General features: G+C 36.6%; 5 protein-coding genes across 6 annotated transcripts; 2 read left to right on the top strand and 3 right to left on the bottom strand.

The window, feature by feature from the left end:
• Nucleotides 1–25,770: 25,770 nt before the first annotated feature.
• Nucleotides 25,771–27,179, bottom strand: LOC143573782 (14-3-3-like protein). Its single transcript, XM_077058579.1, has 4 exons — nt 26,647–27,179; nt 26,431–26,553; nt 26,147–26,263; nt 25,771–26,012 (listed from the first exon to the last, which is right to left on the bottom strand). The coding sequence occupies exons 1-4, from the start codon at nt 27,130–27,132 to the stop codon at nt 25,959–25,961; spliced, it is 780 nt and encodes a 259-aa protein (XP_076914694.1). The 5' UTR covers nt 27,133–27,179; the 3' UTR covers nt 25,771–25,958.
• A 2,798-nt stretch (nt 27,180–29,977) lies between these two features.
• LOC143573781 (T-complex protein 1 subunit zeta 1-like) lies at nt 29,978–34,361 on the bottom strand. The gene is made up of 16 exons (XM_077058578.1): nt 34,191–34,361; nt 33,938–34,079; nt 33,794–33,857; nt 33,589–33,724; nt 32,387–32,538; nt 32,256–32,303; nt 32,082–32,174; nt 31,885–31,991; nt 31,663–31,777; nt 31,251–31,337; nt 30,843–31,047; nt 30,673–30,767; nt 30,530–30,598; nt 30,343–30,450; nt 30,143–30,261; nt 29,978–30,059 (listed from the first exon to the last, which is right to left on the bottom strand). Exons 2-16 carry the CDS (start codon nt 34,069–34,071, stop codon nt 29,984–29,986), a joined length of 1,608 nt encoding a protein of 535 aa, XP_076914693.1. The 5' UTR covers nt 34,072–34,079; nt 34,191–34,361; the 3' UTR covers nt 29,978–29,983.
• A 4,909-nt stretch (nt 34,362–39,270) lies between these two features.
• On the top strand, nt 39,271–42,719 carry LOC143573784 (putative dolichyl pyrophosphate Man9GlcNAc2 alpha-1,3-glucosyltransferase). Of its 2 annotated transcripts, none has more exons than XM_077058580.1 (7): nt 39,271–39,548; nt 40,077–40,467; nt 40,551–40,731; nt 40,813–40,920; nt 41,012–41,173; nt 41,836–42,088; nt 42,171–42,719. In XM_077058580.1, exons 2-7 carry the CDS (start codon nt 40,088–40,090, stop codon nt 42,614–42,616), a joined length of 1,530 nt encoding a protein of 509 aa, XP_076914695.1. In that variant the 5' UTR covers nt 39,271–39,548; nt 40,077–40,087; the 3' UTR covers nt 42,617–42,719. The 2 variants fall into 2 exon arrangements, with proteins under 2 accessions (XP_076914695.1, XP_076914696.1); XM_077058581.1 differs by having other exon boundaries at nt 40,085–40,467.
• A 3,231-nt stretch (nt 42,720–45,950) lies between these two features.
• On the top strand, nt 45,951–47,677 carry LOC143573785 (ribulose bisphosphate carboxylase small subunit, chloroplastic 2-like). The gene is made up of 3 exons (XM_077058582.1): nt 45,951–46,172; nt 46,307–46,441; nt 47,184–47,677. Exons 1-3 carry the CDS (start codon nt 46,029–46,031, stop codon nt 47,412–47,414), a joined length of 510 nt encoding a protein of 169 aa, XP_076914697.1. The 5' UTR covers nt 45,951–46,028; the 3' UTR covers nt 47,415–47,677.
• Nucleotides 47,678–53,874: 6,197 nt separating this feature from the next.
• LOC143573788 (uncharacterized) lies at nt 53,875–54,384 on the bottom strand. The gene has a single exon (XM_077058586.1). The coding sequence runs from the start codon at nt 54,382–54,384 to the stop codon at nt 53,875–53,877; it is 510 nt and encodes a 169-aa protein (XP_076914701.1).
• Between the last annotated feature and the right edge of the window lie 17,705 nt (nt 54,385–72,089).

Consider the following 72,089-nt stretch of genomic DNA (forward strand, 5'->3'; position numbering starts at 1 on the left):
GAAGATGTGTGTCGAAAGAAGAAGGGTTGAATATTCTGAAGCATGTTCATGAAGGTTTAACGGGCGGTCATCATGTAGCGCATGCCACAGCCCAAAAGGTATTTGATTATGGTTTTTATTGGCCATCGGTTGTAAAAGACGCGGTGGAATTCGTTAGACTTGTGACGCATGTCAACGCACCGGAAATATTTCATCGAAAAACGAGATGCCTCAAAACCCCATACAAACTCTTGAAATTTTTGATGTTTGGGGCATCGACTTTATGGGACCGTTTCCCGTTTCCGGTGTTCACAAGTATATTTTGGTGGCAATAGATTATGTTTCAAAGTGGGTCGAAGCCCAAGCATTAGCCACGAATGATGCTTAATTTGTCGTAAAGTTTTTAAAGAAGTTGTTTACTCGATTCGGAACTCCACGGGCGATTATTAGTGATCGAGGTACTCATTTTTGTAATTCCGTCATGGAGAAAGCATTGGCTCGTTATGGGGTCACTCATCACACCTCTACTGCTTACCATCCTCAAACGAATGGTCAAGTCAAGAATGCTAATCGAGGGGTGAAGAGAATTTTGGAGAAGACGGTTGGGATTAGTCGGAAAGATTGGTCGGAGAAATTGGATGACGCGTTGTGGGCATTTAGAACCGCGTACAAGACACCGTTGGTACTACACCGTTTATGTTAGTTTACGGTAAAGCGTGTCATCTTCCCGTGGAGATGGAACATCGAGCATTTTGGGCGTTAAAGACGGTAAATGTTGATCTTACCGAGGCCGCAAGAAAAAGGTATTTTCAAATTCATGAGCTAGAGGAGCTTCGTGATGCGGCGTATTCTCGATCGTTGGATATCAAGGAAAAGACGAAAGTTTTGCACAATCGACGTTTAAAGGGAGGTAAAGACTACAAGAAAGGTGATAAAGTATTGTTATATAATTCTCGTTTGAAGTTATTTGTAGGTAAGCTGAGATCCAAGTGGACGGGACCCTATTTGGTGAAGGAAGTATTTCCGTATGGAGCGGTGGAGTTAGAGAATCCGGACAGTGGAACTTCATGGAAAGTGAACGGTCATCGTCTAAAGCATTATCTTGGAGGGCCAGAGGATTCAACCTAGGTGGAGGAAACTCCCCTAGATCCATCAAATTAAATCATCGGCGGGTTCTTGAGTGAAAACTCAAGTGTAGAGTTTGTATAATTCACTTTACTTTATTTACGTTTATTTGAGTCACTAACTTTCGTTTTTGTAGTTTAATTACGTCGTCGAGTCATTGCAAGAGATCATCACCAACAATACGAGAGGTTTTACGAGGGTTCGAACGATGCCAGGTAAGTCTTGCACGTCAAAATAACATAAAATGAGCATAACAAAGAGTTGGTAATTTTCTAAATTTTTTTGAGGCAAAATAGGCTTAAAAAAACAAGTAACTTTCTGTTAAACATGCCCGTCGCCCGCGCTACGGGCTTCTCCCTTTTCCTCCGCGGGTCGCGAAGACAAACAACATAAAAATATGCCTAGCGCTGGCTAGGCGCTACGCGACCGAGAGCAGCCTAGGGCTCCGCGCGCCGCGGCACCCCACACTTATATTTCCGAAAAAATTATTATTTATTTTAAACCATATTCTATCAATTTCTCATCTCTTTCAACTAAATTCCATCTTCACCTCAAGAACCCTAACCGAAAAACCCCTCTTTCCCCACCATAATCCACCAATTTTTCACCATTATTAATCAAATTAAACCCTCAAATCACTTTCATATCATCCTAACATCAAAACCCACCATTAATTTGAACTTATAACTCACCAAATCTCTCAATTGCACACACTTTAATTCTTCAATTTTTTGCAAGATTATCCAGGTTTACACTTCACTAAGGTATGGTTTCTTGTAATTTATGTAATCGTTGTACATTATTAGTGTTAGTTTTTAGCTTAGTTGTACAAACTTTGTGGTTAGGTTTTGTTCATGTAAGATGTTTAAGTTAGATTATTGAGTTCGGTTTAGTAAGGGCTGGCAGTTTCGTTGAGATTTTGGGTGCGGTTGGTTGGGCTGGCCTTTGTTGAAAAATTGTTTTTTTGTTGCGGTCGGGTTGTCGGTTTGGGGTTATAACGAGTATATCTAGCGTTGGATTTTTGGTTTGAGATGTTGAATTTTAGTGTTTTTAGTAGTTAAAACGAGCCGGAAAACAAGTTTTTTTTGCAATATATATTTTATCGAAGTGTAGTTTTTCGCTCGTTTTCGCTCGTTTTCGACTCAACTTTGCGGGTCCATGGCACTTGGGTTTAATTGGGACAATTAAAGTGCCGGGAGGAGGTGATGTTTGTTCAGTCGGTGTGATTATTTTCGGATTTTTTTAAGATAGTAAAAGTCTTAACAAGTTGGTTATCCGTTAGCTTTTAAGTAAAAATAAAACCACTCGCACTTACTCGTTTTTCATCTAAATGAGTCGGTTTAAAATATTTTGAAACCCGAACTTCCAAAATTTTATTTTATTTTCAGTTTTTTATTTAAAAAAAATAAAGAATCCGAAAATTAAAAAAAATATATTTTGTTTTTATTCTTTTTAGTTCATTTAGTTACTCCCATGTTTTTTTGCTTGTTTAAATGTGTTTAGATGTCAAAAGAAGCCGGTAAGAGAAAACGAGGTCCGGCCGCACGACCACGAGGTGATCCGGAACCGGTTATCTTCATGGATCCGAGAGCTCGGGTGATCGAGTATCAACCCGAACAGATTGTGTTTAGAAAAACTGCCAACCTTAAGAAAAATTCATTACTTAAGTTTGATGTTGATTCGGCCGAGTATGAGCAGGTATGTAAGTTGGTTAATTCGGATCTTCTCACGTTTAAAACGATAAATTGGGATTTATTGGATTCGATTGGTCAAAGAGAGCGCATTGAAGAGTTATTGGGCCCAAAATTTAGAGCGATGTTGGATTTAAACGAACCGCAGTTTCATGAGTTGACACTTGAGTTTCTGAGCACGTTTAAATACAAAGAAGGTAATTTTGCTCAGTCAAATGCGGTGTCATTTTCTTTGGGTCGACAGTTGTACAATATAACTATCGCACAGTTCGCGATAGCAAGTGGTTTTTATACGGATGTGGAGGTGAGAGAACCGGGATTTGTGACGGGTCTACGGGGTGCGTTTTTAAATAAGCACGATGTGAGTATCGGTTCGGACGAGTTGGCCACTTTTTGGAAAAATTTCTATTTACTCGTATTCGGGAGCGAATGTGGCGTCAGATATTCGAGATCCCGTGCTTCGGTTTATCCATCGAGTTTTTGTTGGTGCATGATGTCAGTAGTTCAGTATCTTGTGTTTGTCTGTGTCTGTAATCGTTTAGTTTGTTTGTTTCGTGTTGAATACTGTTTATAGTATGTTCGCTAGTGTGTTTAGGCGAACTTGGGGATTAGCGAAGTTATGACAACTTCGCCTAGTATGTTAGGCGAAGTTGTCAAGGTTATAAAACCCTCAACTTCGGCCATTTTGTTTAAGTTTTTTGAAACAACGTGTTTTGGTGATCTTGAGTATCACGTGTTGGCTCTTGAAATAAATCAAGTTTTACAGTATAATCTCGTGTGTTTAATTAAATATTCAACGTATTAATCGTCTCGACACTCGTATCGTATACGTGGGGATTCCCCACCCTCGTGTTACGAAATACTCCTGTGTAGATCTGGCTGGGAACCTACAATTGGTATCAGAGCGTTTTGCTCGTGATTGTGTGGTTCGGGATTATCACACGGGTGTTAAGATTGTTCCGTTTGACCATTCGCGGAATGAGTTTACGTTGAAATACCTCGTTTTTGTCTTTTGCCCATCTTCCCTCATCAAATATACCTCCAAATCACCCTCGCGTCCCTCGTAATCAACCTAACTAAACCTGCAAAAATCTTTGTTCTTCGGGCGAACTTGCCGTCACAAAACGTAGGGTATAAGCGAATATATAGGTCCAGTGAAGTTAAGGTCCAGCGAAGTTAAGGTCCAGCGAAGTTGTACTAACTTCGCTATAGCTGTTCACAGAATTCTGTATTTGATTCTTGAATCACCATTCTTTCAACTGTGACTTCGTTAAACATCACAGAACTGGTAAAAATGGAGGTTAAAACTGGTTCAGCAACTAAAGCTCCGAAACTGCTTAAAGGTACCGATTTCGTTGCATGGAAAGATAGATTTGAACAGTATGTGAAGTATCAAGACGCAAAGATGTGGGTTTGCATTCAAGACGGGTACATTCCACCTACGTCCATGTTTGAAGGTCGTGAACAGATTAAGAAGTATAGTAAGATGGAAGATGATGAAAAGAAAATGTACGAGACAGAGAGTAAAGCGCATGCAGCTATTACAATGGCACTTCCACAAGAGATTCTTCATACCTTCAAAAAATACAAAACTGCTAGAGAGCTATGGGAAGCACTAGAGAATATATATGAAGGAAATGTTGGGATACGTACCTCCAAGACAAAGCTGCTAAAAACCCAATTCTCCGTATTCAAGTATCTGAAAAACGAATCACTTGATGATATCATCACACGATATTATCATTTAATGACCGAACTAAATAATTACTCCATTGAATACAAGGAAGAAGAGATAGTAGAGAAACTTCTTGATGCTCTCCCACCAAAATGGGAGATGTACACTGTTCTGATAAGAGAAGATAAGGACTTTGAAAAGATTGATTTGGAAACAGTGGTCAATAAGTTACAAAATTTTGAACTCAACATGGTTCGAAAGGAGACACCGACTGATCAGGTTCAGGATCCGGGAATGTATGGTGCGAAAGTCACTCCAAACTCAAGTTCAAAATCAGAATCCACTGCCTACTACTCAAAGGGGGAATCGAACTCCATTCCAGATGGTCATGTGATACTCAATATGGATGGAGACGTATGTTTCATAGCAGGGGGTAGTAAGTCCTCAAAACCTCAAACTACAACTGGAAATTTCTCATCCAATGCTCCAAACAATAACTACTCACAGATGCCCATGAGTGTAAAATCAGCTGAACAGCAGTTTGCTCTCTATGCATCCTTCATTGCATCTTATGAGAATTACATCAAAGGTAAAATAGTCGACCCTGCAACTTTGGATGAAGACTATGATCAGATCGATGCTAATGATTTGGAAGAGATGGATCTGCAGTGGCAGATGGCTATGATAGTAAGAAGGGTAAAGAGATTCATGAAGAAAACGGGTAGAAAGTTCGTTGGAGAAAGACCAGGGTATGATAAATCAAAGGTTCGTTGTTATAACTGTCAACAAAATGGTCACTTTGCTAAGGAGTGTACAAATGAAAGAGTCGAACGAAGTCAGAACAGGCCTGCTCAACAAAATGGGGGTGGTAGTGAAAATAGGGCTATGGTATCTCAACAGAACGGTGGATACAACTGGAATATACAAGTTGAGGAGGTGTTCGAACAGGCAAATCTGGTAAACATTGAAACTGGAGGAAGTGGGAGAGAGACGGGGGAAGATCAAGCATACATGGCAGAAGTGAACGATCAGCTCTCTGAGGTAAGTTCTGAACTTCATTGTGAACAATGTGAAAACCTGTCTGATCAATTGAAAACATTAACTGATCAGATATTAGTTTGGATACTCAATTTAAAAACTTAAAAGAAGAACATCATTATTCTAAGACTAAAAAAATAGTTACTCGGTAAAAATAAAAGCTAGTGAAAAGGATATTAGAAGTCTTAAAGCCACTCTAGCTGAAAAAATACAAGTGATTGATCTTAGTTATGAAGTGTTAGAAGAAAAGACCAAACTAATAGCTGAAAAAGATAAACAGATAGCCGATTACAAGGTAAAAGTGGTGGAACTGAACAGAAAAATTGAACAATTTAGAAATTCTTCGGCAATGTTAGATCACATCATAAGTGTTCAACATTCCCCGGTTAACAAAGGGGGAATTGGATTTTCTGAAGTTCCACCACCATACAACAATAATTATACCTATGATCCTAGTAATCAGCAATCTGCAAATGTTGAGATTAGTCAGACAGTTCCAATCAAAATATCTGCTAAAGAAACTGAAGTTAATAAGAGTGAAACAAGTAAGTCAAGTTCTAATGTCACAAGTTCTGTCTCTAGCTCTGTCTCATCAAATTCGGACAGGTTGTCCGAATCGGGTGAGATAAAAGAAGAGGTTGTGTTACTAAAACAAGGGGAAGACTATAAGTTTGATGAAAAGAAATCTTCCCTAAATCCGTTCGTCCCACCGTATGTGAGACAAACGGATAGTAACGCAACATCGACATCTGCAACAACTTTTGAGATGAAAGTTCAAAACAACCAGAATAGTTCGAACAGAAGTTGCTTAAGATGCAACAGGATAGGACATCTTGTCGCTGATTGTCCTCTGAAACAAAGAAAACCTAGAAATATGAGGCCTACTAAAACTGAGTACAAAACGAGTACTAATTATGATGTTGGTAAGAACACTAATTCACCAAATTTAAATCATTGGTCTAATCCAAGATTTCAAAGAAATCAGTCTTGCTTTTTCCTAGTAAATTACCAAACCAATAATTATAATTCAATTAACTCACGAAGGCTTGGATGGCCTCATAGCCAGTCATCTAGAAGTTTTTCTTACAGAACTTATAGAAACTCTCCTCAAACTAACTTTGGGCAACCAAGATATTGGATGCCGGATAACAGATTTAATCAAACCAAGACCATAAGTCTTGGGTCCCCAGATTTTAATCTATTTCCTTAATTGTGCAGGAACAGTCAAACAGGGCTGTAAACAATATGTGGGTTGTTGACAGTGGCTGTTCCCGGCACATGATTGGTAACAAGAAATTGTTACGTGACTGGAAATCTGTTCAAGGAGGAAGGGTTAGTTTCGCAGGGGAAAGTGGAGGAAGAATTAGTGGTATTGGGACTGTGACGAATGGAAGAATAAAGTTGGAAAAGGTGAATTTTGTGGAAGAGTTGAAGCATAACTTGTTGAGTGTATCTCAGATTTGTGATAAAGAATACACTGTTCATTTTACTAAAGATGAGGCACTCGTACTTTATCAAGGTTTCAAGATACCAGGTACGTGGGTTGTAATGAGAGCTACAAGAGAGAAGAACACGTATGTGATGGATATGAGATCAACCGAGATAACAACAGAAGAATCATGTCTCCTGTCAAAAGCAAAAGAATCTGAGTCAGAACTGTGGCACAGAAGAATGGGTCATATATATCTTCGTAAAATGAACTACATAGTCAAGAATGGGTTGGTACTTGGGGTTCCTTTGAAGAATTTCAATTTTGAAGACCAATGTGTATCATGCAAGAAAGGAAAACAGCACAAAAAACCTCATCACTCCAAGAAGGTTAACTCAATTGTCAGCACATTGGACCTACTTCACATGGATCTTTTTGGTCCTGTGAATGTAAAGAGTCTAGGAGGAACTTCATATTGTTTGGTGGTCACCGATGATTACTCTCGATACTCTTGGGTCTATTCTCTGAAGACAAAAGATGAGACAGTTCAGTTGGTAATTAACTTGATTACCAAGATGGAAAATATTGTTGGGAGAAATGTTAAGTACATCAGGAGTGATAATGGTACAGAGTTCAAGAACTATCAGATGGAGATGTTCTGCTTACAGAAAGGGATAGAGCATCAGTACAGCGCCCCATATACTCCACAACAAAATGGAATAGCTTAGAGGAAGAATAGAACGCTGATCGAAGGCGCCAAGACCATGCTGGCAGACGTTAAACTTCCCGTGGTGTTCTGGGCTGAGGCTGTTGCTACAGCCTGTTATATCCTTAATTGTGTTTTAACTATTAAAAGATTAAATAAAACATGTTATGAACTTGTGCATGGTAGAAAGCCAAACTTGAAGGGTCTTGAACCTTTCGGGTCCCCTTGTTCGATATTAAAGACTAACTCTAAATTTGGTGAGAAAGCTGACGAAAGTATCTTAGTTGGCTATGTTGTTGGGACACCCAACAGGAGAGTCTTTAATCTATCGAACAGCAAGGTTGAGGTGGTCTGTAACACTGACATTACTAGTTACAAATCACCAAGGCCTAGCATGGGACCGGCAGAGGCTTTCGACTATGATAAGCTATTCAAATCTTTTAATGTTCCCTACTTGGATTTTGCAGACATTGATGAGAAAATGGCCTCACAGATACTGTATGAGACGAGGAGACCATTGTGCAACGTCCACAATATGATGAAAATCAACCAACCTCGTCTAGTGCGGTTGAAACTCCTGTTGTCTCGAATGAAGATGAATTCTACAATCCATTTCACACTCAACCTCAGTCTCACACTGATGAAATTTCTTCAAATCTTGAGAATGATCTAGAAGTCGGTCCGATACAGACTACTAAAATTCACAAGAATCATCCTTTGGAGAATGTGATCGGTAATCCTTCTGACGGTGTTCGTACAAGAAGAAGTTTGGATGAACACACATGTGTTTACGCAAGCATATAAGACACGGGAATTATAAATGAATGCTTGTACACCTGCTTCATCAGCCAGATTGAACCAAAGAATTATCAAATGGCACTGAAGGATAGCTCGTGGGTTGAAGCCATGCTGGAAGAAATGGCACATTTTGAGAAGATGGAAGTGTGGCAATTAGTTGAGAAACCGCTAGAAGTAAACGCTATCGGTACAAAGTGGGTTTTTAAATGTAAGAGAGATGAGAAGGGAATAATCATACGGAACAAGGCAAGATTGGTAGTGAAAGGGTTTAATCAGTAGGAAGGAGTTGATTACAATGAAGTGTTTGCTCCTGTAGCGAGATTGGAGGCAATCCGACTATTTTTGGAATATACTGCATACAAAGAGATGAAGGTGTTCCAGTTAGATGTGAAAAGGGCATTTCTTTATGGTAAAGTCGATGAGGTAGCATATGTTGAACAACCCCCGGGTTTCCCTGACCCAGATTTTCCTGATCATGTGTACAAACTGAGCAAAGCATTATATGGGTTACATCAGGCTCCTCGTGCCTGGTACGCCACACTGTCAGACTACTTGCTGGAGAATGGGTTCGAGAGAGGAAAGATTGATAGTACGCTGTTTGTCAAGAGAAAAGGGGGAGATTTTCTTCTCGTTCAAGTCTATGTCGATGACATCATTTTTGCTGCCTTAAGAGTAACTATGTGTCAGGAATGTGAAGCGGTCATGAAAAAAAGGTTTGAGATGAGCGCCATGGGCGAATTAACTTTCTTTTTGGGATTGCAGGTTGGTCAAAAGAAAGATGGTATGTTTATTCATCAAACGAAATATGTCCATGATGTGCTAAAACGCTTCAAGATGGATGATAGTGCACCATTTGACACTCCAATCTACGTCAACCACAAACTGGGCTGATTCCGACAGTGATGAAGATGTGGATCCAACTCAATATCGAGCAATCATAGGTTCTTTAATGTATCTAACTGCATCTAGACCTGACATTATGTTTGTAGTTTGTCTTTGTGCTCGTTTTCAGGCAAACCCGAAGGAATCCCACATGAAGGGAGTGAAGAGAATCTTGCGGTATCTCAAAGGAAAGCCTAAGTTGGGACTATGGTACACGAAAGGGGGAGAACTGGATTTGGTAGCTTACACCGATTCTGACTATGGAGGTTGCAATCAGAACAGGAAGTCAACAACCGGTGGATGTCAGTTTCTTGGAGGAAGATTGGTGTCGTGGCAGTGCAAGAAGCAGACCTCAGTAGCCATTTCCACCTGCGAAGCAGAGTACATAGCAGCATCAAACTGCTGCTCCCAGGTTTTATGGATACAACAGCAATTGCGCGATTATGGTCTGAATTTCACTCAAACTCCTATTGCATTGATAACACTGCTGCAATCTCAGTAACTAACAATCCCGTTAAACACAGTAAAACTAAACATATTGACATTCGTCATCATTTTATACGGGATTGTGCCGAGAAGAAATTAATTGTGATTGAAAAGGTTGATTTACTGGATAATTTTGCCGATCTTTTTACTAAAGCGTTTGACCGATCCCGTTTTCAAAATCTTGTTGAGCTTAATGGGATGATAAATCCCGAGTAACCTTGTTTTCTGTTTTACAGTAAAAAAAAACAAAAGAAAAAAAAAACATCACTTTCGCTTAAAATTATGTCGGTTGCTCAGGTTTGAAGGACATATCTAAAGATATGGTTGGTCCTTACTTCTACTTGTAGATTATGAGGATAGCCATTAACCAGATGACTGAAAGTGACCGGGCGGTTTATGATGGGTTTTTATTCTTTCGCTTAAAATTAATCGTTCATACTTAGTTAGAAGGACACATACTCGTATGTGGTTGGTCCGGCTGATACATTGGATCTTCAGGACAGCCGTTTACCTAAAGACTTTGACTTGATCGGAGCGATAGAATTTAAATTTTTTTTATGGGAGATGATATAATTTTTCAAGTCTATAACTTCGTAAGAAGTTTCAATACGGCGTTAAAATGAAAATTGATCCAACCTTGGAAAGTGATAGATAAACTGATTTTGTGTGCTTAACTGGTGAAGTTATTAGGCCTAAAAGAATCTAGAACAGTCATTGTATGTTATGGTAGCTTTCTATGGTGCGTAAAAGTAGAAGTGATACAAACTAAATCTTCTCGATTTAATGTGGAGAATCATTCTGAATTGTGCATGTTTCCATATACATATTTCCGAATGCTAGGCAAAAAAGTGATTACCCAGTCATACACGAGCCCGTGAGTGTTCTGATTCCCGCGAAGATAGTGTTAAGTACCTGCAGTGATCCAGATTCGGGACTTGCAGTTGTCTTTAATTTGAAGTTGTATTAATGTCTTTATTTGTATCAGTAAAAAAAAAAACTCTCTAGTTACTATTATTAAGCCTTCTGAAGCTTATGTTATTACAAATATCTAGAAAGAGGCTAGAAAGAACTTTTCAAGTATAAGAAAGAACGAGAAGATGACTCCGAAGATAAGCGTGTGCTCATTGTTTAATCAGACACTATGGGTCGAAGTCAACTCGGGGTGATTTGGGGAAAGCCAAATACGCTTTGAGAATAGATAGGAGGCACCACAATCTCTCATGTGATATCGATCTAAATTTTGAGCTCAATTGAACCTAATCCGTATCACAGAAGCGATGAAAACCATACTAAGTTTTATACCTGCCTACAACCTGCTTCTTTATGTCATAATACCGCTGAACATGGATCTGAGTGACAGCCACTTGATTAGTATGATTCCTGTTCGGATCTTTTCTAAAACATGCAGGCTCTCGTCAAGACTGAAATTTGATCCCGTTTATTCTATTATTCAAATTTTTCGCTATGTATTTCGTATTGTGGTTTAAATTTCTAAAACTGGGTTACTTGGTTCTTTGATCGTTAAGTTTAAATCTTTTTTGGAGAATTTTAAAATGTGTTTCTGGTTTTAAGTTACATCGGGCAAATTTAACTTAATGGCGAAGTTAATTGGTGAGCGATGTTTTCTGTGGAGAAGTTATCCAAGTAGGCGAAGTTGACCTCGCATTGACTGAGCGAAGTTGATGTTGGGCGAAGTTAACACAACTTCGCCTCTGGGCTTCTCTAAACTATTTAAAGGGACTCTGGAGCTGCAAGGGTGATGAATTAAGTACCAAGAAGAGGCAAGACAGAGACGATGATCCCAATGCATCGAAAGGTGCAGGTGGTGTGTTGCCAAGAACTGAACAAACTCTTGGGACTTCCACGTCTCAGGGGGGGTCTGCGGGTATATCAGGTGGTATAGGTGGTGAGAATGTGGTGGTTGTGGATGATGAGGTAGTGTTGGGAAACGATGATGAGTTAGTCGATGATGTGCTAACAATTGATGAGATTGAAAAGATTGGGGAACAGATAGAGATTGATAGTGAATTAGAAGAAGGGGAGATTGTTGATGATGGTGTAGAACATGATATTCCAAATGTTGATAAGGTGAACTTGAGTCAAGATGCAAATGTGTCAGATGAGTCTGAGTGGGAAGAACAGCCGAGATGGAAAGAAGGTTGTGCTCAGTGGTTCTTCAAGACGAAGAAGCCCACAGTACCAACCATGTTTAAAAAGAGTTACAACATCAAGGGGTACGCTGAGTCAAAGAAAGGTATCATTTGCTGGCTGTATGACGAGCAGTTAAAGTTGTTTGTGATTAAGCGTTATGATGGGATTCAGTACTTTAAGAAGGCATTGAGATCACTTAACACTTTACCTGAGTGTGAGGTGAAAGACTTGGCTCAGTTGCGATTGATTAATAGGAGTGATGATGACTTCGCGAGATGGGTTGGAAGGATTGTGTGGAAAGAAAGTGTGAAAGAGAAGAAGTTTGAGTTGCTAAGGCCACAGAAAGGGAAGTTATTTGAAGACAAGGAAAGAGGAATGCGGGCTGACGGCAAGCCCTGGATGGTGATGAAGTATAAGCCGATTCGTTGTTTGAAAGAGGTTCCGATGAGGATGATGCCCAAGGACGTGTTAAAGGATCTCAAGTGGTGGTACGTTGATTGCCAGACATCTGAAGCTGTTATGGAAGATGAGGATGAACAGGAGATCCTGAGAGTGTATGAACCCATGCAATTGGTTAATTTGTCTCAAGCTGATTTGCAGGTACTAAATGATAAGAAGATATTCTACATTCCTGCGTGGAAGGATGAAGCCAAGAAGTACCAGAGGGTGGTTTCTGTCTTTGTAAGGCAGGGCGTCCATGCTTGAAGACGAGGGGTACGAGATTTTTGGGATTACACGACACGAGAAAGAAGATAGAGTTATGAAGCTACTACCAAGGGGGAGTCTGTTGGTGCATGATGTCAGTAGTTCAGTATCTTGTGTTTGTCTGTGCCAGTAATCATTTAGTTTATTTGTTTCGTGTTGAATATTGTTTATAGTATGTTCGCTAGTGTGTTTAGGCGAACTTGGGGATTAGCGAAGTTATGAAAACTTTGCCTAGTATGTTAGGCGAAGCTGTCGAGGTTATAAAACCCTCAACTTCGGCCATTTTGTTTAAGTTTTTTGAAACAACGTGTTTTGGTGATCTTGAGTATAACGTGTTGGCTCTTGAAATATATCAAGTTTTACAGTATAATCTCGTGTTTTTACTTACATATTCAACGTATTAATCGTCTTGACACTCGTATCGTATACGTGGGGATTCCGCACCCTCGTGTTACGAGATACTCCTGTGTAGATCCGGCTGGGAACCTACAGTTTTGGCTAATACTTTGATTGGTCGCGGTTCGGCCGACAATAAAGTAAATTGGTTGGATATTTTTTGTTTGATGGCTACGGTTGATAGGGTTCCGATAAATTACGCGAGTCTTTGGCGTGGTCGTTTCATCGGAAGAGGCGTGGGGGAACAAAAAATAGGTCAAAGTTGGATATGGGCCCGTACATTACACGGATTTCTAGATATTTGGGTGTGTTTGATAGGTTTAAACCGGAAATTTTGACAGAGGGGCCCGTTAGAGAGTTTTTGGGGGTTAAGGACTTGAGGAATGCTGGAATTTTGAAGGGGTCCGATCCGGTAGCGTGGGAGGATGTCAAAGCGGGCCCACAGATTCATCCGCCGGTGAGGACCGCGGCTGCTGCTGCTATGCGAGCCGGTTTACCGTCCCGTCACCAGAGACCGCTTCACAAATCAGAGAGACCGGGTGGTCAGTTCCCGGTCAGAGAGCCTCGCCCTGAGGATATTACTTTGGATTCGTTAATTGACCGGATGGAGTCCGGTTTTGATCAGATCAGGGGCTATATGACCAAGAGCCAGGATGGTTTGATGCAGGTTATTCAAGAACAGCAAAGACTGATTGAGGCGAACCAGAGAAGACAGGGTGAGCACATGAGGCATATGATGAGTCACTGAGTATTGATTTGCCTGCTTCTCTTCGACAGCCGGACGATGCGGGTCCGAGCAGGTCAGGCGCTCCGGGTGGTTCGGGTTATGGTCATGGAGTACCTTTTTATAGGACGGGTTTTTCAGATTTGGACAATGCTGAGCCATACCGTATTCTTGAGCAGGAGTCGGAGTTGGAGGAGGAAGAAGACGATGATTGATCGTGAGTTGGCGAGCGAGCATGGGAGTTTATGTCTTTGATTTTATTTTTATTTTTATTTTTATGATGTTTTTGCTTTTATTTGGTCTTTACTGGATTAATAATTTAGACTTTTTGGTTGGGTTCGGGTTGGAAGTGGTGGACATTTGGAACTTATAAGTAACCTTTATTTTTAGATTTTATTTTTTATGTTACTTAGGTTTATCGAGAGGAGAGGCCGTGTCCGTTCAGAAAGAGAGCATGAGTTACCATTTTATGTTGAGCGGTTGGTAAGGAGAGCACCCATGGAATTAGACTAGCACATTGACAGTCTCGCATATTACCAGCTAAGTCTTTTCCATTGTATTTTGTTTTTATATTTTTATGTTTTTATTTTTATGTTTTTATTTTTTATTATTTTTAGGTTTTTGCTTTTTATTTTCATAATTTTTAGCTTTTGTTTTAATTTTTTCGAGTCGTGTGTCCTGTGCCCGCATTAAGGACAATGCAAAATGTAAGTGTGGGGATGGGATACATGTGTTTTAACTAATTTTTAGTTTTATTTTCGTTTTTGTACTTGGATTTTTAATGATTAAAAAAATTAAAAAAAATGTTTAAAAATGTCCCTTGAATATAGTTTTTTTTTTGCGTGAAAGTAGGAGATGATGATTTTATCGGAAATTGGTTTTTCAAACTACTAATATTATGAGATAACTAAAAGAAAGCGCACTTAACTTGGGATGTATCGGTAGGCTCAGCCTTGAAAATGAAAGGGCAAATTTGATAAAATGGGTCGGAAATCACTTGTGGGTAAAGCGTTTTGTCCGTAGAAAATAAGTAATGAAAGGTCAGCCATACTCAAGCCTCAATTTTTGGTATGAAAAAGTGGAAAATATTATAAAGTTTGAAAAGTTTAAAAAAATTGAATACGTTATCAAATGATGCTTGGGTAGGTTTAACGTTAGAGTATGCCGTGTAGCCTGTGATATAAATTTTAAACTGTTAGTTTTTGTGTCTTACATCATTGACGTATGATTTTATAACCTTAAATCTTGTATTGATGGGATGCCCTGGGTCTAGAGACCATGGGTCTGTATGCCGACTATTCATCTGGGTATTCACAATTCCAAATGGGGTTGTGAATATTTAAAATTAAGCTAAAAAAAAGAGAGAGCAAACCCACTGTTTTCTGCCACTTAAGTCTTTAAACATGATCACAAAAAGTACAAAACTACAAATGCATTACAGACTTGATCATCCACGTTGTTAGCCATGTGGGGTCCCCTTGCTCGCGTCTCATTACCATTAAGAAACGGACCACAAGGGACACGCCACATGTAAGCCCTACAGATGAAATTTTGCATACTCACCTATGGTAATGGTTCGGTGTATTGCTTGATAACGGGGGTATGTCATGTTTGGGGGAACACTAGCTATAAAATAATTGAACCTTAATCATATCTAATGGCTGCTTGGTAGACTTTGATGCTTAAGCTTAGGTAGATAAACAATACCTTTGATTGTCTTAACTATTCATGGAAAAATAGAGCAACAGAAAGTTTTAAATCTGCTAATTTTGAGGTTTAAGTCAAGTTGGGGTGGTCTGATCCGATAAAAGTTGAAAATAAGTGGGTCTTAATTGTGTAAACCACTGAGTAAAAAATTGTCAGATCTTCTTTGTCCCAGTAAAGATTAAGGCATGGGTTTAAGTGGACAACAATATCGGTGATCGCGGTTTTTGCGTTTTTCTGAGCTTTAAAAATTAACCTATATGTTTGTTAGACTATAGTTTTCCAATTCTGATCCAACTGCATCAAACTTTTTCAGGGGCGAAAAAAGAATAAGTGTGGGGATATTTGATATAATGCTAAATATATATGTTTCCCTTGTTTATTTTATTTAATATTTTAATTGTTTTTGTTCGTTTTTAGTCAAGATTTGTATACTACTAACGTTTTTGTGTTTCGTAGGTTCCGGGATTTGATCGTGATTAAAAAGGGCGAAAAACGAGCTAAAACGAGCCGAAACGGAGATCCGGAACACGTCAGGAAGAACCAGAACAAAGAACCGGTCAGACCGGGCCGGTCTGACCGCCCCCATGGAAAAGCCGTCGCGCCGCGCGAAGGGGGAAGGCCAAATTCCCTCCGCGTGGCGCCTAGGCACTACTGGGCTGGATTAAGTTCGTTTTCGCTTAATGTCGAGCCTTGTTTTAGTTATTTAAACACATTTAACTTAAACCTGACATAACCTGGAACTCTTGGCCGAATTTGGGAGACTTCAGAGCCATCTTTCGCGTTTGTTGTTGATTTTGAAGGCGAGAGAACATCCGGTGAAGAGCTACACGTTCACGTTCGAGTTTACGGGTTTTATCATCTTCGATTCCCCGTTTCTTATACTTTCACCATGTTTTCGTTATTATTTGTTTTGTTTGACTTAGACTTTAAGATGCTGGGCTAAATTTCCTAAACTACCTAGGTCGTGATGAACCTTAGTTCGGTTTGTTTTTATTTGGATTTTCGTTTCGTTATGGATTTTATGTTCTAAGTAAACGGTTGAGTTTGATTTAATTAAAAGTATTGATTGCTTGGTTTTGTTTACCTGAATTTATTGTTTCACATTACCCTTGTTGATTGTTTCATAGGATAGGGTTTTGTTAGGTCATTTACTGTGTGTTCTTAACTAGTTTGTGATTAATATCGATTAAAATCATAGAAACAATAAAATCAAGTAAATAGATAAAAGTGAACTGCCAGCCTAGAAAGCTGTAAGGTGATACTTTGTTGATAGATCTTTTGCTTGTCGGGATTGCTAGATTTAGTTCTTCGTAAGGAGTCCGTCTATGTTTGATTGTCAGCTTCGTCTATTAAATTAATTGAGTTTGCTTTGCTAGCTTTTGAATTCCACGCTGTAAGGTAGGTTTCGTCATAAAAGATACTTAGACATAAGCGATTAAATAACCGTAAAGAAGTTTAATATAAAACTGGTGAGTCTTAAAACTTGTTAGAAATCCATAGGCGTCTTCTTGAAGTTCAAGGGTTCTGTTCGGGTTTTCTGTCAAGGGTCTATTTTATGATCCCGGTTCCATAACTTGCGTTTTTCCATTTAAAATAATAACCGTAACTTTGGGGATTCTGGCATTGGGTAGTTATTTTAATCATCTGAATTAATCCAAGTTTTCTAAATTGTTTATTAATTAAAACTAATTAGGGTTTAAGTTTTATTAATTAATTAATAAGTAATGATTATATTTTATTATTATTTAAATAATTAAGGTTTGTTTTATTATTATATTAATTAGTTTATTAATAGTTAATTAAAGTAATCATTAGTTAATTATTTTTTTTTTTTTGAACGGCCAACAAAAAACGAATATAAGAGTTTTAATTAAAAAAAATAAAAATCCCCCTCAAAAAAAAAAAGTTAATTATTATTAGAGTTTTAATTAATTAGTTTTAAAATCCCCCTTAAATATTATTAATAAATAGTCATGTCTTGTAATTGAATCTAATTTGTTAGTTTCGTAATTTAAAGAGTCCCGTGGGTTCGATATCCGGACTTACTTAGCTGTACTAGAGTCAACCGGTTCACTTGCCGGTTAGTAGTTTAAGTTAAGTTAAGTTTAAGGGTCTAGGGTATTACTTAGTGTCAAGATTAGTATAATTTTAGTTATTTATTTTATAACTACTTTTAGCACATTGTTCTTGGTGGGATTGGACAGAAAACTTATTTTAAACCGAAATCTCATTTGGTGGACAGAAAACCCCTTTCAGGACCGAGAACTAATATAAAAAAAAATCATTATTAATTTACAATTATGATCCATATAATTTGTTTTTGTCATATTTGGTCCCTGATGTCTTGTGAATTCAATATTTGTTCTCAAAATTCTAAGATTGTTGGTTAAGTTGAGTGAATGCTTGCTAACTTGATTCGTTTGTTGTAGTAATGGCTGATCAAGCATTATTAAAGTTCGTTGATACTCACAATATAGCTGGATGTTTGTATGATCCACTTCTGACACACAAGGAGTTCAAATCCATGATCGTGGGACTCAACACTAGCAGGATTTTTCACGCTATGCGAGAAACTCCTGTCATATGCAAGAAGATGATCACGGAGTTCTGGAATAATGCTTCTATCGATCAACGAGGAATAGGTGGAGCTGTTACTATTGACTCCGAAGTTCAAAAGAAGTCAGTCGTCATCTCAGAGGCCATTATACGCGAAGTTCTTTTATTCGGAGATCAACCTGACTACCCAACGGAATATCCGACTTATGTTGTTACTGAAGTATTAGTCAGGATGGGTTATGAAGGATCCTATCCTCCTTCTATAAAGAAGCTTTTGCATCCTTACTGGAGGTTCCTGATTCACACGTTCTTTACGTGTGTGTCAGGACGCAAAGGAGGATCTGACGAGATCAGCCACATTCAGATGTCGGCTGTAGTTGCTCTGATCATGGATTGGAACTACAACTATTCCAAATTTGTGTTCGATGAGATGATGAGCAACTTGAAAGGAAAGAAGAAGGAAATGTTCATAATGTACCCCAGGTTTCTACAGATGACCTTCGACTCACATTAACCAGATCTTATTAAATCTGTAGAGACGCTGGATATGAAGTCTATGGGACCCAATACTTTTGGGTTAATGAATCAATCCAGGAAAAGGTCAAAGATCGTCTACAAAGGTCTTCACGAACTTGTTAAGTTCGGGAAGTTTTCTAAAACAGAGCTTGTTCCTGTCACAGCTCAAGTTGCCGATGAGCACGTGATACCTGCTCAGAGGCGTGTTGCTGTGTTTGAAGTCATTTCAGACGATGATGAACCTGAAGACACTCCATTACAACATATGGAGACTGAACACCAAGAAACTGAAACTGATCTTACTGCTGATTAATTGAAGGAATTTGAGAAATTTAAAGAACAACTCCAGTCAACTGCATTGAAACCTCCTCAATCAGTTACTGAGACTCAAGATGAAGAGATTCCTGAAGAACCAGCCGCCGATCTTATTCCGCGAAAGCGACGAAAGGTGGATCCAACACCCGGCGTGCTTGTTACTGAAACTACAACAAGCCAATCACCAGAGCGTGAGTCAGAAACTACTGAGACTCACGTTGATACAAGTCCATCTTCAGCTGAACCTCAAACTCAAGAAAATATCTTTGATGACATTGCTCATGAGTATGACTTTGAAGCTGATGTTCCTTTCTTTGACGAGCCATCGGGATCATCTAATCTGACTGGTCAGTCAAGCTCCAGTGCTTTAGAAAAAATTGTTCACATTCTTGCTATGCAAGATAAATTTTTGCATGATAAGGGCAAGGGGATTACAGTTGAAGCTGAACCAGTGGATGTGTAAGCTCTGCAACGTCGAGTTTTTGAACTCGAGCAAGATTCTGTTGTGAAAGATGTGCGGATTCAAGAACTTGAAGCCAACAACTCAGATAAAGATTCAAAGATCAAAGAGCTTCAGTCCAATATGGGTGGTCTTACTGCAATGTACCTGGAGCTCTAACAGAAACTTATTCGAAAGTTTGGAGATGAATTCAAGAGCAGTGAAGACATGACATCAAAGGCACGCACTGTTGATCAAGGTGGCAGTTCCAGTAGTTGTCCAACCACAAATATATATATATATATATATATATATATATATATATATATATATATATATATATGAATCTGAGCCACTGGAACAGTATTTATCTGCACCGTTAAGAACCACTGAGCAATCAGAAAGACTTCAAAAGAAGATTCTTATTATGAAGAACTATAATCAGAATGTTGAATCTTCTGACCATCCAGATAAGTTTATTCTGAACCTACAACATGGTTTTTCTAACAAATATGGTGATAGGTCCGGGATCATATCATAGGGATTCGATGTTGATAAGCCTATGTGGTGGGTGAAACGAAAGTCCGGGACCACTGAGTACTACAAGAAGATGAAGGAATTTGGATCTTGGACAAAGGTGGATCTCAGTGACCTCATCAATGCTCCCTTCCATAATCCAAATCATGACAAAAAGGCCACCAACTTCTGGAACTTTTTGAAGAGGCAAGTCGATCAAGGATTTCCTAACGTGACTATTATTGAGTCATTTTAGAAGAAAGCTAAAGGTGTTCGGGATCCAAAGACTGAGAAAACAATGGTGAATGTGATGTAGCCCACTACCAACAAGGCGACTCACATTCCTATATCTACTTCGATTCCAGAAGGATCGCTCGATGAGATGAAGTTCTGGACGTATGACAGTGAAACCACAATTGTTGTTATTCGTCTAAAGAAGGGGCAAGCAATATCGCTTTGTCGACCCACATGATTTATTGAAGTTTTATGAGCGAGATATTAAGACGTTGAGTAAATTTCAGATTATTGTCGAACCACTATTTGAGGCTGCTGCCAAAGAGTATACGAGAATGGTGGCATCTATAATCAGAACGGGATTGTGGTATGGTGGATATAGAGAGGCTGACGCGAACATTATGGTACACAATTGAGAGACAAATCTACAAACCAAGGGGGAGATTGTTGGGTCCACACTTAGTTGGTTTGTACTTAGTCTATGCTTGTTATGTCTTTGACTTGTGTACGTATGTAAACCGAGATCGACTTGTGATCTCGGTGGGCTTGGGCTTTGTTTTGGGCTAGGTTGTGGTCTACCTATATATAGTTATGTTATGTATAGGGTTTTGGTTTGGCCGTTCACTAGGTATTGTTGAACGTGTATTGTAAGTGCTTAAGCATCTGACGTCAATATACGTATGTTTTGAAGCATTGTTGGTGTTGTCTAAGTATTCCAAATCGTGTTTCTTGAATCATCTCATGTTATATTTCGCAATAACATTGAGATCTTTGATATCATATTGAAAGATCCGTTTATAGGACTACCAATTTTTCCAAGAGATAATAAAGATCTATGGGAGCCTTAAGTGTCTCAATCATAACTTACAAAATTTGCAAGAGGTGGGGGAGTGAAAACTTGATACTATCTCAGTTACACCTCTTGTATAAGACACTGCTCCGTCACAACACTATTCCATCAAAACTTATCTCTTTAGAATTTACTATTACTCTTACAAAAGTTTCATTATTGCTTAACCATGGGCAAATTCATATTTCTTACTAAACTAATCCTCACCAAGAGAAACTGCAACAACTTATATTATTAACTTGTTTCTCTGTTAGAATCTATTGGTCTTTAAATATTGACCCTAAACATGCTAGTTTCCTAAAGGTTTCTAAGGTCAGTGTGAGCAATAAAAGTCGTTATAATGACTTGAAAAAAGTACAAAAGGCGGGAGGAAGAAAATTTTACTCCAAATTTAACTCCAATTACACCTCTTGCACACCATACTACACCAACTCTTACACACTTAGAATCCTGAAAATGATAGCAACCTAACCAAGAGCTAATCCATAAAACTGAGACTTTAAAATTACCCAATAATCAACTTAGGAGGCCATGACATTGATGATTATGTAACATCCCTAACTAAAGTTAAAATGGATGTTGGAAAGTTTAATTTTCACACCCCACTTTTAGGGCCTAGGCGTGTGACCAATAGTTGGTACCTGTTTTGTAAATACATCAGAGTTGCGGGTTTTATTTCAGCGGAAGTCTTTAATAAAATCATATTGAAAACTTATTATTAAAAACTCGGGTTCATATACTCGTTTGATATTTCAAATACAATTCTTTATAAAACATAACTCATTAGGCACCCAACTAAATTGGGATCAAATTACCCTAAGTACCATGTACAATTAATTATATACACAATATCATTTCTCTGAACAGTCCCGTAGACCTTCAGAGGCATGTTGATGATATGCATGGCCTCGGGGAACTCCGAGTCACCATGTATGTTTGGATCCAGACACATGTATACTCTTAATCAGAGTGTCCGTTTCTTATTATTGTACACAAAGTTTTTAAACATTCAGACTCATTATAAAAGGTTTGGGGCGTATTCACCTTTTCTGTTTATAATCAGTTTCTTTTACTGATTCCTGTTTTCTGATTCTTCTTCTTGCTTTGTTACCTCGGACCTATAGTACGAGAATAACATTTGTATAAATAACTAGATCAGCGATCTAGCTTCAGACCTTTAATCCATTTTGTATAGCTTTAACCTTGATAAAAACATATGTTTATTCAAAACATTTGGACCTTTAGTCCCTTTCTTTATTTTCCAATTATAGGCTACGTTTCTTCTTCAGGAAGAAACGTCTATACTGAGTTTCTTCTTTAAAAAGAAACATTGATCAAACTATATTATTTGAATATTATATTTCTTAATAATAAAGAAATACTATTTTAACTATAACCCTCACTTAAGAAAAGTTATATGATTCTTAATCGTAGTCAAGGTTTGGCTATAACTTCGACTATGGTCTAAGCCATTTATAAAATAATAACTTAGGCAGAACCCCTTACCTCGCACGGGTATTCGGAGTTAGATATTCCTAAGTTTATACGGGTAGCACTTCTACTCTATGCACGTTTATAGAGCCGTTCTTGATCAACTCTTTTTAGCACGCAATTCGAGGCAATGTTCGGTTGCCGGGTCGTGCACGTACTTCGAGACAGAATGTCGGGTTTCTGGAGTGGCACGCACTTCGAGGAAAACACCGGGTTTATGGCACTGATAACGAGGTTATTTGTCGGGTCAGTGGCACGCAAAACGATGTTCGACACACAAACCGAGGTAGAGAGAGTGTAAATCTAGAGAGAGTGTGGGAGGTGTGAGGGAAAGAGTCCATGGCCTCCCCTTTTATAGCTGATTTCGGGTCCCATCGCGATACGCAATGGGCCCCTTTCTCATAGTCATCGCGTATCGCGATGACACATGTTATCAGACGTTGCCACGTGTCCCGGCCTGCTGCCACGTGTCACCAGAGTGTGACACGTGTCCCTGAGTCATCACGGCCCATCGCGTATCGCGATGGCCGTCTCCTTGGACTCATCGCGTAGCGCGATGGGTCCCTGAATAATATTTTTCACTTTTAGTCCCTCGTCTTTGATAGCTTGCCATTTCTAGTCTAATTCTCGTTGTCCAAAAATACTAAGGCGGCTCTTAAAGCGGATCGCGGCGATGCGAGCGTTCGAAGTGCAAAGTGCGCCATCAAAGCGCCACATTGCGCCCAAAGCCCTTCGCCTTCGCCTTCGCCATCGTCCTCGTCCTCGCCCGAGCCCGAGCGCGAGCACGTCGGGTGCTATGCACCCTCCGCTAGGACCACTTGGTGCATGATATTCATAAAAGAATATTACTATGGAAAATCTCTTTCTTATAAAAAGCTTCTATTTCTTTACCACTTTCTATGTGGGATGGATTCCATTTTCCTTATTATACCTAAGTGGAATACTTCCACTTTCTTACATCTTCCAATGTGGGATGGATTTTCTTTTATGTAAGTAAACTTAACTTATGAAATATTTTTATTTCCTTATTTTTCTTAAATTTCCTTATTTAATATTTTCTCATGTCTTGTCTTGATATTATTTTTGATCCCTCAACTTTCCTAAGTTGTCAAATTTGGATCGAAATTTTGGGGATGTTACATTAATGATCCTTCCCCTTCTAATTAAACCATTAATATCAATCAGTCTTTTGAATGGAATAAAGCTATTATTAGCAAAATTGACACCATAAGTCAAAATAACATTTGAGATTTGGTTGAATTACCTAAGAGTGTTCAGAACTAAATAAATCTCAATAAAAAAAAGGTTAAGACACTAAGAAGCACGATTGATTTTAAAAGGTTATATTCATGGAGAAACCAGTTATCAAAGAATCTTCTTACCAATATTACAAAAGATTTCTTTAAGGATCATTATTGTTCTAGTAGCGTATAATAATTAAGGACATTTAGTCTATATTATATGAACATTAAACTTTCCCTAACAACCGGCTTACATAATTATATGTTCGTAAAACAACCTGAAAGTTATAAACTGAAGGACAAAGGACATTTAGTCTATAAATCAATAAAATCCATATATAGGTTAATGCAAACATCAAAATGTGATGAAATCTTTTTACAAATATTTTCATCAAAAACTAGTGGATTAATGTACTTACCTTAAGATGAGTGGGAGAACTAAAAACGAACTTCTACTTTTATAAATGACATTATTTTGACAAGTATATGTTACATAAGTCAAAGCATTGTTCGTACATAATTTGATGTGATAGATCTCATGGATATCCCTTACGTAATAGATATCATAACATTCTGAGATAGACCCAAAGGGACGTTAGTTTTGTACTATAAGTTTTACCTTAAATAGGTCCATACACATGTAACAAACAATATTGCTCTATTTTAGAGGATAATAGGATTATTGAGATTATTATCTTATGCTTCATTAAGTAGAGGCCTTATGTATGTTCAAGTCTATACTCATTCAGATATTACTCAAAATTGCAACACACTAGATATGTCTATATTAATGTGAAGCATTTAAAAAAGTATTAAAATTTCTTTAAAAGAAACGAAAAACTATAATTTAAAAAGAAGAAGTGAGAATTCAAACCGGTAAATTAATCTAAACTTTGTCATGTTCAGAAATAAGAAAATATAATTTTCGGGATATATTGTTATGTCAGTAGATAAATCTATCTTATGAAGGAGTCATAATGAACTGATAACAACAACCTAAGTCATAACGACATAATATGTTGATTAATTACACGTTGTTATCAATAAATGTTGTTAAATATTTATTAGTGGACTAATAAGTTTTATTAAACTCCATATAAATTATATATTGAAGACTTATTGTGATAAAGTCAGCTACCATGTTTTCTCAAACATTAACAATTTGAGATGTGTTGCATTAAATTTTGATATGAAATTAATTATTCATTTATAAACGAATTGAGGAATCTAAATTTTCATATCGAATACATTCATGATATGCTTAAGGATCCTATAACTAAAGGTCTATTACCAATAAGTATAATGAAAGCGCTTATAATCATGAGGGGTTTATTGATGACTATGTACAACTGCATATCGTACTATGAATGATTAACTATTAATTTTCCTCGTCACTTTTGATTTCGTATGTCTCTTAATATGTTCTGCATGTATAATGACATATAGATAAATTATTATACAAATCAAACGTTTGAAGGACTTACTTGAAAATTTTGATCATGGCTACCTAGGTTTTAAATAAGAACTGCAGTATGATTAATGGGGGTCTTGAGCTGATGTTCAATTCAATGATTGTATTTCTCTGCTCCAGTTTGAGTTTAAAGCTAAAATGAGTATTAGTTCTGATCAAACTAATCTAATACTCATAATAAATGATTATTCAGCCAAGTGAGAGAATGTAAGAGTAAATAATATATATATATATGGCATCATTATCGTTTATATAATATTAGATCAAAATATTAATTATACTTTATTATATATTAGTTTGGTAATTGTTGACGGGTCATATTACCTTTAATTAACTAATAAAGGGTTTCCCCTTGAGTGTATATAAAGAGAAATAAAGATTAACATCATAACTTAATCTCACACACATCCGAATTTTGTGTTCGCTCGCGGGTCAGGGTTCGTGAAGGGAAAGAAGACAGAAACGATAGGACTAAATTTAAAACAGTAGGAATAATTTCGTCTCTCATTCAGGGAACAAGTTATTTAATATTACAAAGAAAATAAAATTATTTTTGTATAACAAAGCCCAGATATATGATACCTGGAAATTCAAATGGCCAGTTACTTATTGGGTACAAGATTTAAAAAACCAACTCAAAACAGCTCAATGATCCAGAATCTTAATTAATTGAAAAGAACCAACTCAAAAGTCAATACTCGGATAACAATCAACAAGCCACAATTACTTCAACACCCGACAATTGTGCAAATCATTCCGTCCATTGGTGAGAACAGAACACCTATAATAATAAAGTACACGCAACTGTTTCCTACAAAGAAAACTCCCGTAGATCAATCACTGTGTTTCCTCGGCTTTTGATGATTCCTTGATCTCGTCCCCAGCCTCATCCTGCAACACAAACCAGAAACATTAACCACTCGGTCCCAATAAATTGCAGATTCAGTTAAGCTTTGTGAAATGTGAAAGTGCGTATTTTTTTTATAAAATATTTGGAGACAAAAACAAGAGAGAAAAAGACTAACTGCGATATCAGATGTCCACAAAGTGAGATTGTCACGGAGTAGTTGCATGATCAATGTGCTGTCCTTGTATGAATCCTCACCTAATGTATCCAGCTCAGCAATAGCTTCATCAAACGCCTGTCATATGGTACACAATGTTTTAGCATTTGTAACTATAAATACACGTACTAATATTCAAACACACAAATGCATCTACGAAAACACAGTAGACAGTTTGTACAATTTACACCACAACTTCACAACAACGTGCTTTACAAGATTTGCACAAAAAGTAACAGAATTACCTGCTTGGCAAGGTTGCAAGCACGGTCAGGCGAATTGAGAATCTCATAGTAAAACACTGAGAAGTTAAGGGCAAGTCCAAGCCTTATCGGGTGGGTAGGTGCCAAGTCAGATAGAGCGATATCCTACAACAAAACACCATGGCCACAAGTCAACATAAACAATCAACTCAATTTATTGAAAGATCAGTGTATAACTATTCTAAACAAATCACTCACTTGAGCAGACTTGTAAGCTAATAAAGTACTCTCGGCAGCCTCCTTCCTATCAGATCCAGTCTTAAATTCAGCCAAGTACCTAAAGTAATCACCCTTCATCTTCAAGTAAAAGATCTTCGACTCTGCAGATGACGCAGATGGAACCAGATGTGAATCCAGAAGTCCCAAAATACCATCACATATCTTGCTGAGTTCAGTCTCGATTGTAGCCCTGTAATCCTTGATCAGCTTAACATGATCTTCATTCCCACGGCTCTCTTCCTTCTGCTCAATGGAAGATATGATCCTCCATGATGCCCTCCTGGCTCCAATCACATTCTTGTAAGCAACAGAAAGAAGATTCCTTTCTTCCACTGTCAACTCCTCGTTGTCAACAATCTTCACAACCTTTTCCATAAACTCAACCATTTCTTCGTATCTCTCAGCCTGCTCTGACAGCTTGGCCATGTACACATTTTCTTCGCGTGTAGCTTCAGTTGATGCCATTTCTGTTATGTCTAGATTTACAAAAAAGTTGGATGGAATCAGTCAATGTCATCAAATAACTGCAGATCTAGAACCTAGATGAACACATCTAAGTTATTAATGTATGTTTTTCGTAGATCAAATTATACTAACTCAATAAATTGGCACAATAAACAAGTCAACTGCTATGTGAAGATTAGATTCATACAAGATGACCAATACTACAAATGTTCCCCAATATTCTACAGCGCACGCATCACAACTTGTACAGTACAAGTAACCGATGCACGGTTAACAAATTTCTAAATCTACGGCGCTAAACATTTTCCCCAAATTTCGACATAGCACGCATCATGACTTGTACAGTCTAAGTAACCGATGCACGGTTGATAAAATTCTAAATCTATAACGAGCGACATCCCCCCCAAACATTGACACTGCACGCATCATGACTTGTACGGTTGACAAATTTCTAAATCTATAACGCCAGACATTTTCCCCAATTTTTTGGCAACGCACGCATCATAACTTGTACAGTACAAGTAACCAATGCACTGTTGACAAATCTCTAAATCTAGTGACCCTAGACATTTTCCCCAAAACCTAGCACATAACGCATCACGATTTGTACAGTACAAGTAACGGAAGCACAGTTGAAATATATTTGACCAAATCAACTCATCGATCTACAAATCATTTCAGTGTTTCATTCATACACGAATCAACTTAATGTTTGCTATGAAAGCATTACATATTATCAAATACCTAAGCAGTGATTAGCTTAATAAGACAGCTACTACAGATCCTGAAGCTCCAGATTTACAGATCTTAACAGCTTACGATATCAAAATCATTGTTCAAACCAGTTTAAATCGATCTAGAACTAACAGATTCAAATATGAACACACACACAGGCATATAGTAAGAGATTAACAATCGACGGTGCAGATATACCTACATTAGAGCTGGAAATTAAAAATAATAATAATAATAATAATAATAATAATAATAAGATGAAGAATGAAGAATACCTAGAGAGAGTAGCAGCGTTTGATTTGATTGATTATGTGTGATCGGAAGGAGGAGGAGATGAGAAGAAGCGGATTCTAGGGGTTTATATAATAGAAAACGCGTGAAACAGAGGAGGTGGTGCCCAATGACAACGTGACACGTGTACCTTTTTTTAGGGCGGAGTTGGCTACAGGCGAGTTTCACCCCACCCTTTGCTTGACGTTGACCGTCAAAAGTGACAACTTTTATTTATTCCGAACTAAACAAATAAATCAAATAAGTTTATCTTAATTTTTAAAAATCAAAATTAGGGATGATCGGTATTGGGTTGGGAGAGGAGTCAGTTAAGCGGGATGACAGGGATCGGGGATCGGTGTTTGACCGTCGATTGTTTATGTTTGTAGTGGTTGAGCGATTTGAAAAATATGAAATTTTTTATCGTATATGACAACAACTCAGCTTTTTTATATACTTTTAAACTTTATAATCAACTTTTTATAAAATTCGCTGATATTATATATAGAAAATAATTTAAAGAATGCTCGTTTGACATTAAATGTATGGATAAGATCTTTCTGTTATGTATTTTTCATAAATTGACTCTATGTACATTTACATATATACAATATACCTAACATATATAACATGTATGGATAAGATCTTTCTATTATGTATTTTCCATAAATTGACTCAACTATCTGCATTTACATATATACAATGTGCCTAACATATATAACGACTATAAAAAAACGAAAATATAAAAAATGATATAAAAGTATAAAACAAATAACATGATTAGGGTTTTTTTTCAGCTTAAATCACAAGAGACTCGTGTAGGCCTATAAATGAACCAAACATTCAGTGAATTGTTTTGGTTTGAGTTCATCTATATTTGTTTATTTAATAAACGAGCGAATTAATAAAAAATGATAGTTCATTTAGTTAAATGAAAAAACATGAACACATTTCTCGGTCGTTCATTTATGTTCAAGAACATGTGTGTACGTTTGCTCACTTAAATTCATTTATCTTTGTACATTTGCATTCATTTATGTTGCATTCATTTATGTTTGTTAGTTTACGTTAAGTTTGTTGATATGTTTATTTAAGTATTTTAGGTCCACTACATTTAGTCTCTTTAGGTCCAACACAACACATTTACTTTAACTGATTCTTTTATGTCCGTTCGTCAGATTGTTAATAAACGAAAATAAGCAAACACGTTCAATTTCTTAGCGACAAACACGATCAAGAAAATCCCATTCATTTACTGGATTGTGTTTAATCATTTGTTCAATTAAAATTAAACGAATGAACACAAACACGCTATATTCATGTCCTTTTGGTTAGTTTACAAGCCTAGACTCATGTTACAAAAAAATCTCTGCAAAAGTCATTTTTGCCTGTTTATGCCCCCATTATTATGCTCCTTAAATGCATTCTCTACACTATCTCCTTTATCACCTTTCAGTTGCTTATTTTCAAATCCCATTCAGGAAACATACACCCGTGACAAAGTGGTGACTTCTTTCTAAATCACATTTTAAAAGTTGCTCAGCTTGGTGATTCTCAACCTTTATAAAGTAGTCCAGCCATAAATACTTGATAGCATTAATGAAATAAGTTTAAAAAGAACTGTATGATCAATGCAAAACAGTACTTCCACAAAAACCAGATTTGAAATAAAAATGTATATCCCCACTGCAAATTAAAATGCAACACCTCAAACTAGAGTTCACATCAAAAGAATGTGGCAGACAACCTAGGCTGGTCAAAATCTAGAAATTAGAAACAAATATGTCTAGTCCATTCACCACCAAAAACAAACCTTAAAAATCTCCACCTGCAGCATCATAACCAACTAACTCGGCTTTCTCATGTTGCGGCCCGCACGAATCACTTCATCCACAAGCAGCAGCTGTGAAGCAATTACAGGCCTGCAAAAAACACAAAACCCCAACAAATTTCACCCAATGAAATTATAAAAAATTCCAAAGATATTTTCTAGCTATGTTTATACGCTGAGTTGATGATCTGGCGCTTGACTGCGTAATTATCATAAATTCCCTCCATCTGAGGGTCAATTGGATCCCCCGTTTGTTGATTTAGTCCAACAACATTCCCTTTGTCATGCTCTCCCTAATTAAATGATTTTAAGTGAGCATACTTTATTAACATGTTGTAAAAAATAATAAAAAGAAAATATAATAAAGAAATTACAGTTAAAGTAATTATAACGTCTTGAGTGTCAAGCCCAGAATTTTCAGCAAGAGTCTTTGGTATAACAAGAAGTGCATCCGCAAAAGCTTGAACACCAAGTTGAGCACGCTGGTCGTAACAATAAGAACCAAAATATTAAATATATTAATAAAAAGTAATATTAAAAGTATAGAAAAGTTTAACTTACCCCTTTAACAGTTTTTTTCACTTCATTAACCAAATACTGTCGAGCAGCAATCTCAAAAGCACCAGCACCCTAATACACATAAAAATATACAGCTTATATTAAAGTCAGAGCCAACAACACAATCAAATATATAATAAACTTACTCTAACAACTGCCTTGTCTTCAATTGTATTTTTGACTGCTCGCAGGCCATCTCTAATAGCATCCTTGATTTGTGCAATCGTGTGGTCGTTTGGTCCTTCAGTAATATATTAAAAACAATGTAAACCGAAACTAATTGATATCATAGAAAACCAAAAGATATTAACTTTACCTTTAATTAAAATCGTGCACGAGTTTGGATGCTTTACATTCTCAACAAATGTATACTTATCCTCACCAAGAACATGCTCATAAACAAGTCCAGCCCATCCAAGGCAATCGGGGGTTAGATCATCCACAGAGTTCACAGCTTCCCCACCACATGCCAAAACCAAACGTTCCATATTTCTTCTTTTAGCTCTTCGAAGAGCAACTATCTGCAAGATTACCAATGTACAATTAAATAAGCTTTACTTACAACCAGAAGTTGCATCTGTCTCATATGTTTTACATGTCAACCTTTATATCAAGTAAACCTTTTAATCAACTGTCTTTGTTCTTTTGGTTGTTTATACATGTAAGCGAATAAGTCTCCTATAAACCCTACTTTTGACCAACTTTGACTGAAAATTAGACTTACCCCTGCCCTAGCAAGAAGATCCAAAGATGGAGGGTCGATTCCTTTCTGATTAATAACTACAAAGTTGTCTTCAGTGCCTTTACACACCTGCAAACCATGAGATCTATTAGAAATCAAACTTCCAACAAAAGCCATGTTAATTGAATAAAAACTATTAGGCCTGTAAGTGAACCGAACATTCTATGAACAGTTCGTAAACTGTTACACAGGAAATAAACGAACATGAATGGAAAATTTTGTTCATTTAGTTAAAGAACGAACATGAACACGTGTCTCGTTCATTCACTTATGTTCGTTAGTTTGCGTTTTAATTGTTTGTGTTTGATCATTTGTTCGGGTAAAGTTAAACGAACCAACACAAAGACGGCACGTTCGAGTTCATTCGGTTCGTTTACAAGCCTAAAAATAATACCTTATTTTTCAGATCAATGATCTTTTTCACTCTCTCATCAACAGAACGTCTCTCTGCAGCAACCATTGCCTCTCTCTGTTCAGCATTTGAGTAGAAAAATCCAGAATTTATTTCACTGAAAAACAAATTACACAAAATTAGCATCAACTATTAAAGTGTAACATACTAATGATTGTACAAAACAAATTATAAAAAATGTCAGAATTCCACACATAATTTTACCTTTTTTCATACTCCAAAGACACATTACAAGTCAAAATGTGACAATTCTCTGCTCGCCTCTTCATATCAGGATGTCGGGACCCGTGGTCAAGAACAAGACCCTCCACCTATTTTACAAAATAATAAAAAACAAGAATACATTAAATGATAATGTCAATCTTAATAAGGCGAGTGATCAGTTAAAACTTAAACCATACCAAACGCGTGTCTACATCAAACTTGTGGCGCATGTGCATAATCTCAACCATAAAAAGATCAAGAGCCTCTTCCGGCTTGTGGATGCAAAGCATCTAGAAAACAAAAAATACTTTTTAGCTACAAAAGTTGGCATATTCATCTTTCTTGAATATTAAAAACTGTCGAAATCTCACCGCATTCACAACAATGTCAGTTAATTGATCTGCTAAACCTTCATACAACTGCACAACAATTAACAAAAAAAATCAACCAAACGAGAACTTAATGAAAGAAAGAGTGTGTAAACAAAATTTAAAAAGAAGACCTTAGTTCTCAATGTTGTTCTTGCTACCATCTTCAGAATCTCTATATCAGGCTGATCACCCATCACTACAGGAGTCTTAAACTTTTCAAGAAACTCCAGTAAGGCCATCTTGGCTATTCCAAGACCATCAGCCACGACCCGTGGATGCATCCCTGCATAAACAGCAACAAAAATAAACATAATTTTCACTTTCCATGATGTTCAAATGATGATGTCAGCTAAAGCAATTCACTTAACTTCAGAATATTTAAATTAGACTACAATTTTAAAAAATAAATACAATATTATGAGAGTTTGGATCTCTTCAGAACTTCTAACAACCGATCATTTTATTTATTTATTTATTTATTTAGTATATTAAATACTGAAGGTAGTTTTATCACTTATTATATATGTAATTTTGTGGTTACATGTATGTAATCACAAGTTTACAACTTTGCAAGTGTAATACGGATTTACATAAACGTAATCATAGAATTATATATAAAAAATGGCAAAATTACCATAAAAAAATCATCTAACTAATAAAAGAATAAATTTACTGCCACGTGTCATTCTCCAGGGCCTCCTCACCCTTATAACACACCTAGCCATTTTAAGTAGCTAAATTGGTAAAAAGACAAAACTTTAATTTTGTAGTTAGTTTTGCTATTTAAGGTTAAAATTAAGATTATCATTAAAATTATTTATAGTAAATTATTTGGGAAATTGTTAACTTAAAAAATTTCATTTTAAAATTAAAATATTTTGACAAAAGTATACCAATATAAAGCCTATCAAGAACCTACATGTTGACTGACAGTGGATTCTTCAATAATAATTGCAAAAATACTAATTCTGTGATTTCGTCAATAATCTATCGTAGAAAAACGGTAAGCTGTATGACAAAATAGGTGTTTGTGAAACTGTGTTGATCATTGCAATGTAATTATAATCTAAACATTATCTTTGTCTTGCTTATATATATGAATCAAATGCATTCATATTTATAAACTTGGCATGTTTTGATCATACACGACATAAAAGTTATTCAGACACTTAAAAAGTATCTTATTCATTAACTATTTAAACATCCCGTGCAATACGCGAGTTTATAAGTATTAAACAAATAAATTGATATATTGTTAAGAGTTCTTAAAGTGTTTAAATAATTTGATAAGAAAAGCTGAATTAACTAACAACACGGTAGAGAAATAAAAGACCTTCATTAATATGAAGTTCAGACTGTTTCATGATCTCGCCGATAAAAATGACCATGGAAGTGGTTCCATCACCACTGGTATCATCCTGTGCCACAGCTGTTCTCGCAATCATAATCGCAGTAGGATTTTGAATTTGCTGCAACCATTTAATAAATTAAAAATGAATCAATGCAAAATATTAGTAACATTAATATTATGAGGTAACCATTTCTTTGAGTAAGGTGTTGCCGTCCTTGGTTAACTTGATATCTCCGGCTCCTCCAACAAGCCTGTAAAATGAATAACAACAATTAATAACAGAAATAGAATATACTTTAAAAAAAATAAAAAAAGGAAGGTAACTAAATACATTTTAATGGTGCCTTTAGGGCCAAGGTTGCTTTTGAGGACGTCCTGTAAGCCCTTGGCGGCATTGATATTCATGTAAAGAGCAGCAGATTTGTTAAGGACTTCGGCATTAGGGTTGAGAACACGCACAGACATCTTCGATCCTGAAATTCAGGAACGAAATAACAATAATTGTTAAGTGTGAGAAGAGTGATGTAAGAGATATGGTGAAAACTGTAGCGAATACAGGAAGCGAAAAGCTAATTGGATCTTACAGGTGTGTGATGACGACGAAGAAGGATATTCGTCGGGGCGGGAGATTTCGGAAGTGAAGTGGAAGAAGAATAAGAATGAATGTTGGTTTTTATTATTAGGGCTTTTTGCTTTATTAATAAAACTTTTGGGACCTATACGACGTCGGTTTTATTTAGCTCGTACCATTTAATCTGTATATGGTGTCACGAATGACGAACTCATTATTATTCTGAGTATGATTGAGGTTGTGCTTTACATTGGACAACTACATAAATCATTTCAAATGAGGGTATTTTATCATTTTTTGTTGTGTTTTTGTGTTTTATTCAATGAGAGGGAAAGAAAAAGTTTAGAGGATGTCAAGGAAAACACAAGTAAGTTGGATATCATACATATAGCACATTTTCGAGTGAACTCGAATCTTAACATTTGGCTAATGATGTACTTCCACCAGCATATATTGTTGATATTCGCTCGGCAATCCATTAAATGATTGATGTCACACCCCAATCTTAGAGCATAGGAGTGTGACCAATAGTTGGTACATGTTTTGTAAATATATCAGAGTTTAAGGTTGTAAAACGGAATTTTTAATTAAAATATTAATATATTTCAAAAGTCGGGAATTAAACACCCGATGGTACAAAAGTCTTTGAAATATAAAAACCATAATTTACATTATTTTAATAACAAAAACTCCATCTGAGCCATAAGATCGTCTAATGGTTATTCTTCATCTCCAAACACCTAATCTCGATTACCTGAAAAACAGTTATAAAATACATCTGGTGAATATGTTGACACAAAATATTATGATACTTAATTATCCCCTCGAGACATCGTAGGCCTCGGCCCAACGTGGCTTAGGAAATAATCAAGTTCTGAAAGTCTGAGTACTATTACAAACCCCAGCTCAACTCGAAACCGCTGAGCGAACACCGCAACATTCGAGATCGTAGCCACTACCTATATACACAAGATTATCCCCACTTGAACATCGTAGGTCCGGCCCAACGTGACGGAGGCATAATCAAGCGTGGTGCGTTGTGTCCACCGTCTAACCACATATAAAAGGATCCAGACAAACGTATACGATAGCCTGAGGGGCAGCGATTACCTTTGTTTATAATTTTTAGGGATACGCAATCCCATGTAATCATTTATAAGACTCGATTTATAAAGTTGTAAAGAGTTGGACATATTCACCTTTGTTATGATCAGTTTTACCCACTGATGTAATCTTCTTGTTACCTCGGACCTATAGTACGAAAATAACCTTTTATAAATACTAGATCAGTGATCTAGCTTTAGACTTTTAGTCTATTTGCATAATCATTACCTTGATAGTCATTTCTCTTATATAAAATACTTGGACCTTTAGCCCAAGAAGTTTTATCATTTAAACACTATGTTTCTTCTTCATGAAGAAACGTATATATCAAGTTTCTTATTTCTTAAGAAACATTATAAAATCTTTATAATTATAAAGAAATAATACATAATCTATACCCTCGTCTTATAAAAACTATATTTCACTTATTATAATATCAAGGTATAGACTATACCCTCGACTAGGGTCTAAGTCATATATAATAAAATTATCGGGTGCAACCCCTACCTTGTATGGCTTGTATATCTAGAAATGCCTAAGCTTGACACGGGCAGCACTCCTACTTGTCGTCGGTATCGAGGAAATGATCTATCAACACTTCTACGCCTTGCACGTTTTTCGAGAATGGATCGTCGGGAAAACGGGGTCAAAGCACGAATTTCGAGGGCAGTGGATATGAAATTCTGGTTTGGGTTGCATAAGGCAGAGCCCGACACCTCTATTTATAGGGCTGAGATTGTGACCCATCGCGATACGCGATGGGTCCAAAAGAGATCCATCGCGTATCGCGATAGATCTGTTAACCGCCTCTGAATATTATATTCCATCGTGTATCGCGATGGAACTTTAGGTTTGGCCATTGCGTATCGCGACACTAGGCTTGATTGGTCACCTAGTAGACCTGCCACGTGTCACGATTGCTTTGCCTGGTCATCACGAATAGGTTGGGCGATCGCGTATCGCGGCACCGCCCATCCTGGGGCACTGTGATATACCCATCGCGTATCGCGATGGGTTACTCCTCTGATCCATCGCGTATCGCGATGGGTCTTGAAGTCAGAATTTTCACTTTAGCCCTTGTACTTTTATCTCTTGTCCTTTCCTAGTCTTTCTTCCACTTTCCAAAAAAACAATAAGGCGGTTCTCAAGCGGCAATGCGAGAGTGTGAAGTGTGCCATCAAAGCGCCACATTGCGCCCAACGCCCTTCACTGTCGCCTTTGCCATCGTCCTCTCCCTCGCCTGTGCCCGTGCGCGTGCGCGTCGGGTGCTGCACACTTTTCGCTAGGACCACTGGTGCATGCTAAGCATAAAAGAATATTACTATGGACATGGCCGACCCAACCATTTTAGAAGCCTAAAGCTAATAAAAAATCTGGGGCCTTTTTAAAAAATGCTTGGGTCCATATTTTCGATTTCTATTGACTATCCAAGGAACTTATTAGCTTCAAACCAATTTATATACTAGGTAAATATTTTCATATAACATTAAGTTCGTAACCAACTTATAAACTACATTTTGACATAAGATGGGCCGAGTTCGTCAAATAAAATGACAAATCAAGATAAAATATTATGGTTTTCTCAATATTTTTAGGGTGGCATTTTATGCAACAATCGCTTTTATTTAAATAGGTGAAGCATTATTGAAAAATAAAATTATAAAAAAGTACCATGTTGCATATGCCCTTGCCATAATGTACTAAAAAAATATCGGAAAAAATTACGATTCCAGAGAGATTCGAGCATGGATTCGCTCAAAGTTAAAATCAGCAGTCATTTTTTTTTTGCCATCTACCACCAAGCTAAAGCAAGAATTGTTAGCTAATAAAATAAGATATAATGTATATTAATTATCATATATTTTTTTTAAAAAGGGGGTTCTTTAGGGGCCCAAAGCTTTAGCTTGGGTTTATACTGAAGTTGGGCCGGCCCTGACCAAGGAAATTCCATCTTTTATAAAGAGCTTTCAAATTTATCTTACTTTTCATGTGAGATGGAATTTATCTTCCTTAGTTATACCCTTAGAAAGAAATTCCATTTTCTCCCTACTTTCCATGTGGGATGGAACCCGTCACCATTTCCTTAATATGAATTCTTTTAACTTATTATATTTCATATATATTATTTCTTTACCATATTTATTATTAAATTATTTTTGGGTCATTCTATTTTCAAACTTTGACATATTAACCCAAAAATAAATATAATATTTTCAAGATGTTACAATTGAGTCTACGTTGATTTCATGGCTAAAGCGATACTCAAACATCGCGTTGATCGTGTGTCGACTTTTCCCCGAGAATAGATTTCTTCCACTAATTTGAGAAAATCTATTCCACCACAACCAACCATGCATGATTTTTCATGGGTTAGTCCATTACGTTACGCATCAGGTAAAATGTAGTGACTGTCACTTATCATGACATGGTATGTTACCCTTAAAGAAACCATCACACAGATCATTTATGTAGTGATTGCACCTTAAAACAATGACAATATCACTACAAATAATCTACAGGGCCAATCCACTATGATATCATTTGTGTACATATTTTACCGGAAATTGTGTTTTATGGATGTCAAGAACCCACCCTTTGGCCCCACGTGTGATCAAGATTCACCAGCTTCGTCATACATGGAAACCTGTCAAGGGATGACTTCAAATCCCGACTATTGTGGTGCTGATAATAATGCCCAATCTTGTCGTTTACTTCACCTTTAAACGGTGAGGCGCTAGATTATATAAGCAAAAGTGATCAAAACACACACACACACTAAAAACTACTTAAGAGTGAACTCAAACCTTTCACATTTCGAAAGTGAGGTGATAATCAACATTATATTGTAAACTTTAGGAAAACTGACAAGGGTAAATATGATAAAATAAAAAGTTCGGGTAGGTTTCCTATCACGACACTTGATGTGCTAGGTGGTTAAAAAGTAGTAGGCACTAGGCGAGACCAAATTACTTAACTTGTTGACTCGACTGTTAAGGTTCGACAGTCAATGATTTTATACATTGTTTGGGATTCCTTATTTTTAACTCCTTATACCTTATATAAGGAGTTTTTCATAAGTTACAACATCCTAACTTATGAAAACTCCTTTTTTTTCTTTTTTAAAATGTTTAATAAGTCATCTTATACAAACACTATTTAAACTTATATAAGTTAATAAGTTATAATGAGATAAAAATAAAGAAACCCAAACACCCCCTTACTAATCAATAAAAGTTGGTCAAATCACATTTAACACACTCGTTAATGCCGTGAAACCTTTTTTTCAATTAGCCTACCGATGTAACTAGGGGTGAGCAAGATAAGGGTCGGACCCTTGAAATCCGGTTACCCGACTCGCAAAACCCTTAATTAGACCCGAATATATAATATGGGTCGGGTAAAGGGTATTTAAAATTCACCTTAAAGGGTAAAAGGGTTTCAAGGGTCAGACCCTTTTTCATACCCTTTACCCGTTTACTAGTTTCTAGATACATATATATATGAGATTCATGATTATCTGAAATTTAGGAGAGATATATATTTCATATAAGGTTCATCCGAAATTTCTCAATTACTAAGAAAAATAAAAATAAATGGTCATACTACATATTGGAAACATATATATGGGAATCAGTGAATTGTTCTCTACATGAAATTTGTAAATGTGAATATTTCAGTTTAAATGGATGATTAACTTTCAAAATTAGACTTTACTACGTTATTAAATGAAAGTATAATTGTTCTATGATTTATATATTAAAGTCATATATGAGATATGCAACTAGTAAATGCAGAAAAAAGAGATGTGATTACTGTCTTAAAGGGTAAAGGGTTGGACCCTTAAAACCTTTATTTATACCCGACCCTTTTATTGTTTAGAGGGTAAGGTCTAGAGTCCACGTTTCTTTCTAAAAAGGTAAATGATTCAAGTAGGGTATTAGATAAAAGGTAGCGTGTTACCCAGCCCAGCCCAGCCCTAGATGTAACCCGAATCAATTTGAAAAATGAACTTTTAGGCTATTATTTAGTCTTTTGTATTTAATGATTTTGATGTTTAATTGTCAAAAGCCCAATTTAAAACCACCACCATCATCATCGTCGTCGTCGTCGTCGCATACTTGGATTCTAATTTACGAATCGGAGGACTTATTATCACACCCGAGGTCATCGGCTTCGACTGTTTTCGGTTGATCCGTCGGCACTTCACCAGTCTGCAGTAGCTTCTCGATTCTGCGTTCGTCATCTCTTATCAATCTCAAATTTTCTGGTAACTTTTGTTTTTTTATAGTGAGTTTAGTTTATTTGTGTTGCAATGAATTGGTGATTTGGTGCCCTAATTTGTGAATCTAGTTGATGCAAATACGTGATTTGATGCCTCATTGTGTTAATTCAGTTGCTGTGATTTGGTGCCTGCATTTGCAAATTTAGTTTCTGTTACTCGTTACCGCAATCGAGATTTGTTAGCTTGTATTGTGCCGTTTTCTTGCTTAGTAGTGTAAATTTATGCGTTTTTTGTCTGAAAATTTTTATACGAAGTGTAAATCTACCTGTTTTCGTCCGAAATTTTGAGCCCGACTGCCCCGTTTTATGAAATGTTTTTCAGGTATTGAGTCCGGCCACCCCGCCATTTTCGTCCAACCATTGCCACAGTTGTTATTGTATTCCTGCAACAAGTATTCTTTATATTTCAAACAATATGATACCTTAGTTAGTTAGCTTGTTGTTTAGCTTATTAATCAATTACTAATTACTCTTGTTATTATTATTATTATTATTATTTTGCTTTTTGTATAAGATTAAAAGGAGATGAAAAAATCCAAGGTAACAAAGACGGTGAAAGTAGAAGTCAAAGACAATAACGCCATGGGTATTTCCGCCCAATTCATTTTTGTTGGTCTATTTGCAATTCTTGTCCGTCTTGCTGTATCTCTGCACCCGTATTCTGGAGCGGGTGACCCACCCAAATATGGAGATTTTGAAGCACAAAGACATTGGATGGAGATCACAACCAATCTTCCAGTCAACGAATGGTATCGAAACACCACTAATAACGATCTTACTTATTGGGGACTTGATTACCCGCCACTTACCGCTTATCAAAGTTATCTTCACGGTCTCGTTTTAAGATTCTTTCATCCCGAATCGGTTTCACTTTACACTTCACGTGGCCATGAATCCTATTTCGGGTAGGTTGTTTTCGTTTTTGATAGTATTTGATTATTTTCTAACGTTGTACGTTTTGAACTTCTGATATATCTTTTTAATGCAGAAAACTGCTAATGAGGTGGACAGTTTTAGCCTCTGATGTCCTCATATTCTTTCCTGCGGTTTTGTGGCTTATTGTAGCCTATGCAGACCGATTAAATGGGCATAAAAGTAAAATAGCATGGCATGTTGCAATGATTTTACTTAACCCATGCCTCATCCTCATTGACCATGGTCATTTTCAGGCACGCATTTTAGTTTTTGAATTCGTATTCTCGTCTTACATGTTAAAACAATAATTTATTTTATTCTTTTTTTAATTACAGTATAATTGCATAAGCTTAGGACTCACTGTTGGAGCTATTGCAGCGGTACTATGTGACAAAGATCTTGTTGCTTCGTTCTTGTTCAGTCTTGCACTCAACCACAAACAGGTTATTTTTATTAAATGTTTAAGAATGGAATATATATAATATAACTAGACAATATTGCAGTATGTGTAACGTGTTTTATATCTTTGTGCAGATGAGTGCTTATTACGCCCCTGCTTTTTTCAGTTATTTATTGGGTAAATGCCTGAAACGTAAAAATCCCATTCTAGAAGTAACAAAGTTGGGTATGATTGTTATTGGAACATTTGCTCTTGTTTGGTGGCCATATCTTCACTCCCGAGTCACGGTTTTGGAGGTACAACCGACTTCTCTTGCATGCAAGATAGACTAAATTACATCTTTCATCTTTTGGTTGAAATATCATACCTTGATCACTTGCTTTTATGGCTGTAAACGAGCTGAGCCAGCCAGGTTGGGCTTGAACTCGAATTTAAACGAGTCGGCCCGGCTCATAAAAAGCTCCAGCCAGCTCGTGGCTCGTCGAGCAGGCTTGGCTCTTTTATTTTAATGAGCTGAAAAGTCGAGCTCGAGCTTGGCTCATAAATAGCTTGAGCCAGCTCTTTAAGCCTTATTATAATTATTTTTTTTGTAAGTTTTATCTTTGTACACATATTTTTTAACAAGTTATAATTTATTAACATACACAACAAAATTAACAAACTAAAGAAATTGTAATATTATATGCATTATTTTTGTTTCTTTTAAGATCATTTTGTACATTCAAAATATTATATGTATTAGTTTTTCTCAAATACTATTATATGTATATTAAAATTTGAGGTTTAATTTAATGTGCCAACTAGCAAGCCGACCCTGGCCCGAGCTCGACTCGTTTACAAACGACTTTTTTTCTAGTGAGACACGAGTAGTGAGCTTTTTGAGCAGCCCCACTTGCTTTGTGCTTTGCATACTATCATGAGGTTAAAATTTGATAAATGGTTATTTAAACATTTGCAGGTTTTATCCCGCCTTGCTCCATTTGAGAGGGGATTATATGAGGACTATGTGGCTAATTTTTGGTGCTCGACTTCCGTTCTCATAAAATGGAAGCGATTATTCACCACACAGTCACTAAAACTCTTATGTCTATTAATGACTTTATCTTCATCTCTGCTTTCAATGATTCTGCAAATACGCGCTCCAAATACCCGAGCTTTCCTCTATGGATTGCTCAATAGTGCTTTCTCATTCTATCTCTTCTCCTTTCAAGGTAAGCGGTCACAATTATAACAAAACTTTGCAGTTCTCAATTTATAATTAGTTCTGATGTGGTTTGCTTTTGAAAATTGCAGTACACGAGAAGTCTATTCTTTTGCCACTATTGCCTGCAAGCATCTTAGCCGTTGAAAAACCATTTATGTTTCAATGGTTTACACAGTTCGCTTTGCTGTCGATGTTTCCATTATTAATCCGTGACAAATTACTCCTTCCATACATCGCTCTCTATGGTATCTTTATATTTGCTTACATTGCTCCAAATGGAAAACCCGACACATCAAATACTCATTTTTCGTCTCGTGTTATATCGTTTTTTATGGGTTTTCTTCTTTCGTTATCTTTTGCTCTTCATATTATTTATCTTACCGTAGACCCTCCAAAGAAATACCCGTTTCTATTTGAAGCCGTTATCATGCTTTTATGTTTCTCTCAGTTTGTTTTGATTGCGGTTTACTCAAACTGGAAACAGTGGGTTTTGTCTAGGAAATCGGCCGTTGGTAGTGAAAAGAAACGGGTTTAAATGTTTCTTCTTTTTATTTTTTCAGTTAGGCTATGATGAGAATGTACCTAAAAGAGAATTAATTATACATTGTTACTTTGTATTATCTGTTGTGTTGCAGCTAAAAGAGAAGTATATGATAAGAAAATCTTTGTTTTTAAAACATTTCTTATGTCATTTTTTTTTTCATTTTGTGCATTGATGTATAATTTTAATTGTTGTCATTCCAAATTTATTTGGATATTATTTAATCTAAAATAAGAAAAACAAAAGATTCAAATTTAAGTAAAACCAAACTGAAATTTTGAAATTTTGAGAGATCATGCAAAACACGGTGAAAGTTCAATTTTAAGAGGCCAAAACCTAAGCTGAATTGATTTAGTGGTTGGGGATTTAGCATGATGAGGAGCACAGTGTAGGTATGGAGATGGAGTAATGCAGAATAGCCTGATAGTTAAAAGGGAAGTTGACTACGTGGGAGAGAACAAACACTTGCAGTAGATGTTTGTACTGACTACATAAAGTGCTCTTTGTAAGGGAAGTTACAATTCAATTAAATTCGGGCTACAATGAGAGAGCAGCATATGGTTTGTCTTTTAACCCACATCCAACGGATAATGCTCGCTATTCACATTTTGCGGGTAGGTGAAGGTTCAAGTCGGGTAGTTGTATGTTTTTCTTTTTTATTGTGAATATGGATTCTTGCTGGTTTGGAGGTTTGAACCTGGGTATGCTAAAGAGGTGGTGTTGGATTCAACATTATTGGTTAAATAAGATGATTGAAAATAGCAGCTAGAACTATAAGGTTGTGCTCAGCTTTATTGGATTTGGGCCAAATGGATTCTTAATAGTCATATCTTTTATTGGGCTCTATGGCAATTGGAACTTTGGAAGCTGAGCTTTAGTCTTCATTTGGGTAGGTTGGATAATAATGGTGGGCTGAGTAATTGGATTAATCTTTGGGCTAAAGTTTTACTATGGGTCAAACATACGGGTTACATTGACTCATCGAGTATGAGATTGGACCCAAGATAGTTTTGTTGCATAGAATTGATTACTTGTATTTTGATATTCTGTTTTGTAGAAAATGTTATGGTGCTGAGCCCGACTTTAGATTCTTTGTACAGGAGTTGGACCAGCACTAATTTAGAGTTTGATTGATTCTATTGTATGTCTATGCTAGTTTTGGGTCTTGACCCGACTACTCAAGACTCAAGAGTGCCTTGTCTTGTTCCGTGTTTTCCTTCAATAAAAGTTTGTCAAGACCTCAGCCTTAAAAAAAGGATAATGCTAACAGAGTGTCAATATGTGAGTGCGAAGTAACTTGAGAATTAATATGGTAACAATATTTACACTAAAATAAGTCTATGAACTTCTACATATCCTCGTTTTCACGCCTCATTAAAGTTTTTTTTTTGTAACAGTTAACGAATCATTTAAATGAGATCATAGCTAAATTTACCACATTGGGATATACTTGTCTTTTGATATGGGGAAAACTCTCATCTAAGGCCAACGTCGTTGAACACTCGTCCGAAGACATGACAGTGTGGTGAGATAAACTCGTTCAGTTCAAATATCCAACTAGTGAACGCCGCCTACTCGAATAGTCTTCCATCATTACCCGGTGCCGTCAAAATTAAATGATTAGGGACAAAATTGTCATCTTGCATCTCTCCTTCATAGAATCATAGTAATTTTAAAACGTTATTGTCTTCAGATTTTTTTTCTTTACTAATTAATGTGCGGACAAATTTCCTTTCACACCACTTTCTTCATTTATCAATGTATAGCGACAGTTTACTTTCATATTCGTTAAATTTCATATTGTTATCAACAGATGTAGGTTCACTGTCGTCTTTGAGATTGATGGGTCATTTTGAACTAGTTTCACTTGATAGATCCAGTTTCACTTGATAGATCCAACTATATATCATGCCAAATAAAACATATTAGCAGCTTTTGTTTTCTTTCTGTTTTTTAATTTATGAAAGAGAATAAATAGAAACTATTGTAGTATCTTATAAAATTAAAATAAAACTTTTCCAAATACAATATATTATTTCTAAAAACAACATATATTTTTTATAGTTGTATTGTTTTTATTAAACTTAACTATCATTTTTTTTGTTGCCGGTCTCAACTAACGAATTAGCTGCTGACAGTCCCATCTTTTGACGTATTTATTCCCACTTTCCCGCGACTAACATAATCCTAACGTCTTTTATTATATATCGCTAAAAAACTGTTTTTTACCAAAAAATAGCATTTTTTTGGGAAAACTGTGAGCATTCCCATCCCTTTATGAGTTCTTGAATTCTTTGTTATGAATTTATTATTTGTGCTATTGAATTTGAATGAAACTTGAGTATTATTTCAAACTAAATTGATAAATATAAATAAGATTTTTTTATTAAACTTTAAATATAAAAAGAAAAGAGAAGACATTATTACACCTGCTCTCCGACTTGTGGAGGCAGCGTTCATGTATATCTTTGTACATTGTATATTGTTTAATCTAACGCACTGGATTTTTGTATGAAACAATGTATATTGTTTACTCACCACTCTAAATTGTGCGTCAAAATCAATTACATCACTGAAGTAGCATTGCAAGGATTGACACAATATATTAAAGGTTTAGACGAACCATAAGGACGCTCTTCTCAACATTGCAAAGAGAGATGTCTCTTGACCGTGCAAGGCCACAAGGGGTGTAAGTGCAACCCCCTTGACCCTTGCCTTTGTTAAGACTTACAATTATAACCCTACATCATATCCATAACTCTTTACCGTATCCACCTTTACTAGGTTGATACCATCTTATTCGTTATTCTCACCTGCTTTATTACTTTCATATTTTCTTGTATGTAATGGCATCACCCTACTAATTGATTCTTCACAAATGTGAATTCTAGACATTTAATCAAAAATTTTAGTATCCCTGAACCTCCAATCTACTAGGAAAAAAATCGTTCTTAAAATAATAAAAAATCGCATTTGTCTCATGTTTTTTTTATAGGTTTAAATTATGAAGTTTTTATTATCACCCACAAGATTTAAACTCTCACCATGCCAACAATACAAGACCTTATAATACATGGGATTTGCACCTTATGAGTTCTTAAATGCTTTAGTTTATTGTTAATTTATTATTTACGCTATTGATGTAACCTAGAAAACTATGGATCAAATATATTTAAATTTCAAATGGTAAATGAAAAGAGAAAACATTATTACACAAGCGCTCCTTCCATGCCTACCTCTCATTTATAAGATGAGATAAGATATTTTGAGCAATCATCATTTGACACGTGGCTTTTCATTTCTCATTTTCTTGTATTATATATAGAGCTATGAAAACGAAACTCACTCATTGGATTTGAAAAGGTGATCAAATTAGGCCATCCTAATTTCAAGCAAAATTATTAAAATGGCTTTGATCTCCTCCCCAGCCGCAACCGTCATGGCGGCTTCGTTTACCGGCCTTAAATCCAACGTTGCCTTCCCTGCTACAAAGAAGGCTAATGACTTCTCTAGTCTTCCTAGCAACGGTGGAAAAGTTCAATGCATGCAGGTTTATATATTATATATATATCTTCATGCATATATATAATTGTTAATTTGTTTATGACAATATTTAAACAAGTTTATATAATTAAAACAAAACAATTTAAATATTATGTTTTAAAAGTGAAAGTTGTTATTTAGGTGTGGCCACCAATCGGAAAGAAGAAATACGAGACTCTTTCATATTTACCACCACTAACTGAGATCCAGTTGGCTAAGGAAATTGACTACCTACTCCGTAACAAATGGATTCCTTGTTTGGAATTCGAGTTAGAGGTTTGTTACTCACATCTTAATTATTACAAGTGTTGTTTCTAGATATAGAGGGTTAAGAGTTTTATAAAGATCTAATATTGGAAATAAGTACTAAATTGTTTATAAAGATCTAATATTGGAAAAGTTTTTAAATATATGAAAGGAAGCAACTAAATTGTTTTATTTAGAGAAACCTTATTATGTTTTAGTTTGATCTATGCCAGTTGCATCTCGCTGGAAAAACGGGTTGGTTCTGATCTGATCCAGCCTGTCATAGCGTCTGTTGGCTTAGATCAACAGTAAATTGTTTTAAGAATTAATATAAGTGTTTTTTAAGGAAGCTTTATTATATAGTCGGTTTTTGTCACTCAGATATTGGTCAATTTATGTTGGTTTTACCGAAAATTTGATGGTTATTCTAGGCGGAGACCGTTTTTGCTATGGACTAAGTTTATGATTTTCAATAAATATGGATCAAATGGATAATTTGTGTAATTAATTCTAAGAAAAATGAGTTATAGTGGCTTGAAATGATTTTAAATTTATAACTCGAAGCCACTAAAATAAATTGTTTTAGAGAAACATTCAACAACAGTTCATCAGATTTTTATAATGCAATTTGAGACACTTTAACTTGGTTTTTTAGTGTCTGATCACTATATTTTGATATCCTTCATCTACTTTAATTTAGAATTTTTTTGCTAAAAATATGTAATTGGACCAAACTCTTGATGTAGTTTTCTATTGTTTTTTGTAACTCTAGCATGGTTTCGTCTACCGTGAGAACCACAGATCCCCCGGATACTATGACGGAAGATACTGGACAATGTGGAAGTTGCCTATGTTCGGGTGTACTGACTCAGCCCAAGTGTTGAAGGAGCTTAGCGAATGCAAAAAGGAGTACCCTAAGTCCTGGATCCGTATCATTGGATTTGACAACGTTCGTCAAGTGCAATGTATTAGTTTCATCGCTCACAAGCCAGAAGGCTTCTAAGTAAGGTCAGAAATTATTCGATCTAACCTATATATATATATTATGGGTCGAGTTTGTTTGAATCTCTAGAATTCTTCTTCATCATTTTCTTTTTCGGATTTGAAAGTTTTCATTTTCGTGAATTTCTATGTGTTTTGTTATTTCGGATTTGTATGAGGTGAATAAAGGATGTAATATATAAAATAATCATTTGTGTAAAACTGTATGTGTTTGTCTCTCTTTTAAAAGTTGAAACTACATGATTATCTCATCTTTTGATGGATGTATGTGTGGATATGGTTTCAAATGGATATGATAATGGATAAGCTAAGTAGATTTTCTACCTATTCAGTTTTTCTGTAGAAATTTATATTTTTTTGTATTAATTTAAATGTCAAAAAGAAGCAACCTACATAGCATTTATAGATTTATAGAGAGGCCCATCGCGCTTGCATTAATAATTTAATATATCGAATTTTGTTAAAATTGTACATGAAAAATTAAACAAAAAAATGAAAATACAAGATCTCAAAAGATCATCACGATCTGATTCATGGACGTTATATTTATATATATACATTCATGGATGTTTACGGTTAAAATGTAACCGTGGAAATAGTCCAATGAAATATATAAAAGTGATAGGTATGAATGCCATTTTATAACCCCTGTCATTATTAACGCTTACTATATACAGGGGGGCTGTTCACGAGTCAAGCCTACAGGGTCAGTACAAGCTCGAGCTTGAAAGTAAATTAAATGAGGGCTCGAGCTTGATTTTGAAGTTAAACGAGCCTAAGATCGAGCCATGACCCAAGCCGAGCTTGGGACGAGTTTGGCTCGGTTACCATAATGAGCCAACTCAAGTAAGGTTGTTTTTCAAATCAAGTTTTTAGCTAATTTTATTCGAGCTTTTGTTAAGCGACCCACGAGCTTTTTGAACCACCGACTATATACAATTAACAATATACTTCCATTTAAAATCTTGCAGCATGCATAATGCCTCCTCTAAAACTAATACACACATTTTAATGTCTGATCTTCTACGAAGAATGTTTGACTTTATAGTTGATGTTGTCTTCTATAAATGAACTATGCAAGTTATTGTCTTTATAGATTATCTTTGTGTCCTTGAGTTTTCTAAACCGTATGCTACTTGTATATGTTGGATAACTAATCTTAGTTACATGCATTCTTGACTGTATCATGCATTGTTGTAAGTTCGTCAGGATTTATAAGTGATAATGTGATATTGTCGTGGTTTTCTTTGTCGACCTCTAACATTGTTGTGTCTATAAGTTTTATCAACCAAGATAATTATCATTGAATAACTGAACGTGTACTTATACAAGAGAAGATCCTTGAATAGTGGATCATATAACAACTAACAGAGACCTATTCTAATTGTTTGAAATACAAAAATAAATACAACATGTGATAAATGTGTATACAAGTAAATAGAGGGAAAACCCACATAACCCTTAGACCGGGTTATGTGTTAATATGCCCCCGCAAGATGGACGATCTTGGGATGAGACCAATCTTGGATAGTAGCATGTGATATCTCTGTTTGAGCAGCGGCTTTGTTAAGGCATCTGCTAGTTGGTCGTCACCCTTAATGTGAGTGACACGGATGGATTTATCTTGAACCTTTTCACGAACGAAGTAGAAGTGATCAAGAGCAAGATGTTTCATTCTGGAGTGAAAAACCGGGTTTGCCGAGTAATGGGTAGCACTTAAATTATCACAATATATAGTGGGTGTTACTGTTGATGTGTAACCAAGTTCAGACAGTAAGGACATTATCCATTGAACTTCGGTTGTGGTGGATTCCACAGCTCGGAATTCAGCTTTGGTAGAAGAGCGAGCCAAGGTCGGTTGGCGCTTTGAACTCCAAGCTATCGGATTGGAACCGAGGTAAACAATATAACCCGTGGTGCTTAGATATGTTTGTTTATCGCCAACCCAATCAGCATCGGTAAACGCATGTAGATGTAATGGTGAGTTGCGTTGTATGAGTATACCGTGATGAATTGTACCATGTAAGTACCTTAGTAATCTCTTGAGGGTAGACCAATGGACGTCAGTGGGTCGGTGCATGAACTGTGAAAGTTTATTCACGGCAAAAGCTACATCGGGACGAGTTAACGATAAGTACTGCAAGGCTCCTACAAATGAACGATAGGCTGTAGGATTATGTAATGGAGAACCATCATCTAAGGTGAGGTGAATCGAAGTGGTCATAGGAGTAGAAGTCGGTTTGCAATCACTCATGTTTGCCTTGGTGAGTAGGTCAAGAATGTATTTACTTTGGGAAAGGAATAATCCATCATGATGAGGTAGGACCTCAACGCCAAGAAAGTAGGAAAGATTACCGAGATCCTTTAAAGAGAATCGATTAGAAAAGCATGTAATAAAGGATGAAATGAGAGAAGAGTTTGGTCCGGTAATAATGATATCATCAACGTAAACAAGGACATAAATAGGAGAAGACAGAGATCGAAGAACAAAGAGAGAAGGATCGGAGATTGTTGGTTTGAATTTGGCGGTCAATAGGTATGATTTTAGTTCATCATACCAAGCACGGGATGCTTGGCGAAGACCATAAATGGCTTTATTTAATTTACAAACATGGTGTGGGAAAGAAGGGTTGGCAAATCCCGGGGGTTGAGACATGAATACTGATTCCGTCAAAGTGCCTTGTAGGAAGGCATTATTGATGTCTAATTAATGAAGACACCAATTTTGAGAAGTGGCTAGTGAGAGAATGAGACGGAGAGAAGCTGGTTTCACAACGGGACTGAAAGTTTCAACGTAATCAAGACCCGGACGTTGATGAAAACCTTTGGCAACAAGTTTTGCTTTTAGGCGATCAACCGACCCGTCAGGGTTGAATTTGGTTCTGTAGACCCAGCGACATCCAACAAGGTTGGGAGCCGTGTCGGCTGGTACAAGTGACCAAGTTTGATTGCGAAGAAGGGCGTCATATTTGTCTTGCATGGCCTTGCGCCATTGAGGCTCATCATAAACATATCTAACTCGATAGGACTTATAATTATTCTTTAGAGGAGACATGAGTCTTGTGTCCCACAAATATATTGAAATATTTTTTATTCTGTGTTAGTGTCTACATGTTATGTTTAAAACTATATTTCACTTGCAAATGCACTAAAAATGCAGTATCGTGTTAGATATATCAGTACACCGATAACGTTTATGGTATTTCAGTACCAAGTACATGCCCCCTCCCCCTCTTTTTGAGAACACTGAGGATCCAAGTGTATGTTTTATGATCGAACAATCATGGGTGTGCTTAGCGATGAACTTTATCCATATTAAGAAGGGATTACTCCATAGAATAGTAACCAACTTTGAAAGTTGTTCTAATCAGGTCACTGAACTTTAATTTTTGTTCCAATCCTAGATATTTTACCTGGATAGCAGATAATCTAGGTTTTTTTTAATATAATTTTAAAATTCCGAAAATTTGCAAAAAAAAGTTTGGAAAATTGAGGTTCGGGTTAGAACGGGTCAAGGTCGGAACGGGTCAAAACGGGTTCGGGTCAGTTTTTTTTAAACCAACGAATCAGCTCGTTTGTAACACGTTACAGCTCGTTTAAGCGATTTTTTCAGTTCGTTTCAACACCAAACAGCTCGTTTATGCGATTTTTCAGTTCATTTCAGCACCTAACAGCTCGTTTAAGCGGTTTTTCAGTTCGTTTCAGCACGTAACAGCTCTTTTCAGCACCTAACAGCTCGTTTAAGCGATTAGGTGCTGAAACAAGCTGTTAGGTGTTGAAACGAACTGAAAAATTGCTTAAACGAGCTGTTAGTGCTTAAACGAGCTGTTACGTGCTGAAACGAACTGAAAAACCGCTTAAACGAGCTGTTAGGTGCTGAAACGAACTGAAAAATCGCTTAAACGAGCTGTTAAGTGCTGAAACGAACTGAAAAACCGCTTAAACGAGGTGTTACGTGCTGAAACAAACTAAAAAGTCGCTTAAACGAGCTGTTAGATGCTGAAACGAACTGAAAAAAACGCATAAACGAGCTGTAACGTGTTGAAAACGCGCTGATTCGTTGGTTAAAAAAAAACTGACCCGAAACCCATTTTGACCCGTTCCGACCTTGACCCGTTCTAACCTGAACCTCAATTTTCCGAACTTTTTTTGCAAATTTTCAGAAATTTAAAATTATATTTCGCATTTTTACTAATTTTCGCAATCCTTAAAAGTTATTATGCAATGTAAAAACATTGAAAAATTAAAAAAAAACCTAGATTACCTGCTATCCAGGTAAAATATCTAGGATTAGAACAAAAATGAAAGTTCAGTGACCTGATTAGAACAAAAGTTTTTATCAATGACCTGATTGGAACAACTTTCAAAGTTGGTTACTATTTTATGGAGTAATCCCTATTAAGAAGTGCTAAATCTTTTGGATTTTGTTTAATTGATAAATAAAAATACGTTACACATATATTCGAACGAAAGGTTGCGGAATAATTACATTGTGATAAGGTATTTCAAATTTATCTTTAAAGAAGTTCGACACTTTCTCCGAATGATGTTTGGATCATCGTTGTAAACTTCAATTATAGTGAACTTTTAAGAGCGAAATTTTAAGGATTTCACGTAGATGTCATTTTCAAGTGTTCCATACACATTACATTATAAGTTTAATCAAAATTCCTTTTAAGATTGTGATGCTAATTGAATAAGTAAAATACATCACATCTACTATAGGGAAATATGTTTATTCATTATCAACTACTAGGATTTAGGAAAACACCTGTGATATAAGTGATATCTTATATTGCACAATCTCATTCATTTAGTTTGTTTTTATTTTAAAACACATATTTATAACATCCTGGTTTGACATCTATAGGTGTTTGGAATAGAAGTTTAAATTGGTTTGCGTTGCTCAACGGATATCGTACAAGAATGTAAAAGGATAACATAGACAACTTATTTGTTCATCATCTTACACCATTTTGACGCAACTACTTGTAAAATACCGATTAGACTTGGGGATATATTTTTAAAAATCTATATCATCTAAAACAAACAAAATCTTGTTATTCATGTTATGATTCCTTTCAAACCCTTGACATTCTTATAAAATATTTCGGTTACTAACTGTAAATTAACGCTATTTAATCACTTTTAAAAGACTTGTTTCCAAAATTATTCAAATTGGAAAAATATAAACTGTGTGTAGTGATCAAGAGGGTCAGAAGGATTGGTTCCTTGATTGAGTGGATGTGGGAGTGGAGAAGATAACCGGCTTTGGAGGAGGAGCTTTTAGAATGGGAGGACCTTTTTAGCATGTTGGGTGTGGCTCTTGGGTCTAAAGGAGCTGATCGTTAGGTTTGGAGAGGGAATATTGGGAAAGATTTTTCAGTGGCTGCTGTGAGAAGATTAATTATGGAGATTGGGATGTAACGGATACATGCTTATTTGGTCTAAATGGGTTATGAGGAAATGCCAAATTTTCATATGGAGAACCGTTTTAAATCGTATCCCTACTTTGGAGGCTCTTCAAAACAGGAACATCATAGTCGGCTCGGATATTTGTTGGCTTTGTGGTTCAGTTATGGAGACGGTTGATCACCTTTGTGTTGGTTGCGGTGTGGTGGACATGGTGTGGAGTTGAGTTTCGTCGTGGTGCAAAGTTCATCGGTTCTTTGGATTTTCCATTAGAGATTTAGTGGAATTTCACAACATTGTTGCTTTGCCTAAGGTGAAAAAATAAGTGTTCTAAGGTATTATTTTCATTTTATTGGAGAATTTGGATAGCTAGTAACGAGTTCATCTTTGAAAACAAACCGGTTATTTTAGAAGAAATTGTTGAGGATGTAAAGGTCTTGGGGTTCCTATGGAATTTAATAGACCGGAACTTAAACGGGTCTCTTGGGTAGATTGGTGTTCCTTTAATCTTATGTAATTCGGTCGGTGTTTTTTGCAGCCCTTTGAGGCGGTTTGTCGTGTTTTATAATAGTTACAGTTCAGAAAAAAAAACGCTATTTCATCACATGTTCATTTGCATAGATAATTAGACCATCATTAGTGTCATATTAGATTTTTACAAATACACAAAAACCACTCGTTTCCTCTTTAACCCTACAAACATTTCCACATTATTATCACTTTTTTCATTTATCTTTAGTACTCAAATTCTTTTTTTACAGTTACTACATTTCTTTATGGCTTACAGTTACATACCATTTTATGCATACTAAAAAAAAATAGAACGAGATAGCAGTTTTATACCCCCTTCATAAATTTTTCCTTCTATATATGATTTTGTTACTCCATTGAATACGAAGATACTAAAAATTGAAATATTATTATGATATCATCTCACAAATCATCCCCCAAAATCAACTCCGCATAACCTTTGTACAAATCCAATCAAAAATCAAAACCTCAAATCTTTTAAAAAAAAAAAAAATTTCTCAAAAACAAAAAACCGAAATTCAATAATATTGTCTAGACCCCAACACACTAGTTCTCCCACCTCCCCTGTTTCCGGCCACCCTGACTCCCCTGTTTTCGCCATTAATCGCATTTGCAGCCGCCATCGAATACTTCTTAAGCTCATCCATATTCACACAGCTCCTCCTCGCCATCAACAACCCATCATTCTTCTTTCCTCTGGAACTCATAGACTTACTCCCGGTCAATTTCGGATTAATATCATACAATCTTGAACTACCCTTCGCCGGCGGTGTTGCCGACTTCTCAACCACCGGCGGCAACGCCGGTTTCCGGTTTTCTTTTCTTCTTAAAACCGGTGAGAAGTCAGGGACAGATTGGGTTAATACAGAGAACGCCTTGCGCCGGTTGGCCGGAAACTTGGGTGGTGTGGAGATGGTATTGGTACGGTGGTCTTTGGGTGGTAATGGTGGTGGGTTTGTGATGGATTTCAACCAGAGTTTGGATTCTCGGAGATCGGCGTAGGCTTTGTATCTGGGTCCTCTCGTCATGGCGGAGGGATTTGCTCCGGCCAACGGTGATCGGAATGTGAAGGGTTTGGTTTGATGTTATTAATATTATTATTAGTGGTTTGGATGGGTGAGTTTTGATTTTAAAAAGACAAGAGTCTTCCAACGGTCTAATTTAAGAGGTGGGAGGGGGTAAAGTGTACTTTTTGGATGAATGATTTTTAGTTACTTTGTAACGTTCTTGTTGAATTTTTGGGGGAATATTAATATGAATATGAATATGCACTTGATTAAAGAAGTATGTTGCACTTTGGATGCTTTCACTTTTTGATAAATATAGAAATTGGTAATCTGTGGCGTAATTTTAGACTATACAATGTGTCATATATTATTTACCAATATAGTTTTGGTCTCTATAAATGATATAGAGAAAGATTTCAATTTTGTTAGTTTAGGTTGTAAATGTTCATGAAAAAAGGAAACTTAATTTTATATTTTTAAGCATTGAACCATATTGTTTTTGGATTTTATTAGATTGGTCCACGAATAGTTTGTAGAAGTTGATTGATATCATTTTGCGAAATCAGTTTATTGGTTAAAATGGAATATGTCTTCTTGATAAAATACAAACATTTGAAGTTGTAATACGACTTTGGTCAAGATAAACAAGAAATCAGCTATAATAAGTTAATAACAACTGTGATCAAACGAATAAATTGTTTTAATATATAACCTTATGACCTTATATTATCACAAAATTGTGTAAGACCATCCGTAGTGGTCGAGTTGTGCACGCATTATGATGAATAACGCCGGGGGCACACCGCCCCCTGGCGTTTTTTTTACCTGCGTTTTAATCAAAACGCTGAAAAGGCACGAAGTTAAAAAAAAACCGTTGGGGCCATGTTTACGTTAGAGAACCGTTGGCTTTTTTTTAAAACAAAAGAAATATATTAATAGATTTATACTATAAAAACAAACCAAACTCATTTTTTAACACATTCCTTATTCCTTCCACTTCTATACCAATTATATTTTTTACTCAAATATTTCTACCAAAATGTTCCCGGTTTCGGTCAATTTGCCCGTCAAGGCAACACAAGCAACCAAAATCCACAACCGAACCCATCTACCGCCCCGATGCCAACCGTACCCGTCCCGCATATGTTGGACCCGCACATGGCCGCGTACATTGCATTTTTACAAAACTCTATGCCAAATGCAGTGCCCGGTTTCCAAAACCCAACGACAAACATTTTTGTCGGTTCGGGTTCCCAACCCGTCCCCGAGACCCAACCCGAGGTCGAGTTCGTGCCGGAGACAAAACCCGTCCCGGAGACTGATGGTCGGGCAAAAGTCATGTATATTATTATAATTTTTGTTTACTTTTAGTTTAAATATTATATGAACTTTGGTACTTCAAGCGTGTTTATGGGTTTCAGGATACTTGACGTTAAGGACGCTTATCGGGATGAATTACGGGCTTGGAACGAAGATGTAGAAGACTCATAATGATTGGCAAGCTTTCCGATGCAAAATAAATGAAGAAAATGAAGAAAATTCTGTCAGACACCCTTAGAGCAACGCAAAGGGAGTTTAGAGATACTCTAAAGACTCACATCAGGAAAGTTGAATTTAGAGCGGCGCTAAGGGAGTTTAGAGACGCTCTAAAGTCCTCCAGACGGGAAATTAAAACCTAACTCTATTATATTGAGTTTTCAGCCCCCATTCGACCTATCCTTCATTCCTCCAACCAAATACAAGCCCTAGGACGATTTTGCATCATCCCGAAGCCTCCGGTTCGTCCGTTCATCGCATGCTTTCATCCTCTCATCAGATAAGCGAATCATTCGTTATGCCGATGTCAGGCTAAAACCATTGTATTCACTTTAGGCTAGGGTTTTGTGTAAACTAACTTTGATCAGATTCTATGTTTTGAATGAGTATGAACTTGATTGATTGTTTTTAATCTTGTTTTACATTACGAGTTGATTGTTTAAACAGTTTATGATTTTGATTGTCAAACTTTGCATCACTTTTCTGGTTGTGTTCATCACATGTAGGGTTAGCTCTTATGTCATTGAACCAATAATCGTTAGTCATTGCTTATAACTGATTTTCATATTTTAAACTGGTAATTGGGTAAACCGGAGTTCAGTTGTGTCAACAATTCGGTTAGGGTATTGTCCTCACAACCCAACTGTTAGGTTTAGTAATTACTGCGCAATTAATCTTATGAATCTGTGATTAGTCGGTTGTCACATTACCTGAACCTGAAGTGAATCGTTTTCTCATTATTGTTTACAAACTTTTCCAAGTAACCGTGTTTTCTTATAATCATCTTTATAAACTGTTTGACATCGACTGTCCACCTAGAATAATATTTAATAATAATAAACTTTACTTGCATTTCCACTGATTCCCTGTGGAGACGACCTTACTTACCCATACTAATTATAGGTATTTAAGCTTTATAAATACTTGTTTTTTATTAGAGCACGACATCTACATCAAAATGGCGCCGTTGTCGGGGAATCAACGCGCAAAGTGCTACTTTAGTGTTTTGTTTACTTTTAGTTTTGTTTTATTTTTGTCAGTTTTACGTTTGGTATTTATGTGTTTCATGTGTGTAGGTAACTCAGGATGACGTGGAGTTGGGTCTATGACCCACATGAAGGATATAAGGTCGTGGAGGACGATGACTCGTATAGTACACATTCATATCATGGCCCACATTCACCAAACTCTCAAGGCTTCTACAAGTCAGATAACCAAAGGAGCTTCAAGCAGCAGGGTCGCAACATGCGGTACCAAAATTATTCATCACCTCAATCTGATTATAAGGGTTATTATGGGTCAACAACAGGTAACCATGAAAACTCGTATCAAAGCAATTCTCAATCTCAGAAGAGAATTAATTGTTACCAGTTTGAGGATGGTTCGGCGTATGATAGTGAAGGGTCCGATACGTCAAGTTTTGTAAGTTATCAAGAGGAGGATATACAAAGAAGACCCTCAATATTATAATCATGGTGGTACCTATCAAAGGAATTATCAGCAGGATCAAGAAGATTCCTTGGGAAACAAAGAAGAGTCTATTCAAGACGTGATGGAATTATTGAAGCAAATGAATAAGAAATTACAACTTCAGGAAACGTTTAACGCTGCTCAAGATAAACTGGTGAGTCAACTATTAGAAGAAGTAACTCAAATTAAACAAGAATGAGAGAAGTTGGTTAGTGATGCCGTGGTAGATGATGAAGTGATAGATGAGGTTCAGGGTCTTTCAGAGCACAAAGTGAGGGAAGAGGTTGTGGTGACTAATACCACACCAACACTATCAATCATTGAAGAGTCAAAAAGTGCAATAATTATGATTGAATATGATAATATAGAGGGAGAGAGTTCAATTTTTTTAGGTCATGAAGTTGAAAGTTTAGACCCGGTTGAAGACATAACAACCTTTGAAATACCGGTGATTGAAGTAGACCATGTGAATACTGACTGTTCTCCCATACTAGTCACACTGATAAATGAAGTTGGGGGAAATAGTGCAAGTTCAAGAAAAAGAAAGGTGAGTCTAGAATACCTTGAGAAAAATTTGATGAAATGGCCTTGTATTCGGTCTACACGAGTATTAACCATGAGAAATAAGGTGTGGGTCCTACATGTCACTTACCGAGCATACACGGGAAACTCGATGGGAAAATATTCAGTTCGCCCCCGATCAACATTTGACGTTTCAAAGATAAGAAAGAGTGTGTGGGCTCGGCGTGTTAGTTACCTAGCATATGTTGGAAATTCTAAAGGTAAATGTTCATTCACACCGACCCGTAATTGTTTATCAGACACCTTGAACATGAAGGAAGAAGCAGAGCCGAGGTGTGTCACTTACCGAGCTTTTACATGGAATTCGGTAGGGAAGTGTCCGCTTAGACCACCGTAAACGTCATAACAGGTAACGATCTGGCTGAATACCTTAACAAAAACTTAGCGCTAGCTGGGAGGCAACCCATATTTTATTTTCAGTTTGTATTTTATTTTATTTTATTTTATTAGTTGTTTAACCGTTTTATTTCAAGCGTACCACTGTAGCAAAAGTCAAGTGTGGGGATGCCACACGGAAAATTCTGAGTTTTATAGTGTTTCTGTGAAATAATTTTAAATTATGAGGTTTCGGATATCCGACGTGCTTTCATGTTCCTTTTGCTACGGTTGATTCGGGTACGTGTATATTTTTTTGTATTTGAACTTTGTGGGTGTTGTTCACTATAAACCTTCACGAGACCTTACTCGTCCACCCGGGATACCGGGAGGTTTAAAGGGCTTGTTGCATACGCTAAATGCAATCGTGATTCCTACGAAAGTGAGTTAGGTCTTTTAACAATTTTACTAGTTTAACAAAATTTAATTATGAAATTTATATAACTTGGCTTGGTAACTAAAATTTACGATTTTGCAAACGGTTTAAAAGACCTATCCTAATGGTTGTGAGAAGCGTGCTTCTACACGTGTGAGAGTTTGCAGATTCTGTTGAGTGAATTAAGGAGCCGGGTTCGTTGAGCGTAAGCAAGAGTATATTTAAGTGGCTTATTTTCCTTATCAGGTGATTTTGTTTTCATAATTCTTTTTGTTTTCTTAGTTTTATTGTTAAAAGTGTAATTGTGTAGTTGTATAATTTTTAGGACCATCACATTAAGCCCCGGTTTTAAAATTAATAAAATAAGAAATAAATTTTAACCCCGTCCTCGTTAATGTTCTTTTAAATGCTAAATTTTAAACATTGAGGACAATGTCAACCTCAAGTGTGGGGATGAGGGTAAAATTAAAATTTTTGCCTTATAGTGCCTTAATTGTGCGCAAAAGCCGGAATTGTAAATAATTTATTGCTATTATTAATGCCAAGTAGAGGTTTTTGGTCATGGTCAGTTTTTAAGCTTCTCGAAAGTCTTCCCATGCAAATGTTTTTCAAAAAGAAATTTTGAAAATGGGATCGTTTAGCGGGGATAACGAGTCATGGGGACAGGTACACATGTTTATATCGTCAGCCTTATTCCTCCAGTACGTGTGTGAGTTGACCACATATATATAATACACATATAATACATAGTATATACACATGTCATACGAGTGCCATTATAGAGAGTAACCAGTATGTCCATGATATCTAGAACTTGGTTGTCTCATGCATTTCGAGATCTTAATACCACCACATGTATGGAGAAATAGGACTGTAGAAACCCACATTATAATGGCCTTTACATATAAAAATAAAAAAATAAAATAATACTCCCTACCCTACATTATCCCTTAGGAGCCAAGTTTGTGCCTTTTCCCTTTCGTTTGTTTAACCCACATTACAAGCCGTGTTTGCCTTGGCCTTTATTATTTTTAATCCTGTGGATGAAATTCGGTATGTCAAGAGTTGTATATAAGTTGTTTGTCGATCATAGTACACAATGTACGTATATCTCGATTAAGTTGTTTGTATATATTGATGTTAGTATTTGTAAAAAAAAATAATAATAAAAAATATATATATAAAAAAAGGAAAAAAAAAGAAAGAAAGAAAAAAAAAGTTGGAAAATCAAAGAAAAGCTCAAAAAGAGTCGATGTTTGAGTTAGTGTCGTTTGTAAATAATAGTTAGTGAGTTTGTTTGTTCGTTTGTTTGTTAGTGTCAATAAATTGGGTTTCATCCACCATAATTCACTAAATAAATCCACTTCCACAACCTAACCTAAGCCACATAAAAAACCTTAGTTCTTTTCTCTATGCAACCGGTGGGTAATGGGTGGAGATATGACTTGCTCCCAAGCTTATTACATTGTGTTCATACTTGGTATAAAGGGCAGAGAGATACTAGCACATTTTTTTGCTAGTCCAGATATTAAACCGAGAGGAGAGATGTTATATTATGAGGGGTGTGACCATGTGTGCCTTAACCGGAAACAAAGTACACTCGTTTGGGCGGTTCCATAGTTTTAAATTGTAATATTAAATTATTTGGTGGGTTATCAACCTTGACAGTGTTAGTTCTTGGGAATTGGGTATGACCTTATACCTCATCAGTATTAATCGTGGTAATTTATGAATCATCGATCGAGGTGTATGTGTTGCATGAGAGTTTGCTTGAGGGCAAGAAAAAGATAAGTGTGGGGATGTGATGGTCGGCCAAAAGTCATGTATATTATTATAGTTTTTGTTTACTTTTAGTTTAAATATTATATGAACTTTGGTACTTCAAGCGTGTTTATGTGTTTCAGGATACTTGACGTTAAGGACGCTTATCGGGATGAATTACGGGCTTGGAACGAAGATGTAGAAGACTCATAATGATTGGCAAGCTTTCCGATGCAAAATAAATGAAGAAAATGAAGAAAATTCTGTCAGACACCCTTAGAGCGGCGCAAAGGGAGTTTAGAGATACTCTAAAGACTCACATTAGGAAAGTTGAATTTAGAGCGGCGCTAAGGGAGTTTAGAGACGCTCTAAAGTCCTCCAGATGGAAAATTAAAACCTAACTCTATTATATTGAGTTTTCAGCCCCCATTCGACCTATCCTTCATTCCTCCAACCAAATACAAGCCCTAGGACGATTTTGCATCATCCCGAAGCCTCCGGTTCGTCCGTTCATCGCATGCTTTCATCCTCTCATCAGATAAGCGAATCATTCGTTATGCCGATGTCAGGCTAAAACCATTGTATTCACTTTAGGCTAGGGTTTTGTGTAAACTAACTTTGATCAGATTCTATGTTTTGAATGAGTATGAACTTGATTGATTGTTTTTAATCTTGTTTTACATTACGAGTTGATTGTTTAAACAGTTTATGATTTTGATTGTCAAACTTTGCATCACTTTTCTGGTTGTGTTCATCACATGTAGGGTTAGCTCTTATGTCATTGAACCAATAATCGTTAGTCATTGCTTATAACTGATTTTCATATTTTAAACTGGTAATTGGGTAAACCGGAGTTCAGTTGTGTCAACAATTCGGTTAGGGTATTGTCCTCACAACCCAACTGTTAGGTTTAGTAATTACTGCGCAATTAATCTTATGAATCTGTGATTAGTCGGTTGTCACATTACCTGAACCTGAAGTGAATCGTTTTCTCATTATTGTTTACAAACTTTTCCAAGTAACCGTGTTTTCTTATAATCATCTTTATAAACTGCTTGACATCGACTGTCCACCTAGAATAATATTTAATAATAATAAACTTTACTTGCACTTTCCACTGATTCCCTGTGGAGACGACCTTACTTACCCATACTAATTATAGGTATTTAAGCTTTATAAATACTTGTTTTTTATTAGAGCACGACATCTACATCAGAGACCGTAGGCGGTTCGAGCCAACGCGGACGTCCGAGAAAACACGCAAAGAAGCCCGCCGGTGAACCTCGAGTTAAAAAGATGGTGTTACCGTGGAGTATCGACGAGTGCGTACTATGTGCTCGTGCTTGGTGCGCGATATCAGAAGATGCCAAATGCGGTATGTTTTTAAAGTACATATATATTTTTTTAAATTTCTTAAAACAATCATTGAACGTGTAATGTTGTTATTTGTTTAGCGAACTATCAAAAAACGGGTGTATTTTGGCACAAAATTAAAGAGTTGTTCCACGACTTTGGCGGGGACTCGCGCCAAGAAAAAGATTCCGTACTGTCGAAATGGGGAGACATAAACACCAAATGCATGGGTTTCCATACGGTTTTCTCTCGGATGAATCGAACGAGGAGTAGTGGTGTCTCGGACGCGGAAGTCATGAAAAACGCGTTGATAGAGTATCAACATAAGATCTCGGGGGCCTTCAGTTACTTTGGCATTTGGAAAGATCATTTGAGGTTTCACCCAAAATGGGGATTGGTTTTGGATGCCGAAGCCGAAGGTGGTCCGCGTAATAAAAAGTCTAAAACACCGTCTTCGGTTGATCTAGACACGCCTCGTTCCGACGCTCGAAACTTCAACCTAAGCGATAATGATGCCGTGAATACTACCGAGATGCCTCGGCCGGGGAGTAGAAGAAGCAAGGGCAAGGGAAAGGATAAAGGGGTCGCTTCGTCGTCGGCAACGGGTTCGAATCCCGAAATGGAAAGTCAATTCAAAGAAATGAACTCTCGACTCCAAGATTTACACGAACTTGGAACCCAACGACTTAAAGTAAATTTGGACGCCGTCGAACTACTTAGAAGGAATGGAATGGACAAAGACATCGAGATTTTATCAAGTGAGCTAACCGAAGCCGACCCGATAGTCCGATCTCTAAAAGCAGCTCGATAAGCGAAAATTTTAGAAAAATATAACATGTAGTTTTATTAGTATTATTTTTGTATTCTTTTTTAATTTGATGTATTTTTTTTATTTTAATTTAGTTTTTATTTGGAAGTTTAATGTATTTTTTAATTTTATGTTTATTTATTTAAGTGATTTATTATTTAAAAAAACAAATAAAATTAATAATGACTGGGCGCCACGTGACACATAACGCCTGGGGGTGGAGAGTTATGACTACACCTTGTTTTTGTACAAAACCATAACTCTGACAGGGCACCACGTGACCCATAATGCCTGGGAGTGAAGAGTTATGACTACTCATGGTCTAAACAGGTGCTTGATTTATGTTTCAATAATAATTTTTTTACCTAAACAAAAAGTCATCCATTCTATATGTTATTTTATCCAAGTTTTTTTTGTTAATACCTTGACTGAATTGTTTTCAAATCCATGCTCCTATACCTGCACTGATACACATAGCTACAAATAAGCAAAAATTATACAAAACTTGGTTCAAACAATATTAATTTGTGAAGCTAATGTCATCTATATATGTCAATCCTGAACCTATAGTCTAAATTAAGAGTTATTGTCCTTCTAAACTAACTCAAAACTCAATCTGCTATGGAAGCTAAAACATACTCAACTCAAACCCTAATCTGGAAGTTAGAAACTTACCATTCGATATGCTCGGACTCTCTTTTTTATCTTGCTGAAATCAGAAACCGCCGTAGACCAGATCGATCATCTGAAATCGAAATCATCGTAAGCCAAAGATGACGAACGGGATAGGGGTTGGCTTCGATTCCTTTTATGATGAGGAAGGAAAGGGAAACTCAAAGAAGACAGTCCATAAAGCTCACTGAGTGCAAACCAAGTGTACAACCACATCAGCACAATGTACAATACTTTAATGTAACAAAAGTTAAAAATTGTATATATATAATTTCAAATTTCGTCAAAATTTCAATTTATAAAATTTCAATTCGTTAAAAAGACTTTATATTGTTTTTTTTTCTTTTTTGCTTTTATATTTTGTAATTTCATAACATTAACAAAAAAAACTTGAATAAAATAACATATAGAATGGATGACCTTTTGTTAAGGTAAAAAACCTATTATTGAAACATAAAATAAAACTTAGTGACCTAAATAGAACAAACAATTGTACCATTGACCTTGAGACACTTTCAAAAGTTGATTACTATTCTATGAGATAATCCCAATTTTCATCAAAAATTAGTTGGAGAAAGATATTATTAGTTGGAGAAATATATTATTTCTCCAAAAAAGAGTTGCGACACAGCTTATTGCACGTTTACCTGCAACCTCATTGTAATTGTTTGGATGTTTTTAGTGAAATCACTACTAAAAGAGGCTATTTAGTGGCACACATTTTGAAATGACATTTAACTCTTGTGCCACTAATTGAGGTTTTTAATGTCATTTTGCGTATGTTATCTTAGCTTATGACACATTTTTAGTGGCACTTAGTTTTAATGCCACTAATTTATGATTTTAGTGGCACTTTGCTTATGTAATTAAAAATCTAGTGTCACACGTTTTAATGACATTTAACATTTGTGCCACTAACATAGGTTTTTAATGGCACTTTGCGTATGCCATCTTAGTGTATAACATATTTAGTGTGACACTTAGTTTTAAATTTTTAATGCCACTAATTTATGATTTTAGTGGTATTTTGCGTATGCTACTAAAGAATCTAGTGTCAAACGTTTTAATGGCATTTACATTTTATGTCATTAATTTAGGTTTTTATTGCACTTTGCGTATGCGATCTTAGTTTATAACACATTTATAGTGGCACTTAATTTTAATGCAACTAATTTATGATTTTAGTGGTATTTTGTGTATGTCACTAAAAAATCTAGTGTGACACGTTTTTAATGGCATTTAACTTTTGTACCACTAATTTACGTTTTTAATGGTACTTTGCGCATATCATCTTAGCTTATAATACACTTATAGCGGCACTTTTTAAATGCCACTAATTTATGATTTTAGTGGCACATTGTGTATGCCACTAAAAATCTAGCGTCACACGTTTTTAATGACATTTAGCTTTTGTCTCACTAATTTAGGTTTTTAATGGCACTTTGCATATGCCGTCTTACCTTATATCACATTTATAGTGACACATAGTTTTAATGCCACTAATTTATTATTTTAGTGGTACTTTGCGTATGCCACTAAAAAATTTAGTGTCACACGTTTTTAATGGCATTTACCTTTTGTGCAACTAATTTACCTTTTTAATGGCACTTTACGTGTCACACACCGACCAAAGGCGGCAGAACATGCCGGGGTGCAACGAATTACCCAAAACACAAGAAACTATTAAAGTGACAATATTTAATCAACTCATTTATTTCATAAATCAATAAACAACACATCTTGTTCATACAAAACAAATTGAATACAAGTAAACAAATATATATTGTTCCTTTTGCTAATATCCTAATAGTCTTGATAACATTTTTCGTCAAGTCCTCGAGTCAACAAAAGTCAAACCTGTAACATTGCATAAAATAGAATTTGTCAACACAAAGGTTGGTGATCAATTTCATAGTTTTGAACAATAAGTATATAACAGGAAATTCCACAACTTGTATACAAAACAGTAAATAATAGCAACAATTTGGATAAAAGAGATCACTAAATAACATACATTAGCGACACCGTCTATAAGAGAATACCAAATAGATTCAGATTTCTATATGAGATCGTTAATAAGAAAACATTAACGACACCGTCTATAAGAGAGTACCAAATAGATTCAGATTTCTATATGAGATCGTTAATAAGAATACATTAACGATACCGTCTATAAGAGAATACCAAATAGATTCGGATTTCTATGAGATCGTTAATAAGAATACATTAACAACACCGTCTATAAGAGAATACCAAATAGATTCGGATTTCATGAATCAACCAACCAAAAGAGGTAAACACATTAGCATTTAAGCATGCAAGCATATAACACCAAATCGAACATTTATTTAATTAAATTATACAATAAAGTTTGTTGTTTAAGACTCAAGTATAAAACATTTAGTTTGAATAAGTATCCAATATCACCCCCAAAACGAAAGATGGAAAATGGGGGATGAAAGTACTCACATTCAAGTAATAAACTTGGTCGGTAAAACGACGAGTAACCGGAAGGATGAGGTTTAACGAGCAAGGTCTAGATTGTTTTGGATAAAAATCTCTCAAGGATAATGTATCCAAATTCGTAATTGTGAGGTCTAGTGCTATGATGATAATAATGAATATGTAAACGAAATCTTGATGAACACAGCGATGTGATTACGAGGGAAAAAACCCTTGATTATGATAATCTTACTTCGGTCAAAAACTAGCAAGGTAATCTTTGGTTGAATTGCTTCGGTCAAGGATTAACAATGTAATCTTTGGTCGGATGGTATGTGATTATAATAATCTCCGGCACAAAAACCCCCGGGTGATGACAAATCGTCAATCACCATTTTATTAATATGAAAAATGAGGATACAAGGTTGGAAATTATGATTAGTGTTTACAATAATTCTAAGTGTGTGTGTATTGCTGTGTTCGTAGAGAGCAGGGTGTATTGGGTGTGTTTTCCTAGCTGATTATAACCTCTATTTATACATAAAAGATAATAACTCTATGGAGTTATGAATAATAAAGACTATTAATTAATAATCCCTAAAAATCCGCCATGTCTTCAATATAAACGTAACAGCCACTTTGACCACGTGCTCCATCACTCAGACTGCGAAATAGGGGGTAGACCAGGTCTCTTAGCCGTTACATCTGTCAAATATATTGTTATACACAGGAAACAATCGTTAGTAAATAATAAGTACTAATGATCCTTGATCCTGACGGGATCCGACTAAGGGTAACTGATCCAAGTACATATGCCAGGATAACGTATCCACAGTGTCAAATTTCTGTGCACTAACAATTGCCCCCAAAATGGCGGTTGTGATATGTAAGTCCCCCCGCCCCGGGGCGTCGCCGATCGATACGAGATCCTCACGATGTCTAGGAGTGCGGAATCCTCCTAGACTCGTTTATTGGTGTAGAAGACGAAGAACACGATTACACACATACAAACACACACACGAACAACCACACGAACGGGATAAACACATCTGCAGATCTTTTCATATAATAATCATAACTCGTTACACACCAAACACGAAAACAAATGACGGCCGACCCGAGGTGAGCTCTACCTCGGGCCGTCCCACACGACTCTCCCTCTCGGTTTCTCTCTAGACAAATAAACTGATCACCAAACCCTCTAACTTTCTGGATACACAAACCTAACCAAGACACATATATATATATAAACAACTTCACGGGTTTGGGCCTGTAGGCGAAGTTGTTACAACTTCGCCTAAGGCGAAGTTGTTCTAACTTCTCCTATGGCGAAGTTGTCCTAACTTCGTACATCGTTTCCGCTGATCAGAATTTCATAGCGACGGTCACAAAATGCACCAACAGACTCCCCTTTGACCGTTGCTCTCAATTCTAACAAACACAAAAGATTATCTGTTACAAAACATGCACCAACAGACTCCCTCTTAACTGATGATCTTCTGTTTGCTCTTCAACCAGCCGTGTCTGAAACTGTCGTGTAGCTTCACAATCTACCAATCGCCCAGCGTCTTCCATATCAGATCTCCCCTTCAGTGTAAGCTTCTCCGACTATATAGATTGAGGTCTTTGAAATGCATGCATCCCCGTGCCTAATTGATCATCTCAACCAATCACGTGAGTCCTTCTGACTTCACCAATACGTGAAGTTCTTCTAACTTCACCAACACGTGAAGTTGGGCTCCCTCCACAACTTCACCAACACGTCGGCATACGATAAGGTTTAATCTTCAACTACTCAACATCAAGTGATCAATTTCATCACAAAACCACCTTGACAGAATCTAACACACATGACCATTAATTAATCCGAAGCATCTTCAATCACCAGGGATAACGATCAAGAACATAAACACTTTAATTCCCGATTAAATCCAACTTGTTCCAGAATTTTCACTTTAATAAATAAGCATCACGTTTCAGGATCCAATTCTCGAACGCCTTGAAAATAACATAAATAATATGCTCTGACCGCAATCCAGTAATGACGAAAACCTTCAGTTCAATTTGACTTTCTTCAGTTGGTCAACCTCGAACAACAACAATTTCATTGCCCACAAACACCCAAATATGTGTCAATATCCAGTTTCAATCAATATCCCATTCACAAACTCAACTCCATATCCAGAGTTGACACGTATTTGTTCACACGTAAGACCAAGAGATAACAAGTTTCACTCGTTGACGGAACGTCTTCGGTCTCACAATAATCGTGTACACCTGGCCATACAGACAAAAACTTCAAACACTTTTTTTTTTTTTTAACTTCGCCTAAAAGTCAACTTCGCTCCTCCTTAACTTCGCCTGTCCATAACTTCGCCTGACCAAAACTTCGCCTGACAGATAATGTAACACCCCGACCAAAGGCGGATTATACATCGGGGCGCCACATATTGCTTCATTACTCGTGACACTATTTGGTGTCAATATTTATTAATACACATTTATCGCGCACGCGCAACGGAAACACAAGATAACATAAATCAATATATTATAACTCAAAATATTCAATAACATAAACTTGTCTTGTTACATTTTAATCTAGGTCCAGAGCAAAAGAAAATATCCTACGTGTCCTCAAGCTCCAAAGCAGCTACAGCAAACCTGAACATGTGTTAAAATAAAACGTCAACACTTGCGTGTCGGTGAGAAATCAAGTTTAATAGATAATAACAGATAACAATAATCACTGCGCGCAACACGTGTATGTCTGGTGTTTAACAAGGGTGTAATCAGATCGGGACCAAATCTAAGATTCATAGCTCATAGGTCATCCCGTGCTCCCAATTGAGCACAAAAACAAGAAAACTGTGCAAGTGTAAACAAAAGAGAAAATCATAAACGATAGTTCTCCCGTGTTCATCTAATGGATCCATGAGAACTGCGGAATAGACCGACAAGACGGTTAATGATCCACACATGCAAATAAACAGCCAAGTAAACGTCCTCAACACATGGGATACTGCGCGACTAAAGTTCATAAACAGGTTTAAGACTCAAGTTTGTATGAACACATGAACATCCCAAAACATTAAAAATAAAAAGGGATTAGATACGAGATTACTCACTTGATAAAGATGCGATGAAAGGTAATGCAAGAACCAACTCTTAAACAAGCAAAGTTAACCTATAATTAAAGATTATTGTTTTAACGATTGGTTTTAGTGTCTTGATTATATGAAACCATATGTAATATGTATCGATTTACTTAAAAAAATTATATATATAAATATTTACTAACCGAGATCTGGGCAGAAAAGAAGAGAAGACGGAGGCAAAGAGAGGAGGCGGCTGAGGATTCAACGGCAGGAAGCAAAGGGAGGAAGATAATAAGTGTTTGTGTGTGTAGTGTTAACAACCAAGGAAGTAGGTCTATATATAGGCAAACCCTAGAAAACATAAACCCTAGAAAAGATCTTGAAAAGCAAAAGATTCCAAAAGCAAAGATATCAAAAGATATGGTAGCAGGGAAAAAGAGAAAAAGGCTGACAGGATTCAGAAAAGGCATGGGAGGTGTCAGATAAAGCACTGGTCAAGCATGGAAAAAGCAGATTCTAAAAGATAATGTCAGTCACTTTTTCTACCAACCAATGGGGTTGGTGCGCATGCTGCGCCGAAAGTGGCTTTTCAGACATAAGGCAGAACAGGTCAACAGCTCAGAAGATAAGATATCACAAGAGCAAACAGGCTGGATAAAACTGGAGAAAAGGCTTGAAGGTCTAGCGCGAGAAGGCTGAGTGCGCGAGCGCGAAGGCAGGCACAACAATCCTTAGCGCGCTGCGGGAAGAACCACAAATCCTTAGCGCGTCGCGGGAAGAACATAAATCCTTAGCGCGTCGCGGGAAGAACTATAATCCTTAGCGCGCTGCGGGAAGAACTACAATTCTTAGCGCGCTGCGGGAAGAACATAAATTCTTAGCGCGCTGCGAGAACAGTTCTCCTCGCGTATCGCAGGAACAAGTTGTCTTCACGCAGGCTTCCTTGTAAGGAGTCTGGCGCGTGGAGCTGCGCAGACATCCTTAGGCGGGAAGAACCAAAGGACAAACAAAGAGTTAAGAGAAAAAGGGTTCAAGGCTTAAGGGTTAAGCAGAGGGCGGGACGGCGACAAGAGAAAGAGGCGGGACGGCGACAAGAGAGAAAGAGGCGGGACGGCGACAAGAGAGACAAGGAGGCGGGATGGCGGAAAGGAAATTTATTATTATTAGTAATAAAATAAATATATTTGATTTTAATTAAATGTTAAATTTAAAAAGATTAATAATTAAATTTTAAATCATAAAAAGAAACGGATCAGAAAACGGGTACCTGGGTCGGGTCGGATTCGGGCAGTTGTCACAGATAACTTCACCTGAGATAAGCGAACTTGTGAGGTAGGCGAAGTTGTGAATAACTTCGCTTAACCTTATATCTTCGCCTAAACCCTAAAATTTAAGCGACAACTTCGCCTGAACCCCATAACTTCGCCTGCGGCGGCTGTTCGGACCAAAAACGCATCAGAAACGTGCCGGAAACACCAAAACGCAGATCTCGAACCATAGCATAAGAGCCTAAGGCTCTGATACTACTTGTAAGTACCCCCACCCCGGGGCGTCGCCGATCGATACGAGATCCGCACGATGTCTAGGAGTGCGGAATCCTCCTAGACTCGTTTATTGGTGTAGAAGACGAAGAACACGATTACACACATACAAACACACACACGAACAAACACACGAACGGGATAAACACATCTGTAGATCTTTTCATATAATAATCATAACTCGTTACACACCAAACACGAAAACAAATGACGGCCGACCCGAGGTGAGCTCTACCTCGGGCCGTCCCACACGACTCTCCCTCTCGGTTTCTCTCTAGACAAATAAACTGATCACCAAACCCTCTAACTTTCTGGATACACAAACCTAACCAAGACACATATATATATATAAACAACTTCACGGGCTTGGGCCTGTAGGCGAAGTTGTTACAACTTCGCCTAAGGCGAAGTTGTTCTAACTTCGCCTATGGCAGAAGTTGTTACAACTTCGCCTATGGCGAAGTTGTCCTAACTTCGTACATCGTTTCCGCTGATCAGAATTGCATAGCGACGGTCACAAAATGCACCAACATGATAAGATCACAGCTGTCATTTTGCCTTTGAATTCAAACTTCCTGCAAAAACATATGAGATTTGACAAGCTGGATATAATTGTCTTATATCTATGGAGTTTCGTTGAGAACTTCCCTTCCGGCTGTATATCCTTTTCCCTGCAAATCATGAACAACTAGTAACACCTGTTTAACCCGGGTGGATGATCCATTTTTAGAATGGTGAAATCCGGGTTAATATTTTTGGTAATTGCAAGTAAGTTTAATAAATAGTATCTTTTAACTATCTGTTGATTGTCTGTTATTTTGAAAGTTTGTCGTATATAGCTTTAGACTTTTTGAAAGTTTTGAGAAATATCCTTTAGTAAAAAGTTTTTAGGATAAAATATCCTTGCAAAAATAAACCAGGATCTTAAATCCTTACATAAAAGAGTTTATAAAGATTTTAGCCAAGTAAAAGTAAATTGATAAGTAGAAATCATACCATAAGATCTAATTAGACCTAAGCTACCGTAAGTATTGATCCTTCCATGATCCTTGTAATTGAACTTAGGATACCTGATGCAAATAACTTATGATATTAACTGGGATTAAACCCAACAAACTGGGGACAAGCCTGTGTAACTGGGGACAAGCCCGTGTAATATGGGGATAAGCCTGTGAACTGGTGTTAAACTAGGGACAAGCCCAAATTGGGGACTGGCCCAAGGATACAGATGTATTTCGATCTTCGTGCTACTTTTTGTTGGTCGGGTATGAAAAATGACGTAGCGTTGTTTGTATCTAAATGTCTTACTTGCTCGAAAGTCAAAGCCGAACATCAAAGACCTTTTGGTCTACTCGAGCAACCACCGATTCTCGTTTGGAAATGGGAAGACATTGCTATGGACTTTATCACCAAATTACCCAAAACCCAGAAAGGCAACGATAACATTTGGGTGATCATCGATCGATTAACCAAATCTGCTCATTTCATTCTGATTCGCGAGAAGTACTCTGTCGAGCAGCTTGCTCAAATCTATGTTCGAGAAATCGTGTGTCGGCACGGTTTGCCATTGTCTATCATCTCCGATCGGGATGCCCGTTTTACCTCTCATTTTTGGCGATCTCTTCAAGAAGCTTTGAGAACACGTCTCGATCTTAGCACCGCTTATCATCCTCAAACGGACGGTCAATCCGATCGTATAATCCAAACACTCGAGG

Source organism: Bidens hawaiensis, unplaced genomic scaffold, assembly GCF_021521415.1.
Source record: "Bidens hawaiensis isolate Kalapana, Puna unplaced genomic scaffold, B.hawaiensis_p1.1 tig00026639_1, whole genome shotgun sequence".
Taxonomy (NCBI): Eukaryota; Viridiplantae; Streptophyta; class Magnoliopsida; order Asterales; family Asteraceae; genus Bidens; species Bidens hawaiensis.

Excerpts from the sequence above, each read along its gene's own strand:
- LOC143573785 (XM_077058582.1), top strand. The coding sequence starts at position 46,029 with ATGGCTTTGATCTCCTCCCCAGCCGCAACCGTCATGGCGGCTTCGTTT. Across the intron at positions 46,173-46,306 it reads GAAAAGTTCAATGCATGCAG|GTGTGGCCACCAATCGGAAA; the intron begins GTTTATATATTA and ends GTTGTTATTTAG. Across the intron at positions 46,442-47,183 it reads GTTTGGAATTCGAGTTAGAG|CATGGTTTCGTCTACCGTGA; the intron begins GTTTGTTACTCA and ends TTGTAACTCTAG.
- LOC143573784 (XM_077058580.1), top strand. The coding sequence starts at position 40,088 with ATGAAAAAATCCAAGGTAACAAAGACGGTGAAAGTAGAAGTCAAAGAC. Across the intron at positions 40,732-40,812 it reads TTGACCATGGTCATTTTCAG|TATAATTGCATAAGCTTAGG; the intron begins GCACGCATTTTA and ends TTTTAATTACAG. Across the intron at positions 42,089-42,170 it reads CTATCTCTTCTCCTTTCAAG|TACACGAGAAGTCTATTCTT; the intron begins GTAAGCGGTCAC and ends TGAAAATTGCAG.
- LOC143573788 (XM_077058586.1), bottom strand. The coding sequence starts at position 54,384 with ATGACGAGAGGACCCAGATACAAAGCCTACGCCGATCTCCGAGAATCC.
- LOC143573782 (XM_077058579.1), bottom strand. The coding sequence starts at position 27,132 with ATGGCATCAACTGAAGCTACACGCGAAGAAAATGTGTACATGGCCAAG. Across the intron at positions 26,264-26,430 it reads CTTGCAACCTTGCCAAGCAG|GCGTTTGATGAAGCTATTGC; the intron begins GTAATTCTGTTA and ends ACCATATGACAG. Across the intron at positions 26,013-26,146 it reads TGTGGACATCTGATATCGCA|GATGAGGCTGGGGACGAGAT; the intron begins GTTAGTCTTTTT and ends TTTGTGTTGCAG.
- LOC143573781 (XM_077058578.1), bottom strand. The coding sequence starts at position 34,071 with ATGTCTGTGCGTGTTCTCAACCCTAATGCCGAAGTCCTTAACAAATCT. Across the intron at positions 33,858-33,937 it reads CCTAAAGGCACCATTAAAAT|GCTTGTTGGAGGAGCCGGAG; the intron begins GTATTTAGTTAC and ends TTCATTTTACAG. Across the intron at positions 30,060-30,142 it reads CGCCAGATCATCAACTCAGC|GCCTGTAATTGCTTCACAGC; the intron begins GTATAAACATAG and ends TGTTTTTTGCAG.